We start from the raw sequence: 72,089 nt of genomic DNA, 5'->3' as shown, positions 1-72,089 counted from the left end.
AAATGAGACAAAACAACAACAAAGAAGCATTACCCTAAAAGCTTCCATTTCAGATCTATTGCCATTTCCATGATAGTTAAAATTTGAACTGGAGTTGTGACTTCATGTAATGATTTTCTAAAATAGAAATGTCTTAGTCATTTAGTTTCTATAAATGTATCATTTTCTGAAGAATGTTTTAAACAGCTTTAGTAGTTTAGAAGTTACTCAGCATAGATAATTGTATTATTGTTAAAAACTACTGTAAATTTAGTATTCACCCCCCATTTTCCCTAAACCTACTAATTATGATTAGAAATGTTTTGAAACTTCAAGATTGAGACTTAAATGTCTCTAAAAAGATGAGTTTTCAATCCCCCTGCTCTTATCTTTTGTTTCTGGGTAAGGGGGTATTACCTGTGAGAATTATTTTTCCCATTCTATGAAGAATGTCTGTTTGCTGTTAAAAAGGTTACTCTTAACTGGTCTCTTGTGGACTGTTCCAGACAAAAAATGACTACAGTGAGAAGAGGGAAAAATTCTTTTGGTATAGTGAAGATACAAACAATTTCTGTATAAGATTTTTTTAAAGGAGGCAAAAGTTACAATGAGGATAACAGGGGTCTGCTGCCCTGTGGGGCATCAGCAGTCAGAAAGCTCAATAGCATAGAGCCAACTGTCTCCTGATAGGATCCTAACATCTCCACACCTAAGATTCTTGGGTTCTCGATGTTACTTTGTGGAATTTTGAAGAATGATGTCTCAACCATCAAAATAAATTCTAAAAAAGCAATCTGACATTTTTTCAAAGTAATGTCAGAAAGGTCTCACCTTTCCCAAGTCCTGGATATAAACAATCCACTCTGTCTAGAATTTCTCAGAGCAAGAAATGGCTCCATTTTATGTTGTATTACATGAAAATTTTTGAGGCCAAAAGGATGTGTGGTGATGTATAAATTTAGAATTCATTGGAGACAACAGAGTTTAAACATCAGCAAAGAAGAGGGCCAAGTACTTGTATCTGAAATTCTAAAATATATCATGAGTTTGTTTCACTTAGAAAGAATCATTGAGGTTTTTTAAAATTGAATTTAATTTTTTTTATGGAATTGGCACTAGCAACAATCTTTTATTTGAGGTCTCTTAGAGGGATAACAATAAAAGTGACATGCAAAATTTGTTGCCTAAAATCCACAGTGAAGCACCAGATATCAACAATGAAATTAGCATTTTAAAAAATTCTACGGATTAGGTAAACAAAGCAAATATATAAACACACTTCCATTTTAACCATCTCTTTGTGACTAATTTCAAAATTAATTGTACCACAATCAGAAAATTTGGGCTATTGAGACTTTCCTTACGGTATACGTCAATTCTGTTCATGTTCCATGATTGCTTGAAAAAAAATGCTTTGTATACCTATTAGATGTGGAATTCAACATATGCCTGTTAAGTCAGGCTTATTTACTGTAATTTCTTATCTTATTGGCTTTAATAACTTGGTCCTGCTAATTCTATCAGTTTCTAAGAAAGGTGTGTTGAAGTTACTATTTGTAGGTTTGTTCGTTTCTCCTAGTAGTTCTCTCAATGTTTGTTTTACACAGTTGGTTGTTTTGTTTTGGGTCCAATCAGTTTTAAGGTAGTTGTTTCTTCCTAGAAACAATTTGTTTTTTATATCACAGACTCCTCTCTTTCTTTCATGTATCACATCTTATCTATCAGCAAATCCTGTCTGATCAAACTTTGTAATATGAATCCCACAATTTCTGACCATTGCCAACATAGACCCTCTGGTTGCAGCCATTACAATACCGTATTTCTTCTCGATTATTGCCATAGCCCCTAACTCTACCGCTTCCACTCTTGCCCTCCTAGGGTCTATTCTCAACAAAGTTCCTCCACTTCTTCCAAGAGGCTACAGAGTCCTCTGCAGTCAAGGCACTGTCCCTTGTGAAAGAACCCCACAGAGCAGCTCTATATTTGCATTCAATGGGGTCCTATAAATGTCAGTAATCCTGGAATTGTTTTTATGTTAGTTTCTTAGCTTACAGTTTTTATACCATTATAAATTTGGACCCATATCTACAGATGGTGAGGGCCTGGGGTTTTCATTTATGGGAGGGGACTTTTTTTTTTCCCATCCAAGGAGGCCTAGTGAGATGGCTACCATTTTTGCTGCTTCCCAGGGATAAAGAATGCAGTTGTCCTGTTTAAGGTGAGTGAGTGGGAACTTGAGTGCAGCCCTTAATTAAGGGTGTTTGTTCTTCTGCTTCATGTAAGTCTCTGTCAAGTCTCCAGCCTACAAGGATGGCAGAGCCCTAGTCCTTCACCTTCAAGGTCCGAGTCTATAACTGAATCATTGTGAGATGATACACCTTCAGCTTATCCTTAACTTTTAATTTCATATCAGGAACCCAGAAATCTGCCTGTATTTTTTTCCATTTGTTGTATATTGGTGTGTGTGTGTGTACTTTTAGATATTTTTAATCTGGAGTTTCTATCCATAGTTTGTAGCAGGAGAGTAGTCCTTTGGTGACAACTGAATGTACTCTGCTTTAGGTTCCATAATAATTCTCATTCATGTTCTCAGATGTCTTTAATTAGATTAGGATGAAATTTACAATTAATTCTCAATATTTTTCTAACCATTATTTAGTCAATTAAAATCTTCAGCAAACTTTTTTTTTTTAAGATTTTTTATTTATTCATTTGAGGAGAGAGGATGAGCGAGAGCATGAGCAAGGGGGTGGGCCAGAGGTAGAGGGAGAAGCAGATTCCCCACTGAGCAGGGAACCTGATGTGGGGTTTGATCCCAGGACCCCAGGATCATGACCTGAGCTGAAGGCAGATGCTTAACTGACTGAGCCACCCGGCACCCCTTAGCAAACATTTATCGAATATTTTATGCCTGGAGGTATGTTAGACTATGAGGATTCTATAGCTAACAAAACATACCCCTTCCATGCCCTCATGAACTTAAAGCACAGTGGAAGAAATTGATATTAAACAACAAGTAAAGAAAGAAGTAAAATTACAAATCGTGATGAATGAATCCATGTTATGAATAAAGTCATCTTGGGGAAGAAATAAAGCAAAACTGGGATAAGGAATCTAATTTAGATGGGGTGATTGGAAAAGACTTCTATGACCTCCAAGAAAAACCAGAAAACAGTTTCATAGAAATGCCTATTACAGTTCTGAATCATTTATTAGTGATCTTTAGGACTAGAGGGTGTGATATTTGGAATTAATTAAGAAAAGACTCAGATCTCAGATTTTACTCAATGGACCTCAGTCATTACATGGGTTCAAATATACCTTAGGTTGAATGCCACTTGGTTGATATTAGAGGTTACACACAGGAAAAAAACAAACCACAAGAAATCTACAAATATTATATGGCTAGTATGTGATTCCTACAGATAGTAGTTGACATATGATTTAAAATGGTTTTTCACCTTTTTTTGGAAACTGGTATTTTTTCAATTTCATTGAGGTGTAACTGACAAAATTATAAGATATTTAAAGTGGACAACATGATGATTTGATATATGCATATATTGTGAAAGTATTCCCGCTTTAGAGTTAAATCCATTACCTCACATATGTACTTTTTTTTTTTCTTTTTCTTTTGGTGAGACCATTACATTCTCTTTTCTTAGCAAATCTCAATTGTATAATACAGTGTTATCAATTATATAATACAGTGTTATCAAGCAAATTTCAATTATATAATCACCATGTTATACATTAGATCCTCAGACCTTATAACTGAAAGTTTATACCCTGTCACCAACTTCTCTTTATTCTCCCACCCACCAGCCCCTGGCAACCACTTTTCTACTCTTTGTCTTGGAAACTGTTATGATTTTAGTCTCAGCTCATGTTTATGGACACGTATATTTGAGAAATGCTATATACTATATCTCCTTTTATAAATATTCCAGTGCAAATTAGTATAGCAAAGGTCTGAAAAGCCTTGAAGACTTTAACTTCATTTAAGGTAGCATTTATCAAACTTATTTGGCTATAGAATGTTGTGGTAGAAGGATTGAAGTCCCTGTTTCTTACTGGCTGGCAACCAGGGCTTATTCTCAGCTCTAGAAAATGTCCTCAGGCTCTAGGCACATGGCTCTTTCAAAACAGAGCAACTCATTTAGTCAAAACTAGTGAGAGTGTCTCTCTTTAGTCCAATAAGGTGGAATCTTACATAATGTATCTTACTTATGGGAGTGACTTTCCCATTATCCTTGTCATCTATTATAACCTAATCATGGGAGTGTTACTCCATCATATTCGCAGGTCATGCTTACATGTGTGCAAGGTGCGTACACTAGTGGGAAGCTAACTTGGGGGCCATCCCAGAATTCTGTTTAGCACAGGGCCAAATCCCCTGCCTGATTTGGAGGGTGAGGGCCTGCGAAGAGGTGAGCCTCAAGCATTATAAAGACTACTACTCTCCTTATAAAGCCTACAGGAGAAAGGAATTTGATAATTTATCACTAGAAAAGGAAAATCTTTAAAGAACTTTATCACTGAACTGGTGTGCCTCTTTTTCCCCTAATAAGTATGAAATGATCATTTCCCCCACTTTATTGCAACAGAGATGAATTTGAAGCCAAACTACATATTAATCTTGTCTTCAACATTTCCCCCCCTATTTCTGGATGACCCTTTTGAGGGTGAAATTTATAATAATTTTGAAGAAAGGTTTATGGGATTATGAGGGAAAGAAATGTAAGTTACATGCTTCAGAACCTGACTCTTCCTACCTACATTACAAAGCATTCTTCTTTTCTTCCTCAGAAGTAAGGTTATGAGAGAGGTGGAAAAAGATGAGAATAAAGTAAAGAAGAAAGAAAAATCAAAGCAAATACATAGAAAATAAATGAAGTGAGAAAATTGAAAAGGAATTTAATAATGGATTGCGATAAGGACATTTGTCCCCTTCACCACTGGGCAGGGTACAGAATGAGGTGTCCCTAAGGGAGAATGTGGATGCCATCTCTTCACCTTGTAGTTCCTCAGCAGTATTGCCCAATGAGGTGAACTAATTCTTACTGCTTTAGGGAGAATGCCTCCTAGACTATGACTACTAGTTAAATTCATTATAGATACCTACCTTAAAAAACAAAGAGAATTGAGATATGGGGTTAGCATTTTGAGGTTTTGCTCCTGGTGTTACATATTAAAATGTAATGTATATATTAAAAACTAACCTACAAATAAAATATGATGTAATACACACTAAAATATGGGAGGCCATTGGCAGAAGTAATGTTTTTTTTTTTTAAAGATTTTCTTTATTTATTTGACAGAGAGAGACACAACGAGAGAGGGAACACAAGCAGGGCGAGTGGGAGAGGGAGAAGCAGGCTTCCTGCGGAGCAGGGAGCCCGATGCCGGGCTCGATCCCAGGACCCTGGGATTATGACCTGAGCAGAAGGCAGACACTTAACGACTGAGCCACCCAGGCGCCCAGAAGTAATGTTTTGAAGAAGTGGAGACAACTATACAAAGAAGGTGATATTTTCCTACATCTTAAAGAAGGAAGTGTTTTAGGTAGAGAGTGGGCTGGCACGCAAGTGGGTGGGAAAGATCAAAGTTGGTGAGTTTAGTACGCCATTACAGTGTGATAAATCTCAAAGCTCAGGTGTAAGAATCACCTTAATGAAGAGAAGTTTCATCAAGTAAATTAACAAAGACAAGGTTAATTTGTGCTATTAAATCAGTTCTTGGTAGCAGCCCATTTTTCACGTTAATCATAAAAAGAGATAAGTTAGTATTAGTGAAAAATCAATTGGAAGGAAAGCAAAGTACATCTGAGAGATTATGTTCCATTCAGTGAGTCCCCTGACCAGCCCACAAAAGAAATGAGAATAGCTTCACAGTGGCAATTTCTTTCTCTCTCTCTTACTTAGGCATGTGCATAGTAAGTATTTATAAATTTCATTGAGGAGACAGCTTGTTTGTGGCTTGCCTAGAGCAGCGCCACAAGGGATGGGGATGCTTAAACCTGATGCCCCTTTTATGCTCATCAAAATGAGTCCCGGGAGGCTTCTTTATCTTAACAATGCTCTGCTAGCCTAAAAGGACCCTTTTTTTTTTTTTAAGATTTTATTTATTTATTTGACAGAGAGAGACACAGTGAGAGAGGGAGGACAAGCAGGGGGAGTGGGAGAGGGAGAAGCAGGCTTCCCGTGGAGCAGGGAGCCCAATGTGGGGCTTGATCCCAGGACCTTGGGATCAGGACCTGAGCCGAAGGCAGACGCTTAACGACTGAGCCACCCAGGCGCCCCATAAAAGGACCCTTTTAAAATCCAGATGATATAATTTATCTCCTCAGAAGATGTATGTTTACTATACATTACTTGTTTTACAGCTAAGGGAGAACGATAGTAGTCTGAATGCATTATTCCATTTGATGCAATATCTTTTTATCAAGATTTTTATGGGTCTGATTTATGGAGTTATTTTATGAATCCAACATATGGTAGGCTCTTGACCTCAAGGCTCTGTACTCAATATCTTGCAAGGGCATATTATTATTATTAGTCTTCACGTTACTTTTTTATTCATTTCTTTTTGACGCAGAACTGATATATAAGTTTACTCTAAGTAGTTATTGGTAAAAAGAATTTATTAAAAAGTTCCCACTATTTCCAGCAGTATCTAAAAATAAGCACTAAATATTTTATATATACACAAAAATAGTTGATATTCTATATACTTGTTTATTATTGCTGATGTTGCTTAATAAATAATTTTCCGTATATATCCAAAACGGTGGTTCTTCACATTTCAGAGGGTCATAGGCTACTTTTAAAATGGATGTAAGTCCAAGCATAGAAAATTTTGCATGTAATTTTAGAAAGCTTATGAATTCTCTAAAGCATAAGGGGCTATATGGATTTGACTTGACTCAATACATTATTTTTAGTTTATTTGTATATATTAGATATTTTCTGTGGCTTTGGAGCCCCCTTAGTCTCTATTTCTGGGAAGTTTTTCCACTCATTGCTTTTTCAGAAGGAAGTCTAGTAAGTATACTTAATCCTCTCTCTTCTTTTCCAGCTGACTAGCCTGGGGTGGGTACATGATACAGGAAAGTCTATTCACTCGCTGGCTAGGAACCTGTTCCATTTTTTCCCTCTAGGAAATTTGAACTCAGAAATGTGTAGATTCTAACTGAAGAAAGACATGAGATCTATTATTGGAAGTGCCTTGTGAGTGACACATAGAATAAATAAGGGTAAATCTACAACTAAACACCCCAAAGTGAAAAGTGTTAATATAAGAGATAAAAAGAAAATATTAAATCTACACCGCTCCCCCTGCAAAAAAACCCCCAGATCACCTACGGAAGAATATTAAGAAATGTGTGGGGAGACATTTAGTGGTGGCAGTGGATGCCAGAAGATATTGAAGGAATAGCCTTAAGCTGGAAGCTTAGAATTTATTGCAGCAAAAATGAGGATGTCCAGACATAGTGTTACTGCAGTTTTTTCATTCAAAAGTAGCTCACCATGTGTCACTCTAGAGTTGTCGTCCACCAGTCAACACATCCTGTCCATGCATTCAGAGCTCCCAATGGCTTTGTGGGTTGAGATACTTAAGGAAAAACTATAAGAAGGACCAAAGGAAACAAATATATAGAAAAAAAAGAGGTCATAGAAAACAAAGGCAAACTGGAAGCCAAAGAAATCATCAAAGAAAAAAAAATTTAGTTGATCAGGGATAAGGGATGATCCCAGGATCCTAAACAAGAACAGGATGCTACAAAAGAAACATTCCCACAGCAAATAAACACTCTTAACTTAAAAATTATGGTACTAGAAATGAAAAATGTAATAGAGAGTTTGTAATATAAAATTGAGAAACTCCCCCAGTAAAGAGAGTTAAAGAAAAGATTAAAAATATAACAAACGAGATAAAAGAATTAGAAGATCAATTCCAAATTTTTCACAAAAAAACAAAAAGAATTCCAGAAAGGGAAATAGGGAAAGGAATTCTCCAGGATGTTTGAGTTTAGGGATTTAGATGGTAAACAAGTAACAACAAGATTTGCCCCATAGTTGTTGGCTAATTACAAAGCTGTAATTGTTGGGACAGCGTAATTATTATGACAAAAAAAGGATCTCAGAAAAGGACCCAGACATACACCGAAAGTTGATAAGTGAAAAAGGTAATTCTAGAAATCAGTAGGGAACGTTTAAACTCTTGGGTAAATATATCAGAGATAATTTGTTATTTATAAAGAAAAAATAAAATCAGATTTCCACTTCACGTCATACATAAGGATAAATTTCAGGTGGTTTAAAATCTAAATATAAAGAAGCAAAACTTTAATACATGAGAAGAAAGAAATTTTAACCTTGGGTTAGGAATTATTTTCTTGAACAAGCAAACTAAAAAGTACATTTTATACAGGAAAAGATAAAGAGGTTTGAGTATAAACAATTTAAATATTTTGTTTAAAAAAAGATATGGGGCGCCTGCGTGGTGCAGTCTGTTAAGTGTCCAGCTCTTCATTTCTGCTCAGGTCGTGATCTCAGGATTGTGAGATTGAGCCTGGAATTGGGCTCCATGCTCAGGGCAGAGTCTGCTTTAGACTCTGTCTCCCTCTCCCTCTGCCCCTACCCGCTGTGCTCTCTCTCTCTAAAATACCTAAATAAATAAATAAATATTAAAAAAATTTTTTAAAGACATCATAAGTAATATCTAAAGACAAACCAGAAGGAAGATAATTACTATGTATATATCCAGGATTTGTGCTCTACTGACCAGTAGGAAAAAAAAAAAAAAAGGAAATATGAGCAAATGATTTATAGGAGCAAAATACAGACTAGGAAACCGGAAGCTAGTAACCATTAAGAAGTTCTCAAATTTAGTGAAAATCAGAGACATGCAATATGAAGTCAGAGTAAAATATTATTTCACACTAAATAAACTGGAAATATTGTGAAAGTCTATACCAAATATTGGCAAAGATACGGTTAAATGTTGGTATCTGCTACTCTGAGTGTGAATATCAATAGAATATCTTTTTAAACATTTCTGTACTTGCCTGTTTTAAAAAACATAATTCATAATTAAAATTTTTGAAGTGATTATTTTTCTCTATGTCTTCAAACAAGCTGAGTATCACAAGGATTATCTACATACAGTTGTAAAGAACTCTTGTTTTCTGAAAGCATTTTGGCTTTTTGTTTAGGGTTAGGCTATTACTACTAGCAGCTTTCTAATTTTTTCTAACACTTCAGTGTTGGTATATTTTTTCTAGAAAATGATCTGTTCCATTGATGTTTTAGTATTCTTTAAACAAGAGTTGACATTGTAAATTCTAATAATTTGAAAAATCTTGTTAGTGTCTGGGTTACATTTTCTTCCTCATTTTTATTATGGATTCATGGTTTTTTTCTTTAGTTTTTACTAACCTTGCTAGAAGTTTGTTTATTTGTTGGTTTTTAAAAAAATCTAGTCTTTTGATTAGTGAATTAATTCTATTTGTTTCTTTTTCTTTCAATAGTCTCAAAAGCTGTGCGGAGCAGTAGTTCTAAAATGATGCTTGTTTTAATATAACTGTAGAGGTCCACCCCCACACAGGAGTCTCTCCAGGCTTTCTTTACTACCACTAACTTCCTCTAGATCAAGGGTTTTGTTCCCTATTTGGGGAGGTCTCAAGTCTTTGAAAAGTGGGAGGGATTCCCTTGCAAGGAAGTTCTAATGGGATTTAGTTCATCTCAGGATGTGGATGAGCATTCATTTTCCTAGAAGATTCATTGATTGTCTGTAGGAAACTGGAGATGGATGCCCCTCTCCAATGGGAATGAGGATTGCTCACATGGCTATTCAGCCAAGGGAACTTTTACTTAAAGGAAAGCAATGACAAGCTGATCTTGGCAAGATTGAAGAAGCTCCTTGGCTAGCAAGAGTCATTGCAATGCTTGGCTAGCTCTACACCATGACTCCATTTACTTTTTTAATCCCCCCACCCCTTCTGCTGTGTTCACCCAAAGGGTAAGCTCACTTGTTCCTTCAACCTCTCTTAAGGTCATACTCCACTTGTTTTCCTTATTTATGCTTAGGCCAGGTGACAGCACAGACTTCTAGTCTCCAGCCATATCTTGTCATGGTAATAAACACCATACCTTGCCTCCTTTAGGACTTTTCACTTTTAATAATAAAAAACTTTTCCTTTTCTTTCTTTTTTTTTTTTTTTTTTAAGATTTTATTTATTTATTCATGAGAGACAGAGAGAGAGAGAGAAGCAGAGGGAGAAGCAGGCTCCCAAGGAGCAGGGAGCCCGATGCGGGACTCGATCCCAGGACCCTGGGATCACGACCTGAGCCGAAGGCAGACGCTCAACCATCTGAGCCACCCAGGCACCCCCAAAACTTTTCCTTTTCTTAAAAAAACCCCACAAAAACCCCTTATGAAATAAAAAAGTTCAGAATTTCAAAACCATTTTTCTTCTCTGTGGTCCTTGTGAGCCTATTTTGGATGTCAAAAAAAATCATCTAAATGAAAATAGCCATATCAAATATTGAAGATTCCTTTTTTCTCTTTGCTTTCTTGCTATTTACAAAATCAATTCTTGAGGCCACATGGGTTTCTCTCATTGACCAGGGGGAAGGATTATGTCCAAGGAAGCAAAGGAGAACTAAGGAAAAAATTAATATTTTAAAACATTAGTTTGTTACATTGATATTTGTAGAGCTCTGTTTTCTCTTGAAAACACTTCCTTTTACTTTCCCATTTATTAACTCCTGTAACCTCAGGCATGAATGTTAACACAGAGACAGGCTGAGCTCAGATCCTGGGGTCAGTTACACATGGCTTCTTCTCCCTGACTTTGAGCATAAACTGGGCTTTGCCTTTAATGCTCAGTTTATTCATTTGCAAATGTGGGCTAATAAGAGTACCTAGTTCATAGGTTCGATGAAGGTTAAATGATAAGCATGTGTAAAATACACACTGGATTGTATGTAAGCACTTACCCTTTCATCTTTATCAATGTCACTTCTCAAGAAATATCTCCCGGGGCACCTGGGTGGCTCAGTCATTAAGCGTCTGCCTTCAGCTCAGGTCATGAGGATGGAGGCCCACATCAGGCTCCCTGCTCCGCGGGAAGACTGCTTCTCCCTCTCCCACTCCCCCTGCTTGTGTTCCCTCTCTCGCTGTGTCTCTCTCTGTCAAATAAATAAATAAAATCTTTAAAAAGAAAAAAAAAATCTCCTAATATCTCAAAACTTTACCATTTCCCTGTTCCTTTGCCACTCTGTATCACTCACATTTAATTTTTAAATATCAAAATCATTTACACCTATATCTACCCTCCCAGTTTTGAGGATACGAAATAGGTGTTTTTCATCTCCCACCCCACTTGTGAGAGCAAGTATCTCACACTGGAGTTTATTTTAAAGCTTTTTACTTTTTACTAGCTTGTCAAGAAAATAGGTCATCACACATGATTTTGAGGAAGTAGGTAAGTATAAACTAGAGACAATCAACCAGAGTTAGCATTTTAGTGTAATCACTTCAATAAAGTCTTAAAAAAATTCCTTTTATTGAAAAGAGAATCAATCAAAAAAGCACACCTTATGCATATATTTTAAATTATTGAACAATTAAGAAATCCCTCTATTCCTTGTCTCAGCTCTACCACCCTCTTCTCAAAGGTCCTCAAATGATGGTTTTTTTCTGGTTTTTATTTTTTTGGTTTTGGGGTGGTTTTTTTTTTTTTATACTTCCAGAGTTCAGAAGTCTAAAATCAATAATTTGGCAGGACTGTATTCCTCCTGGAGACTTCAGGGGAAAAATGATTTCCTTACTTTTTCTAGTTTTTGGAGTTCATCGGCATTTTTTGGATTTTGATCTCTTTTTTTCTTTTCTTTTTTTTTTTTTAAAGATTTTATTTATTTATTTGAGAGAGAGAGAATGAGAGACAGAGAGCATGAGAAGGAGGAAGGTCAGAGGGAGAAGCAGACTCTCTGCTGAGCAGGGAGCCCGATGCGGGACTCAATCCCGGGACTCTAGGATCATGACCTGAGCCGAAGGCAGTCGCTTAACCAACTGAGCCACCCAGGCGCCCTCTTTTTTTATTTTCAAAATACATCACCTCAACGTTTGGTTCCATTGCATGTCTCCTTCTAACTTTGACTCTTCCTGTTTCCCTCTTATAAGGACCCTTGTGATTATAATGGGCCCACCCAGATAACCCAGGATAATCTCCCTAGCTCAAAGCCCTTAATTTAATCATATCTACAAAGTTTCTTTTTGTATGTAAGGTCACATTCATCTTTCTAAGGATTAGAACATCAACATCTTTAGGGGAATAGTATTCTGTCTACCACAGTAGCCATTAACCTGACATTTATTTATTTTATTTTTTCTTCTCATAGATATTTTTAAATCATTTTATTTTATTTTCTTCATTATAAGTGTGCTCTTTAATCCACATCCCCTATTTTCCCCATCCCCCACCTATCTCCCCTCTGGTAATCATCAGTTTGTTCTCTATAGTTAAGAGTCTATTTCTTGATTTGTTTCTCTCTTTTTTTTCTTTTGCTCATTTATTTTGTTTTCTTAAATTCCACATATGAGTGAGATATAATGGTATTTGTCTTTCTCTCATTGACTTATTTCACTTAGCATTACACTCTTGAGCTCCATCCAGGAACCTTTCAATGATATAGATTAGTTTGCCTATTTTTGAATGTTATGATCTTTATATAAATGTACCCTTTGATGTCCAACATCTTTCACTCAACATTCTATTTGTGAGGTTCATCCACATTGCTGCACGTTGCAGTAATTTGATGATTTTCATTGCTGCATGGTATTCCATTGTAGTAACATACACAGTTTATGCATTCTATTGCTGACGAGCTTTTAAAATTTTATTGTTTTTAGTCATTATAATAAATTGTTATAAATCATCTTGTACATCTTTTCTAATACCTGTATGCATGTGTGCTTTATGGAATTTCTGGGCCAGAAATTTAAAAAAGTTAAGCATATGCTTAACTTTAGTAGATGCTTCCAACCAGATTTTTTTTTTTTACATTTTTTTTAATTTTATTCTTATGTTAATCCCCATACATTACATCATTAGTTTTAGATGAAGTGTTCCATGATTCATTGTTTGTGCACAACACCCAGTGCTCCATGCAGAATGTGCCCTCCTCAATACCCACCACCAGGCTAACCCATCCTCCCACCCCCCTCCCCTCTAGAACCCTCAGTTTGTTTTTCAGAGTCTATTGTCTCTCATGGTTCGTCTACCCCTCCGATTTCCCCCGCTTCATTCTTCTCCTCCCGCTACCTTCTTCTTCTTTTTTTTTTTCTTAACATATATTGCATTATTTGTTTCAGAGGTACAGATCTGAGATTCAACAGTCTTGCACAATTCACAGCGCTTACCAGAGCACACACCCTCCCCAGTGTCCATCACCCAGTCACCCCATCCCTCCCACCCCACCCCCCACTCCAACAACACTCAGTTTGTTTCCTGCGATTAAGAATTCCTCATATCAGTGAGATCATATGATACATGTCTTTCTCTGTTTGACTTATTTCACTCAACATAATACCCTCCAGTTCCATCCACGTCGTTGCAAATGGCAAGATCTCATTCCTTTTGATGGCTGCATAATATTCCATTGTATATATATACCACATCTTCTTTATCCATTCATCTTCCAACCAGATTTTTAAAGTGGTGTACTAATTTATACTTCTTTTCCCTCCCTCCCTTCCTTCCTTCCTCCCTCCCTTTCTTCCTCTCTTCCCTCCCTTCCTTCCTTCCTCTCTTCCCTTCCTCCCTTCCTTCCTTCCTCTCTTCCCTCCCTTCCTTCCTTCCTCTCTTCCCTCCCTCCTTTCCTTCCTTCCTTCCTTCCTTCCTTCCTTCCTTCCTTCCTTCCTTCCTTCCTTCCTTCCTTCCCTCCCTCCCTCCCTCCCTCCCTCCTTTCTTCCTTCCTTCCCAGCTCTGTACAATTGCTAAGAGTTCTGGCTTGTTTCTCTGACTCCTAGCTCTTCCCTTTTTGCTCAGCTTTTTGGACACTTGGTCCTGTTATTCTTAAGAATAATAAGTATTTTGAGCAAAAAGGAAGCACACAAAGTTAGGTTCACATAAATGTGTTATTCTTCTTTCCAGAATTTTGATTTCTCAAATTTTGGCTACCTTGGTGGCTTCCCAGTGCCTCACATAGCTGATTTTTTTCAACCAGATTTTTAATTGTTTCTGGTGGGAAGGTTGACTACAAGCTAGTCTGACATAACCAGAATCGGACGTTCTCAATATATTTGTATATATTCTTTCAAAAACCAATAGAGGTGTATATTTAATATAAATTTTGATGTCCTGTCTATTTTCAATATTCACAAGCCTTTCTCACCTTGTTACAAATTTCATAAACATAATTTTTAATACCTGAATCATATTCTATTATATAGGTAACCCATGAGTTAACTATTTCCTCAATATTGAGATCTTCGTTTGGATTCCAAAGTTTAACTATTAAAAGTAATTAGAGGAAAAGCTTTCTCTAATTGTAAGAAGTATTCATGAAATGTTAAGTTTGAATTGTAGTCATGATGATCAATAAAACCCACATATCAACTATGAGCATGGGTCACTGTGTTAGTTGTTGCAGAGGATACAAAATATATAAAGAGATCCCTGTCGTCCAGACAACATATTTGGAGACATAAAGCATAGATTAGAAAAACAGTATAGACTAGGTTTTCATCAGAACTTTATGAACGGTAGATATAAAAAAATGGGAATAGTCAAAGTGGAGCGAGATCATTTAGTCATTGGAAAGGAAGGAAACACTTTATGAATACAGTGTGATCTGAGATGGATTGGATTTTATTGAATGGAGTGAGAAAGGAAGACATATTTAATTATTTTCTAGTTCCTTTTCCTATTTTTACCTAAGGTTGTTTTGGAGGTATTACTCCTAAGACATGTATGGTTGCATTTTCCTCTGTGTGAAAAAAAATTACCATTGATGGATATTTCATGGTCTATAAATCTGTTTCAGTTGAATAAATACATTTAACCTAAATGGCTCCTGGATCACAGGAAGTTTGCTGACAAATTGCATAGGTGACAACCCACAGTATGCAAATATTAGGACAGTGTTTTGCTTTGCCAATTGAAATAAGAAAAAGTTTATGATCCTTATTTTTCTCCCCAGCCCAGAGACAAAGGCAGGAGGATGTGCACATGAACAAATGACTAGCAGTGGGTTGGGGAAGAGATAGTGCACCAAGGCAGAAAATCCCCGAAATCACCAGTGAACAAGAATGTATCAAACACTTGTGTATATATTATTTTATTTTATTTAACTATCACATTACACTGTAGGTAGGCATAAGCATTATTATTCCATCCTTAAGGTTAGAAAATTGTTCAAAGTCAAAATACTGGAAAATGATGAGTCTTCAGTTGGAGTCCATCTGAAATCAAGACCATGTTCTTTTTACTAAAGTATTAGTGAATTAGTTCTATTAACAAAACTATATCCAAAATAAAACCTCTTATATTATTTCATGCGTCTTTATCCACTCTGTTAAAACTCAGGGCCTTTGAGTTAAATTGATTCTCTAATCCTTCCTATGAAGGGCTTTGCAAGTCCTACAAAGGGTCCTGGCAGAACAAGCCTAGGGCCTGCACCAGAGTCCCTCCCTTTACTCCGTTACCACAAGAGTGACCATAGTAAGGCACAGTAAACATACAATAAATATTTTATCTTTGCTAATATCCATTGTGGGTAAGAGTGCAGAGGCGTACACTTTGCTGGAAGCAATGTGAATTGGTTTAGTACTTATGGAAAACATACATAAATATTCTGTCAAGAGACATAAAAGTGTTTATTCTCATTGACCCAGTAGTTATTACTTCTGAGAACGTATGCTAACTAAATAATTTAACAGATGGCAACACTATAGACAGTGTTAGGCTTTTTCAGATTGCAAGGAGGAGACATATCAGGTTATATAAGGAGATGAGGTCTGTGATAAGGATGTGGAAGCCCAGAGGACCTTCTCAGCAGCTGGGAAGCAGGGAGAGTTTCGTCATCATTCTCAACAGAACCTCTAGTGGGCCAAAAACAGTCTTCCTGGCCTGACTTTCAGAAGGCCACACCATTGCTCCCCCTTTGACTGCCTCAGCTTCTGTGTCTAGCACTACCTCTCTCAGAGTCTAACATTTCTGCTGTGGAAGGGTGTCCAGCTCTCCGTTTTAACTCATTACTCATTTATAACAGCAAACCCCTTTTGACAGCTTACGATGTGCCAGTCATGGTTCTAATAGCTTAGCATGTTATAACTCATTTAATTTTCACAGTGCTCTTATGAAGAAGGTATTTTTATTATTACCATTTTATAACTGGGGGAAGTAAGGTACTGAGAAGTTAATCAATGCGAACAAATCCCCCAGACAGAAAATGAGGGCACCACGTTTCAAAACTAGGCACTTACTCAATGTGCTGTACTGCTTCTTGAAGGAGGACGTGGTTGAAAGCCGTACACATGTATTTGAGAAACATTAGCACTAGCTTGGAATGTAAATCCATTGGGATAAACGGGATCACTCAAGAAGAGAGCATAAAGAGAAAAGAGGGTCAAGAAACGAGTCTTGAAAAATGCCAACATTTGGAGATACAATAGAGGAGACACGAACAAAAGAGACTTAGAAGGAGCAGCAAGTGAGGTAGAAGAAACACTTGGCTGAACATTCTTCCAGAAGCCAAGAGAAAAGAGCATTTCAAGAAGGAGAAAAGGGCCCATTGTTTTGAATGCTTATTATATATCACATAAGATAAAGAGAGAAATGTACCCATTGGATTTTTCAACCCAGCAATCAAGAGCACCTAGAATTATGGCTGTGTAATGAAGACAGAAGTCGTACTTGAGTGGAGATAAGGAAATGGAAGTGGTATGTGCTGCAACTCCCTGGGGATTTGACTATGAAAGAGACTGGGGACTTGGAATGATAGCTGGAGGAGGAAGGGATAACAAGGGAGGATATGTTTGTTTTGAAAGGAAGGGAGAGGGCGCCTGGGTGGCTCAGTTGGTTAAGCGACTGCCTTCGGCTCAGGTCATGATCCTGGAGTCCCGGGATCGAGTCCCGCATCGGGCTCCCTGCTCGGCGGGGAGTCTGCTTCTCCCTCTGGCCCTCTTCCCTCTCGTGCTCTCTCTCTCTCATTCTCTCTCTCAAATAAATAAATAAAATCTTAAAAAAAAAAAAAAAAAAAAAAAAAAAGAAAGGAAGGGAGAGGCGGGGGGCTGGGGGGGGGGGAGATGGACGAATCTCAAGCAGACTCCCTGCTGAGCACAGAGCCCAACTCAGGGCTCAATTTCAAAACTCTGAGATCATGACCTGAGCTGAAACCAAGAGTTGGATGCTTAACCAACTGAGCCACCCAGGTGTCCCCAGGGAAGATATGGTTTTAAATATGGAAGGAAGACATTGGAGTATGTTTGTGTGCTCTGGGGAATGATGCAGTAGAAGATGAGTAAAATAGACTGATAATTTAAAATTTTGGAAGACAAGAGGAAAACGGAGGCAGAGCCCAGGTAAAAGTTCTTTCTGTGTTAGGAGGAGTAACGCTTGCTCCACTGTACTAGAGATGAAGGGGGAGATGGATATAGAGGCAGGTATGAGAAGGTGAGGACTGTGGTCTTTTTTTGTAATCAATAACACAAGAAGTGAAGCCATCCATTAAGGATGGAAACAGACAGTTTAAGAGGTTGAGGTCAAAGAATTATAGCAATTAGAGTAATTAGCAAGGAAGTGCTAGTAATAGGAATAAGTGTTCAGTTGGTATGATGTTTGAAACCGGTATTTCAGCTGTGATGCGTTTTCTCTTTCTGACAAGATCAGGGCTATGTTCTGATAATTGGTCTTTGAAATTTTTGTTAATTAATGATATAGCATAAAGATGGGGGTAGTTGAGCCTCCAGGAACTGGGATGTTCTTGGTCTGGAAGTTGGTCTGCAATGTGTATGCATCTCCTGCTCTATCGTAGAAATGATCAACAAGCTGAGTCCAGTGGCGGGTGGGGTGTGGGAATCCAAGGAGGGAGAACAGGATTTTGACTGTAATTTGAGAGCCTCTTAACCCTCGCTTGAAACCTGAAAGTCTATGAGAACTATGATACACCCTTTGTCCGCCAAATTTCTCTTTGTTTTTTTCTTTGAAATACATTTATGTGTGTAACCATGTTTTGAATTCTGGAGCTACAATTCTAGTCTGGACATCAATTTACTGGAGAACTCTGTGTGCCATATCAGCCTCTTTGCTCCTCCTCTCCTTCCACTGCATCCTGTACAACATTTTCAGGATAACATCTCCAAGACTCATATTTATCACATTCTCCAACATTTATAACAATTTTCGATTTATGTCAGAATAAAACTGAATTTCTCTGGCCTGAATTCAAGGCTATCCATAATCTGGATCCAGGCTGCCAGTCCAGTCTCATTTTGTAATTTTGTATATGACATTCTCATAGTGAAGAAAGGCTTGGGAAGTGGCCAACTCCAAGTATGGATCCTGCTTCTTAACTTCCTATGACCATGAGAAAGTTGCCTAAATTTTATAGATTGCAGTTCCTCATCTTTAAAGTGGTTTTGCTCATTGTCTGAGGTAGTTTTAAGTATTAAATGAGTTGATATATTTGGTGCATCCCACAGAGTTCCAGGTACATGTTTAGCCCTAAAAAAATAGGTCTATTCATTGTTCAAATTACTGTTTTTAGCAACTGGGGTATGGCATTTAATTCATTTACTGTTCATCAGTGAGCTTATTATCTATATTTTCTTTGTATAATTACAGGTAAACACTGAATATTTAGGGTTCACATTTAAAATTTTCAGAGTTAACTTTTATTTCAACACATTTTCCAGAAGGATCTGAGCAGTTGATTAGGATGATGTTCTTTTGGAAGTTTCGATTATATTAATTAGCGCTCCAATTGAAATTCATTTTCTTAAAACCTTTTAAAATGAATTTATATGTTGAAATTTATATGTATTCTCTCACTTCATTCACTCATTCTCCCATTTATTAATTTGTTCAACAAGAATTTACTGGAAGTCTGTTTTGTTAAGCACACACTTTGGGAAGGGTGTAGGGAACATGAAGAGTAAGATGAGAATCTGGCTGAGATAGCTAGTTGCCCCCAAATATCTGTTCTCCATTATTCTATGGAAGTAAAATTTTGAGCTGAGCCTATGTAAATAAAGATTACGTTTCCTAGTCTTCTTCGCAGCTAAGTGGTTATTTGACAGTGTTCTGCTTAATGTGAAGTATATTAAAGTAATGGGTGACACATTTCCAGAAACTTCTTCATAAGAAAATTTGAGGATTCTCTTTGCCCTTTTCTCCCTCTCTTATTTCTCCAAACAGCAATTTAGATTGTAGAGTGATGTCTAGATCTCCATCTTGGATCATGACGATGAAGGCCATGCTCCTGGGAAGTGGAGACCAAAGGCTGGAAGCAGACTGTGTTCAGAGACATGCAGAAGGCACCATATCTGTCCTGTACTGGCTATTCCTGGACTGTGTCATGACAGAGAAATGACCCTATTTTACTTAAGCCAAACTTTTTGGATCTGTGTTACTCGAAGCTCGCCCTAACTCTAAGTGATATCCACTCGCAGCCTTTATTCCAAAAGCTTACAACTTCATGGGACAGATGTATTTATATGGAAACTAATTACTTACACCAAGAGGGCTTAGGAAGCTGAACTAATATTACTTTGCTTACAAATGGATTTTAATGTTTTGTTTGTATTTTCAATAATTTTCAGTAATTTAAATACCATTTTCAGTTTACCGGTTTCTATAGAATGCCAGTAGAAATAATTGACAAAAATTTTTTTAACCCGAGTTGTTTACTTAAAAGGATCATATTGGCAATTTTAAAAAATGAATCATAGTTGTTTTGGTATTATTCAAACATACTTTAGGGGTAATAATTTGAATATTTTGGCTGACCATATTATTGGGTAGCTTTGACAGCCAATATTGTGAAATTGGTTTGTGTCTATGGTCACATTTAAATGCAGGTACTAACACATGAACTGTATTCATAGCCACAGCTTTAATAAAAAAACTTTTTACAAATTCAAGCCCTTAAATGGTTAGCCTATACAAAGGTTGGAAGTGTCGCTTTCATGGTACTTTTACCTCCTTGCCTGAAAAATATTATTTTATGCCATTTAATTTAAATGCCAAATATTTAATTAGCATTTGTATGAATATTTTCACTCCTATAATATTTAGCTCTTTCATGTTCTTTTAATTCTGTTCAAAGGTTAATTCCTTTTTTGCTATTTGCTCAATGGTGACAGATAATAAATGGTGAATTATATCCATGATTATTGTTATCAGGAGAAATGATTACATTTATCGAAAACACACGTAGCAGTAATTTTTACCTTATTCTAAGGATTCACTTTAAAAATTCATAATAAATCTCATAGTCACTTTTCAGGTAATATTTGCTGTATGTCGCTAACATGCAGTAAATGTGAGTAATTTACAAAACCATCTTAAAGTGGCTTTAAAACGAGGTCAGAAAGGAGAAAGTCACATCATTCTAAGTAATCCTTTTCATAAGCTTATTTTTAAAAATTTCTGGAACTTCAAAAAGCTATTAACTACAGATTTATCATAAACTCCCACTATTAAGTCTCTTAATAAAACCAGAAATCCAATTTCAAAAGACTGTAAAAATAAGGTTTCCATTATACAACACAAATTTTCACTGGGAAACAAAACCAAAATCTAGCAGTACACCCTGCACCCATTTCACTATCTTGTTTTGGGGACATGTGCTTAGCCACTTAAAAGTATCTACCACCTGATATTCATGCCTAATAAAATTTGGCATGGAAAGCCTTTTGTTTCTGGGCCCTTTGCTCAAAATGTTCAATGTGGTAGATTGTGATACCCTATTCTCACACTTGCTGTGGGTTTGGTCATGTGCCTGCTTAAGTCAATGGAATTTCAGCACACATGGATACAAGCATGCTTGTACTTTATACCTTGCTCTCTTGAAATGCTTCCACCATCGTGTGAAGCAGTCTAGGATGAGAGAGGGGTCTAGCCATCCCAACTCTTCCATCCATCCCAGCTGGACTTTGGCAAGGTGTCAAATTGGACCATTTAATCATAACTGAGTATCCTGCTGACAAAAACCAAATGAGTTAGCCCAAGCAAAACTAGTCAAAGAATTGCCCACTCAATCTTCAGAATTGTGGGAAATAATAAACTATTGTTTTAATGACAATTTTGGGGTGATTTGTTATGCAGCAATAGATTACTGATGTAGCCTTTAGTTAAGTCAATCCACTCACCTATTAGGCCAATTACTTCTAGGTAATGCAGTGGTGAGTAAGACCAGAGAATTCTGTTGGGAATTAAGCCCATTGCAGCACATCTTTTACATAAAATGAGTTCCTTGGTTGGAGGCAGTATTGATAGAAATCTCTAGGGTGAAGTTGACTTTCTTTTAGACCACAGGTGGTGGTTTTGGGAGAAATATTGTCAGCAAGAAAAGCAAATTCATTTTCCATGAGGATAGATCACTCTATTCCCTCCACGATGAAGGGCATCTAATATAAATGACATAGGACCCAATCTTCCAGGATAAATGATTTTTTTTTGTGTCCATAAAATTGAGTCATTCTTATTAAATAAGCTAAATAAAAAATAAGTTAATTAAATGAGATTTTAAATTAACATTGAAAAGGGGCAGACACTTTTTTTTTTTTCAATTAAGATGGACTGAGGAAAGGGTTGACTTTTTGTCATCTCTTGCATGTAACAGAAAAGTGAATCCAGAGCTGCAACAGTCTCTCCACCATTCCAAAAACAGCACCAAGATTTGGAAGTGGAATGTTAACACACAGGATAAGTAATTGTAGTTCTAAATCTCAGATTATGTTTGGTGAGGAGACTGTGCTTATCATGAGGGAATATTTCATAGTGGGTTCATAATAAAGATACTGTTGGTCAGGTGGAGGTAAAGCCCCAGTTATCATTGGGTTGCCACAAAATTTTTAAAAAAAATTCTGCCACAGCAAGGAAATTCCTTGATATATCCCTGTGTCTGGATTAAGTTGCCAGCCAGGCATGAATAACTGGACTCTAATCTGGCAAAATAAACCATAGAAAATATAAAAACTTCCCTTTCCCATTGTGCTGGCCAGAATCCTTCTCTGTCATATCATCTATCAGAATGTTCTCGGTCATGTCAGCCAATAAAGGAAATGCACCAGATATCCGAAATGTTTCAGTAGTTGAAACAGGTGGCTGATTCATGAATTGACATAAGCTAGTTGTAAGAAACAGTACAGTGTTCTAGAGGATTTCATTTTCAAATTCTCACAGGTCCGAGAAGCTAATGTATGTAATGTAAAAATATGACAGAAACAAAGAATTAAAGTCTCTCTTCGTCTCCCTTCTCATTCCTTATATATCTATCAAAAACTAAGAGATCAAAGAAAATGTAGGGAAGCACTGATTTTCCATCAACTCAAAGTCATATGCCCTTTGGGGTTGTGTAGCCCAAGATTTTCCAGTCTTTTACTGATTGCTATTCTGTCTATCTTTTGTCAGTAACTTTGAAACAACTTTCAAAAGTCATTTGTGAATATATTGCCTGCTAGTTAAAATCCAATGTGGGAAATCTTATGGTCTTGAGGCAATTCAGAAGAAGGAAACTCAGAAATGGCTTCTGTAGTCTTTTTACACATCACCAGAAACAGTGGAGTAATGTGGCAGAATCCAACTTCTTATAATGCTATCCTTAGCCAAGTTATGATCTTTGTGTGAAATATATTCTAGGATAGGCAAAAACTTAAGAAATAATAGCAAAACAATTTTTCCTGTGTTTATTTGATTTTAAAAAATCTCTTCAAAAAACCTAATCGTTTTTAAGATAAATGAGAAGACATCCATCTAACAAGGTCCTATGTTTCTGCACTATTAGGGTAGATGAATTATTTTTGTATTTTTTCACTGTCAGGAAGATTTTGTTTTAATTAAATATTACTTGTCAAATTTAATTCATGGATCCACGAAGAGGAGAGTATTGCATATTTTCTTCCTTCCTTCCTTCCTTCCTTCCTTCCTTCCTTCCTTCCTTCCTTCCTTCCTTCCTTCCTTCTTTTATATTCTTTTAGAGACTATGATGCTGGGCACTAGTTTTATGTATCTAGCATTTCGTTTTGCAGGGTTTAAAGATTTTGTTGGATTTAAGGATTTATTTTTTATTTTTTTATTTTTTAAAGATTTTATTTATTTTTTGACACAGAGAGAGATAGTGAGAGCAGGAACACAAGCAGGGGGAGTGGGAGAGGGAGAAGCAGGCTTCCCGCCGAGCAGGGAGCCCGATGTGGGACTCGATCCCAGGACTCTGGGATCATGACCTGAGCCGAAGGCAGATGCTTAACGACTGAGCCACCCAGGCGCCCATGGATTTAAGGATTTAAAGGAGAACTATTTTCAACCTCTTTACTAGAACTCCTGTCTACTAAATATCAAAGGCAAATAATATTTACTATATGCCAGACACATAAAGCTAAAGGTTTTATACACATTAGCTTATCACTACCTATTATATCCCTACAGAATAGGTACTATTATTATCAGGTTTACTTTATAAATTTTGAGAAGGTAACTGACTTATTGATAGTCATCAAGCCCATAGAGCAAAGATTAAACCCAGACCTTCTTTATCTGTTGTGTTTGATGTGGAGGGTGACGTTTGCCATGTTATCTCATTCCAATCCCTCACTTTGCATAGAGGAAAAATAAGACTCAGAGAATGAAGTGAATTTTTAGAGGGAATCCCTGAGGGGCTAGTGAAGACTGGCTCCCAGATCTCATGACTACTAACTTTTTAACTGTCTTTCAAAGATTGGAGCTCTACTGTCACGTTTTGTCCTAAGAAAGCCATACATTTTTATAGCTATGGTTTCTATGTATCTGTGTGCCCCTGCTCATAACATGTCGCTGGGAAGCATTCATAATGACGTACCTACCCAGTTGGAATTGTAAATTATATAGGAGACATATATAGCACCAGTATATGAATGAATTTCCTCTTTAATAGTCCACTTTAACCTAATAGGCTCAATGTTTAAAAGAAGAAAGAATCAGTAGCATAACATAAATGGTATGTCTTGTATCTAGTTATTACATAGGAAGTATTTCATTTGGTAGGGTACCAGTGACTATCTCCTGTTCGGGAAGTAAATAAATGTATTTTTCATGGTTCAGATGCTTATGTAAAGCCATATTCTCTTCATGACTCCTTGTGAAAGAAATACTAATTTAACTAAGAGTGTGCATGTTTCCATGCTGTTACTGCTTAATTAGGTTGATTAGAGTCTTGGTTGGACTATTTACTATGTCACGGTTTTCCATACTCAAGACAAAATATGTGTGGGCAGGTAATTCATTTGAATGGCCATAATATGACTTTGGAATGCCTGGGATAATAGGTCCTTTTTAATATACTGCTAATAAGTCATTGTAATTACAACTCAGCTGAAGATCTTTTTTTTTTTTTTTTTTTAGATTTTATTTATTTTTTAGAGAGCGAGTGAGAGAGAAACAGCTTGAGAGGGGAGAGGGTCAGAGGGAGAAGCAGGCTCCCCGCTGAGCCGGGAGCCCGATATGGGACTCGATCCCAGGACCCTGGGATCATGACCTGAGCTGAAGGCAGACGCTTAACCATCTGAGCCACCCAGGTGCCCACAGCAGAAGATCTTGATAACACTTTACATGGAGGGATTTTTTATTGTTACCGCTGTTCATAATCTTTCACTTATTGTTGGATTTTGTAAGTTTGTATAGTTATTTTTCATATCCTTACTTGATAAATTACTGAAGTATACATTGCATGTAGGAGAGATATTTAACAGGGTTTCTGTCTAGTATATTCTAGGGGCCAATGAATGACAGGTCATACAAGCCATAGGCCAACAGGTCCACAGGTCTAATCTGTTTGTTTATTGGAAGACTGCCACACTTACTCATTTGTGTGTTGTCTGTGGCTGCTTTTCTAAGAGTTGAATAGCTGTGGCAAAGACCAAGAGCTCACGGTCTCTAAAATATTCACTCTCTGGCACTTCATAGAAAAAGTGAAGTGATCTATTTAATAGATTATTATAAGAAGGTGTTAAATGAACATATTTCCAATTGGTCAGGAAAAATTAAAGTTTATTTGGGAGACCACATCATCATCCATGAAGTGCTCTCTGACTGAATTTTGTTGGAAGGAAAATTAAACCTTTCTCTTCATGGAGAGCAATCATTGGACTATGACCCAGAATGTCCTTGTACCAAATTGCATTTTGTGTTATGCTACTGATTCTTTCTTCTTTTGAACATTGAGCCTAATAGGTTAAAGTGGACTATTAAAGAGGAAATTCATTCATATACTGGTGCTATTTATGTCTCCTATATAATTTATAATTCCAACTGGGACTCTTCTGAAGGGGACCACTGGCATGACTGGTGTTAAGTTGAGATCATTTGCTGACCCCTGGAACAGACAGTTGGCAGAAATCCAGTTAAATATCTTTCCCCTACATAATTGTTGTTTCAGTAATTTATATATTGGGATATTTTGTCACCAGACTTAGATAGCATATCCTGTCTCTCTTAGAATTATCCCAGTTCTTTAGCCAACCTTTGATTACTACATTAGAATAGCAGTCTTCAGAATTATTATAGCAAAGCCTTTTCTTGAAGTCTTGTGTAGAAATCCATTCCTTAAAGCTCAGGAGATGGAAATGATCTGTTTGTTGAAGGGACAAGGGGTGGGAGCCACAAATGCTCAGCTCCTTCTTCTCCTCTTCTCAGGAGTGTCTGATCCTCTTCTGTGAAGTCTACAGAATTCCAAGGAGACAACTCAAAAGCTATTGAACTGTAAGAAAATAATTCAAAATAAGTTTGTGTCTCTCAAATGCCATTCATGGCATTTAGAATATCCAAGCCTCTCACTAAAAGGAGATGCCAAGACATGGGTGTCATGAGCTGCTTTATAGAAAAACTGTAGAGAAATAAGTAAAAATTGTCATAATAAGAACATCCTGCAATTTTGGTTACACTGAAAATATAGTTGTGAAAATCCAGTACCTATTGGATATAGCTATCGATGCTGTAAGGATTTGGTAGGCAGGGCAACTAATCCTGGCTACTCCCATATCTGTCTTAACCTTGGAGAGACCATTTCACTCCCCGAGACTTGTTTTTTTCCTATGTATTGAATCTTAAAATTCTTTCTGAGAGTCCCCTCCTAAGGGCAGAGTGGGGGGAAATAAACTTATTGCTCCCAAATTCACATTTCATGAGTTTTAGAAGTTAGGTATCAGGTTTCCAGAACACTTTGGGAATCCTAAACTGTGGTGCATTTCTTTAGATGGTGGTATGCCTTGAGTGCATGGTGTGGACACTCACCATCAAGTCAGATATACAAATAGATGAAGATCTCAATAAAAAAAAATTAAACACTGTACACTCCTAAATATGTCTTAGGAATCACATATGTGTTTGGTACATAAATTATCCTGCATCTATATAAGCAGCCTATGAACATATGGGTTACTTGGAAATTGCCCTGGATTTCTTTAAAGCTACGTGTGCTATACTCTGTATATTACTCCAATTTTATGATGGACAGTGCTAACCCTCTGCCACTAATGTGTTGCTGAAGCCTCAGAGAAGGATGGAACAAATCTGTAGCAATTTCCAAGGCCTTGAATAGCCTTCCAGTGTCTGGTTTCTCCACATATGAAGTTTTCTGAAGTGTATCTCCAAGACTCTGCATTTTGATATCAGTTATTTATGGGAATTAACATGGAGAGATGGAACAGCAGGTCTGTGTGGGATGGTGGCAAATTGGAGTCTAAAAATGAGTGACGTTTGTTGTAATGAGGTACATACATTTGAGACAGAGGGTGGTAGAGGCAGAGGGAGAGAGGAGAAGAACATAATATGATCTGGTTTATTTAAAGACTTTGGATGAAAAATAAATCACTCAAATATGCTCAGGTAGAAGGTCTCCTCTTTATTTTTATACAAATGTCTTGTCATTCCAGAAAGACACAAATAAGGCAACAAGAGAACATAATATATTTAAAGGAAAAACTACTATTTCTCTTTTATTGTAAGTTCTGTACTCCTGTTTCTGTTACACGCAATTCATCTGTGTCTATCTTGCTCAGATGGATCCAGATATGAAGGCAGTGTAAGCCTGGGTGCTGTGTTTTACTTCAGAAGCAAGGAAGCCCAAACAGATAAATTTTATTTTGCCATAAACCTGGACACCCCACTATGGTATATTTGTTACTTATAGGCAATTTACAAGAGAAATTAAGCTCTAATCAGTTGAAAAATTACAACCAAATGGCAGGTCTTTATAAATAGTGTACCATGGTAACTGTGTTGGGATTATCTAATTCATTAAGAGCAATATGTAAAAGAGGACAGATCCTCTCTTTAATTAGCTAATAACACTAAACTCTCAAGTGGGTGGGCAATAAACTTCCCAGGTTGATTACCTAGTGTTGTATGCATAATCAGTGCACTAATGCAAACATTCTTGCTAGGTTGAATTGGGGTTCTCTTTTCCTTTGAGAAAACTAAAAGATTGATGGATGTCTTTGCCAGGAACTTTTCCTTGAATGTAGTTCTATAGAAGAAGTAATAAAACTAATGTGAAATTGATACTACTGTAAGTACTTGGCTGGACAGAGAAGTCAATGGCCTAGACAAAGAACTTCGGAACTGAGAGGTCTGCAGAAAATGGCTTACTCTCTTGAATGGCATGGTGGTGACAGAAGACTGATAAAAAGAGATCTCTCCCAGAATGCTTTGCTATGGACCAAGCATTTTGCATACAAGCCTGTGAGATAAATACTATTCTCATGTCTGTTTTACAGGTGAGGAAATCGAGGCCTGGATAGATTAGGTGCCTTGTCCCTGGTCACACAACTGGTAAATGACATAGCAGGGATGCAAACACAGCCAGTCTGGGTCCTGAGTCAACTCTGCATCTTGAACCACCACGCCAGTAGTTAGTTCTCAGACTTTAATGCGTGTGCAGCTTACCGAGGGAACTCACTAAGATGCTGATTCTTATTTAGTTGGTTTGAGATAGGGCCTGAGATTCGGCATTTCTAACACATTCCTAGCTAATGACGATACTTCTGGTATGTAGGCACACTTTGAGAAGTGCGGAACAAGACTATAGAGCTTGTGGTCATGTCTGAAAGAAGGAGTTAGGAGACATTTAGCCTTCTGGCCATAATCACTGAGGTGAGCAGTTTTTAAAAAATGTGCTCACTTGACTCAGTGTCTGTAATTCTCCAGGGTTGAATTTCCTCTTCTTGAAGTGAAGACCCTTCCCCTCACCTCACAGGTGGGATATGAGTGCAGAGTCAGCATAAGAAAGCCCCAGGAGTGGATTGGCAGGTTTATGGCTGAACGCTTCCTACCCAGTGGCTCCATCTCAGATGGGAGGAAAGCTGGTTGGTCCGTGCCTCATGAAGGGGCAGGGAGGGCGGGGAGGGCAGGGGAAGGTGAGGATGGGAGTAGCAAACAAGAGTTAAACCCTTTCTCTGCATGGCATTTCAGAACACATTTTTTCAGTTTTCTCCTGATCTTCAGCAGATCCGTCTCTAGCAGTTTCTAAGCTTCCTAGTCATATTCTTTTTGCACTTTCTGGGAACCTGGAGTGGTTTGCAGAATGAAGGGAAGTTTTGGAGTCTGGACTGGCCAAAGTCATGGGGCTGGTGAGGAGCAGTTGCCTTGGGGCTCCCACTCTCCATTTTAAGAAAGCAGCAACTTGACTGGCACTAAGAAAGACCTTGAAGACCGTCAGGATGGTGATACTGAAAGCAGATTCTACACGGTCAGGGCTTCAGTGATCTATCCAGTTCCTGAGACAGGAGAACTTACATTAATATTTACATAACAACAGCTGCTGTTTTGAAGATTTTTCTGTGTACAATGCTATAGTGAAGGTCTCACATGTTTTTAACTAGTTCGATGACTTGCAACTTACCTTTTCAATCGCAGCCATATAAGGATCACAGAGGGGAAGCAATTTGCTCAGATGGCAGGCCCACGAGTGGCAGAGCTCTGGCGTTGCGGGGACAGCTGTGTCCTGAGCCCACACTCAACGGCCTTGTTCTGCTGCCTCACTGCAATTGTAAAGTTAATGGTACCTCAACTAGTGCTTTTCACTTCTGTTTTTAAGAAGAAAGATATACTAAACCACTCCCAGAAATTATGATTCTAAATATTTGGGGTGGGACTTGGGTATTTATACATAGTTGGGTATTTTTTAAGAGCTCATAGGTGATTCTGATGCACACGACAGAGTGAAGGTCACTGCCTTCCACCATGCACAGTGTGTTACAGATGGCACCGTGCTCACCTTGGTCACCATCTTATTCATCTCCATGGCAACACAGGCCCAGATAGAGGCACCCGTATCCTCATTTCATAAATGGGAAGGCCAGACTGCGGAGAGCTGAATGGACCACACGGGATGGAAACTGGAATGCAGGTCTTCCCCTGCAATGTCGGGGTGCATTTGGTCACAAAACTGCTGCCTCCCTTCTCTTAACAAAATTAGAACTTGGGCCAAAGTAGACAAAGAGTTGTAGGAAGGGGCAAATTTTAGGAGGTTACATACATCAGCCCAGCCAGGCTATTTGACTTCCACTTTATAAAACCAGGGTCAGAAAACCAGATGATGGACATCAAGAAATAATGAATTGTAAGCATCCAGTTCTCTGTTTTTCTTTTTCTTTTTTTTTTTTTAATTTAATTTTATTATGTTAGTCACCATACAATACATCATTAGTTTTTGATGTGGTGATCCACGATTCATTGTTTGCGTATAACACCCAGTGCTCCATGCAGTACGTGCCCTCCTTAATACCCATCACCAGGCTAACCCATCCCCCCACCCCCCTCCCCTCTAGAACCCTCAGTTTGTTTCTCAGAGTCCATAGTCACTCATGGTTCATCTCTCCCTCCGATTTCTGTTTTTCTTGTCCATGAAATGGGGGTAATGGTGGACCTTATGGGGTTGTAAGATACAAATCATACATGTGTGAGAGTGTTTTGAAAACTGTAAAGCACTCTGTAAATATAAGACACTGTTAAATAGACAAATCTTTTAATAGCAAAATCTGTGAGAAAGCAATCTTGGTTGACATAAAAAATTTGGTTTCCTCTGTTTGATGCCAGAAGAAGGCTAAATTCAAACAGGAATTCATTCCTCTGCTTTCCTAGATTAAGGTAGGAAATGTAGGTGATTCTTAAGCTTTAGTGGCGGCATTCATTATAACAGCGGGATCTCGGTGGCAGCAAAATGGGTCTTGCTTTTTTTCCCTGATGTGGGTCTTCTCTATTTCTTTACTCACTTTTTAAATTGCTTGGTGGCTGCTCTGACATAGATGTCAGCATGTGAAAGAAAGAAAAACAAGGTAAAGATAAAAGAGGGAATACCTTATTCTCCGAAAACCCCATTACCAGTGGTGCTGACTGGTCTCTTAACACTCACCCACCTCTCTGTAACCTTGCCTTACATTGGCTTCGATAATCACCTGTGTCTTGATAACCCCTGTATTCCAGTTTTCAGCCTGATCTCTCTTCTGAGCGCTAGGCCTATGCATTCAGTTTCCTACTGGAATCTCTTCCAGGCTGCCCCCCGGCAGCTAAAATTCAACATACACAAAACGCAACGTAACATCTTCCTCCTCGATGTGCTTCTCCTTTTGTCCCTATGTCACTGGAGAGTGCTCTCCCGTATCCAGTTTCCCAAGTCGGAAGGCTGAGTGGTCATGCTTGCCTCCGCTCTTTCTGTCAACCTTAAACCAAATTCTGCCCATTGTCCTTTCTTAATATGTCCCTATCCCTTACATTCACCCATCATGCTGACTCTTCCCCAGTTCAGGCCACCTTCATCTTTTGCCTGGTGACCTGTAAAAGCCTGGGAGCACATCTCCCTGACTCCAGTTCTCTTAGTTCCTGCCCATATTCCACATTGTACCCAATGTACACCCTTCTTTCCTCTCAGTACTCAAATTCCACTAAACTAGGTTTAGTTTTGTGAACACTTGCTACCTCTTCATCCCTGTGCGGTTTCCTCTCTCAGGAATTGCTTTCTGGGCTCCCTCCTGAACCGCCTTTGCCTGGCTTCTCTCACCTACCCGCCCTGGTACATTCATACTTCTTTTCTAAGCTTCATTGACTCCTTTCTGTCCTGCACGGGATACTGTACTTTTATCCCATACTCTACTTTCCTGATGCTCTCACTCTGGGTTGTAATTGCCTGGTTACTTAACTTCATCTCTTCTCTATCAGTATGCTTTTTGCAGGTGGAGTCTTTCTTTTGTCTGATACGTGTTGCTGCTTAACCCCGTGCCTGGCAGATAGTGGGCATTCCAACTATTTGAGTGAAGTCATACGTACATACCAGCTGCAGCAAAGTGGACTGCCTGGGAAGAAGTGTAGCGTTTCTGCTGAATTATTTCACTTCAACATTAGGTACAAATATCAGGCATTTAAGGTGGAAATAAAGTTCAGGGCCAGTGAAGTGATTTTATTATTGGGAAGTTATAAACTCCGAAAATCCTTAGGAGCCAGATTTAACAAACATATTTGGAGATGTTTACCTATCCTCTGTCAGTTTTGGGAATAGGTTAAACAATTCTTCCATTTTTCCAATGGTTCTGTTGGTCTCAGTTTATACAGTATAAGAATGTTGTTTTGAGCGATATTACAAAGATGATGCATACAAATGATCCAGATCCTGAATCTGGGGCTTGGGATTTTATGCATGTAAATCCACTGCTCATGAAATGATACAGTCTTAGGCTAATTCCATTTTTTTTGAAAGCATAGCCTCTTGTGTGTTTTGATCCAGGAGAAAGAAATGGGATTTGGACTTGGACAGAACTGATTTTAATCTTCTGCTCTAGCGTATACCAGACATGAGATCTTCAGCAAAGTATTTAATTTTTCAGTAACTCAGTTTTCTCATCAGCAAAATGTAATATGAGCCACCTACCTACCTCACCGAGCTGGGTGAGGATTACATGGAGTATGTAATAGTAGACAGTGAACAAAATATGCTTCTTTTCTCTGTAGATTATATTCATTTTCAACACAATGGAAAAAATAGTTGAGCTTTCAAGAGTGTAACATGCCCTTGGGCCTGCAATTACTCATCCAGGAATAGTACAAAAATACTCATAAAAATATTCAATATATATGTAAAAATATTACTCTTTAACCATTATTTTTAAGTCCTTTTGTAGGCTTAGTAAACATTTTAATGAAGCATGCTATGCATACATAACAGTGCAACAATTAACAAATTGTTTAGCTAGTTGGATTATTACAAAATGAACACATGCATTTAACTACCACATAGATGAAAAAAAATAGAGTATCATCAGCACTCTAGAAAACCTCCTCTTGCCACTAATCTTACAGTCACCAACCTCACACTCCTTTCCAAATATAACCCCTAACCTGCTAAGAATATCATTAATTACTTTTGCCTACTTTTGAAATTCACATGGGAATCGGATGATCTGTACTCTTTTGTATCTGGCTTCTTTCGTTCAGCATTGTGTTTGAGATTGGTGTGATAACTTTTTTTGTTGTATGTTGTGGGATGCTGTTCTATATAGCAACAGTTCATTCAATTTCTAGTTGTTGAGAATTCCATAGCATGAATGGAGAAAAATTTATTTATCCATTACATTCCTGACAGACAAGTGGGCTTTTTCTGGCTTTTGGCTATTATAGATAATGCTGTCATGGCCATTATTGTGCCTATCTTTTGATTTGTGTAATATGCCTTTCTTTAAAACATAGAGTAGAGGGCGCCTGGGTGGCTCAGTTGGTTAAGCGACTGCCTTCAGCTCAGGTCATGATCCCAGGGTCCTGGGATCGAGTCCCACATCCGGCTCCCGGCTCAGCAGGAAGCCTGCTTTTCCCTCTCCCACTCCCCCTGCTTGTGTTCCTGCTCTTGCTATCTCTCTCTCTGTCAAATAAATAAATAAAATCTTTAAAAAAAATAGTTCTGTTTAAAAAAAAAAGTCTGTTTAAAAGATAGAGTAGAATTGCATGGTTGTGGGTCATGTGCATGTTCAACGTAAGTAGGTTTCCATGGTGCTTGCACCATGTAACATTCCCGTTAGCAGTTACAGGAACTCCAGCCGCTCCAAACTCTGCGAGAGCTTGACACTATGTCTTTCTTTCTTTCTTTTTTTTTTTTTTTTAAAGATTTTATTTATTTATCTGAGAGAGAGAAAGGGAGACAGAGAGCATGAGAGGGGAAGGGTCAGAGGGAGAAGCAGACTCCCTGCCGAGCAGGGAGCCTGATGTGGGACTCGATCCCGGGACTCCAGGACCATGACCTGAGCCGAAGGCTGTTGCTTAACCAACTGAGCCACCCAGGCGCCCCGACACTATGTCTTTCTAAATCGTAGTTTTTTAAGTGATCTCTCATGATCATTTTTATATTGCATTTCTATGACTAACATGGGTGAGTACTTTTTTTTTTCTAAATGGTCTTTTGGATTTCTTCTTTTGTGACATAACTGATAAGTCTACTCGCTCATTTTTTTCCCTGTTGGGTTGCTTTTTCTCTTCTTGTTGATTTGCAGGAGTTCTTTATAAATTCTGTTGTAAGGCCTTTGTCAACTATATTTATTGCCAATATGTTCTTCCACTTGATGTTTTGCCTTTTGACTTTCTTAATGGGTTCTTAATTTTAATGTGTTCCAGTTGATCAATCTTTTCCATAGTGCTTAGTGCGGTAGAATACATCTTTGCTTATCCAAAATTTATGGACATATTTTTCTGTTATCTTCCAGAAACTTATTACTGTTGAAATTTACTGTAATTAGCCTAAAACTGAGTTGTGTGTATATGGCCTGTGATAGGGGCAAGCTTTTTTTCTTTACCTTTCCTGTCCAATATCTGGATATCCAATAGATGCAGCACAATTTAACAAAGGATTATTCACTATTTTCACTGCTCTACTGTGCCACCTTTGTTGCAAATCTAGTGACCATACATGAACAATCTACTTTACAACTCACTGTTCTGCAATTTTGGTCTAGTTATCTGTCCTTGCCTCTTTGTAGTGCCCAACAGTCAATATATATGCATTTATTGAATATGAATATTGTACATATAAATATTATATATTATATATAGTGTTTGTATGTAAGTATTTATTTAATAAATGTCAGTATAGCAAGGCATAGTTGGCTAGAAAGATACAGAATACTTCTTCTAGATTCATTCAAGTAAGCACCAGGAGGACAGATATCAGGCATTTGGAGTGAACAATATCCAGATCCAATGAGGTGAGTTTTTGTCAGAATAAATAACTTTATGATACATCTTGATATCTGGTGATTTGATTTAAGTCTTCTAACTCTTTTCTTCAAGGATAGTCTTGGCAGTACCTGGTTCTTTGCATTTCCATATAAATTTTTTAAAATCAACTTGTAAATTTCCACAAAAAGTGCTGTGAATTTTTAGTTAAGATCACATGGTATCTACATATTAGTTTATGGAAATAGTTATCTTTACAATATTGAGTCTTCTCATCCATAACATTTGTATTTTTCCATATATTTAGGTATCTTTTAATTTCTTCAATAATGAGTTAGAGTTTTATGTGTAGAAGTCATATATTCAATACCATCATCATCATCATCAATTTCTAGCTTTATTTCACTGTGGTTATAAATCACTTTTTTTTGTGATTTTAATCCTTTGAAATTTGTTGAGACTTGCTTTAAGACCCAGCATATGGTCAATTTTGGTTAATGTTATGTATGTACTTGAAAAGAAGGCATGTTATGTATTTATTGGATTTAATATTCAGTACATCGAATGGTCAATTTTGTTAATGATGTTACTCAAATTTTCTATACATTTACTGGATTTTCCCCCACTTATGCTATTAATTATTAAGAAAGGCTAACTAAACATAATGATAATAATAATAATAAAAAGAAAAGTGTGTTAAAATGTCCTACCATAACTGTGGATTTATTGATTTCTCCTCTTATTTCTGTTTATTTTTATTTTATAGCTAAATTTCTAGTGTGCACACTTTTAACACTTTTATATCTTCTTGGTGGATTGATTTTTTTGCTCTTATGAAATGTCTCTTTTTATTTATATTGATACTTTTTTTACATGTATGAAAGTAAATTTAATTACATTTATTTGTTTCTTAAAATATAGTTGACATACAATATTATATTAGTTTCAGAGGTACAATGTAGTGATTCAACAATTAAATACATTACAAAATGGTCACCATCATATGTATACTTACCATCTGTCACCATACAATGTTATTAAAATTTTAGTGACTATATTCCCTATGCTGCATTTTTCATCCCCATGACTTACTCATTTTGAAACTGAAAATTCCTACCTCTTAATCCCCCTAATGAATACTTTTTAATTAAGCATTTTTGTTTGGCATTTGTATAGTTACACAAGTGTTATCTTGTTGGTGTTTGCATGATATATTTTCCCCCTCATTTTATTTTCAACTTTTATGCATTCATGTATTTAAAGTTTCTGTCTCATAAGCAGTGTGGTAGGCAAAATTCTAAGATGACCCTAGAGGATCTGATCCTCACTTTCATACAATCTCCTCTCATTGAGTGAGAGTGGAAGCTTGAATATAATGAGATCTCACTCTCCTAAGTATGTTATGTTATATGGCAAAAGAGATTTTGCATATGTAATTATCAGTTGACTTTGGGTTTACCAAAAGAGTATCTAGGTGAGCTTAATCTGTCATATAACCTCTTTAAAAGCAAAATGTTTACAGGTGAGCAGCAGAGAAGTCAGAGAGAATCCAAACATGAGAAGGATCAGAGCTAAAGAGATAGTCCATCAGTGGTTCTGAAGACAGAAGGGACCACCTGGAAAGGATTTGAGAGCATCCTCTGGGATCTGAGAGCAATCCCCAAGGGACCTTAGTAAGAAATGGAGTGACAAGACACTGGTTTCTACCAACAATATCAAGGAGCTTGGAAGTAGTCTTTCCCAGACCCCACAGATGAGAATGAAGGCTGGTTGACACCTTGAAGTATTACTTCTACCACATTCTTTGTCATCTTTTTTTCTTGAATTGTGCACGTGTGTGTGTATCTGTGAGAGACAATCTTGTTTACCATTACTCTTAAAGTGCAGCACTTCAGAAATCCCTAATATAAAATCCTTTGATGTCTGTCAAATTCTCTTCTTTTGGCAGCATGGAACTCAATATTTTGGTTCCACCTGTTCTATGAACTCTCAAAAGCTCTGTTTGGATTCTTAGCTTCTCAGCTAATGTTTTCTGCTCAGCTTTGTAGCCTCTTAATTACTCTTTCTTTTGAATCATCATTATTCTGAAGGGAAGAGAAAGTACAAAATGTCAGGCTAATCCTTCTGGTCTTTCCTTACCTTGGGTGCTTGGTCCCTGGAAGTCCTCAGTGCCTTGGAATGTTTCTGATGCATTCAAACATCTTTCTATCTGGATTTAGCTCTAGATTTAGATATATATCATTTATCAATCTATATCATTTATCTATAGAGATAGATAGATAGATAGATAGATAGATAGATAGATAGATGATAGATTAATCTGTCTTCAGGTTTTCTAGTTTTTCTCTATAAAAGGTTAGTCTAAAACAAATTTGTCTTTACTGGAAAGAAAAACTTATTTCCAACATTATTTGTAATATCAAAATATTAGATATAATCTAAATGTTCTTTTGTGGAAAGGGGGATGGCTAAATAGATTATGATACCATCAATCAATCAATCAATCAATCTTCTGTAGTTGCTCAAAGAAAAAGACTAAGTTAACCCTGTACATATTGACATGTATATATTGACATGAAAAGATGTCTGTAATATAATGTTAAGTGGAACAATTCAAATTCCAGAACAATAGGCATATATAAACCTGTTTTTCTTGACAGAAACAAAATACTCTTTAAAAAGTGTGTATGTCTGGAAGAGTGTGTTTATATAGGTGTAGATATTTGGGAGGGATTGTTGTACAGTGACTAAATATTAGTATTTGGTCACTCTTAAAGAGTAGGATGAGATGAGTTGAGAGGGAAAGTTTTTATCTTTTGTCTGTACTCCAGGGAAGTATTTGAATTTGGGGGCACTGCCATTACTTTTGGTTTGTATTTTTTAAACAATAAAATAAAATATTTTAAAGAGCTTACATGAAAACATATGCCCTTGACCCAAGTAAATTGGTCACTTCTATGCTTTAAAGAAATAATTATATACTAAACCTGCTTCACCTCTGAGACTTCACCAGGTGCACCTAGAAGCTTTTTTTCTTTTGATTACATCAAGTATCCAAAATCAAATTGGTTCTTAACTGTGTCTAAACAGTATTGATTTTTGTAATCCATTACATCGATCTAGTTTGGATAAATGATTGTGGTATTTTCAACCAATGCCCAACACTGATTCTACCAAATCCAGTGAACTTTTCATCAGTACCAATTAATAGCTGAGAGCAGTGCTGGGAATGGTCAGGTGCATGGGAATGGCCATCTGGGTAGCTTTAGCTTTAGTTATGCACTGTTGGGCTAGTCTCCTAATTCAACTCAAAATTTTTCTCGATAACCTTATAACAAAGTTACACAGATTCATCCACCGCAGGCTGCCATTCCATAGGGTAACAGGGGAACACAGAGGAGGAACCCAAAGGAGTAAGTATGGACTCAACTTTTTCTCAGAACTCAGAACTCCATCTTACCATAGTTCCAGTTACTTCCTGTACCGAGAGCATAAATTCTTCATTGAAATTCAAAAGTCGGACCAGTATTGTTCCAAAAGATAGAGAGCATCATTGAATTTTATATTAGATTGGAAAGAAACATGGTCTATTTATGCTTCCTACAAAATCAGTTCCAAGTGTAGCTCAATATGTATAATCTGAAACAAACCATAAAAAGTATCATTCCTGTACAACAAAACATATTGTGTAATTTCTTTAATAGTAAGCTCTCTTAGTGAGCTTTATATAAAAATTAATGTATATGACAACTGAGCAAAGTATAGCAATATGTATATTATTTAAAAAATATAGGATGTCTGTTGTATAAGCACAAAATTCTTGTATCACTTGGGGATAGAATCTGGCTGGTATTATTTTTCTCTAACAAACATGAAGTCCAGAGGTAGTCAGGCTGGAGCTGGTGCAGCCACTCTGCAGTTCTCATGGACCCAGGCACTTCCCACCTTTCTGCTTTGCCATCCTCATCTGCTATCTTGATCCTTTTGTCACAAGATAGACTATGTCCATGTTGCAGGGATATGGAGGGAGCAGTGAAGGGCAAAAACAAAATGGAAAGGCCAACCATGTTGGTCTCTGTCAAACAAGTCAATATCTTCTAATTTTGTCTCAATGTCAAGGAGGGTGCCGCAAGACACATGGGCAGGAGAAGCTGGGACATAAGGTTTTTAGCTGGGTACCTTTTCATCACTACCACGATGAGGACTGGGGTTTTTCTTAGGAGGGAAGAAGAAATAAAAATGGATATTATCTAAGGAACCAGCAGTCTCTGTCATGTTCTTCATCTTTATGGGACAAATGTTTTAAGTTATTTCATTCAGTTCAATGCTTAGTGCCAGGAATGAAATCAATCCAGGTAAGAGAAAGTGTTTGAGCACTTGATCAGGATTCATAATAATAACTACATCTGAGAATTTATTTCTCATCTCTTGAAAATGTTTTAATACTATGCCATTTGGATTCTATAAAAACACAATGAGACTTATAGGAAAGATATCATAATCTAATTAGACTTAAGAGGGAACTGAAGACCAGAAAGTTTAAAACACTTGACCAAGACCTTACAGAAAATCTGTTAATTTAAACCTAGATTTTGGACTCCAAAATAGGATGATGAAATTTAATTATTGTTATTCTGGTACACCCTTATTAGGAATATCTTAATTTTTGTGTCATTCTTAAGCCCTTTCTCAAAATATATTTCATTCTGCATATTTCCACTGATGGACCAACTCCTATAGGGAGAAAAATGGCACATCCTTATGCTCCAGAAGTGTGAAGTTTGGATCAATTTCTTGCTTCTTTTAAACCCTTCTGGATGGCACCTGTTCCCTAAAGAATGCCCTATGCAGCTAAACACCATGTGGGCCTGTAAGTAATGTGAAAGCACATGCTTCCTAAGTAATCAGTTTTCCAGCTGAGAGCAGATGGTTTGTATTTCACACCATCATGGGCCAATCCTTGACAGCTGTTAGAATATGGCAAGATAACCATAGCTGCCATTTGGATAATCTTAGAAATGTATAGTAAATAGGCTGCTTAATGTTGAGAAACAGCAATTTTGTCTCATCTTTGTATATATAACCAGGATTGTTTGGTTGTAGTATTCCCAAATAGAAGGTGGTAACGTTCCTAATGTTAGACCTGCCTATTTTCAAGATCTTCCTTTTCTAAACTCTCATTGTGTGTGTGTGTGTGTGTATCCAGTCTGTCCCAGTTTTATAGTATAAAGGTGTAAACAGACCCCAATACTTCTCCTTCTAAACCCTTACCCCAAAATTTCGGACAGAGTTGAAACACAATTATGCATCAAGTCCTATGAGGAGAGCATTATGTAAGAATACCCTCATTTACATTCCAGGTGTGTGTGTGTGTGTTTGTGTGTGTGCATGTGCATTTGCACTTATGTGTGTGTGCGCTGTGGCACCTAATCAAGTTTGGTGAATATTCTCCGTCAGGATTATCAGCTTTTACACGGGAGGTGACTGAATTTTTAGAGTTGTTTGCCCCTAACCAAGCAACATAGTCAAACTATGCAGTGGTAATTAGCACCTTTAAAATCAGTAGCTTTTAACATCTATGTTTTTTCTCATTAACACCATGTGTTCCCGGGAATCAGCTGACTCTGTTCTGTATCACTGTTGTCCACATCCTGGACTTGGCTGTTAGAGCAGCTCCAATCTGGAACTATGGTGGAATGAAGAGGCAATGCGGGGAAGTACACACTAAAGCTTCTGATCAAAAGTGCAACACATAACTTGTGCTCAAATTCCATTAATCAAAGCAAGTGACATGCCCATGCCTGGATTCCTTGGGACAGAGAAGCATAAAACTGCCAGAAAGAACCAGGTATTGGGGACACTCAAATAACGACCCCAGCCCAGCTCCCTTGTCACCAAAAATGTTGTCTACTCTCCTTTGTACACAGAAAACACATCCTTTCTACAAGGAATAGAATCCCTTCTCCATGGCTTTAGCCACAGATGCAAGTGTTCCACGTACAGTTTCTCTGAGTGACGCCTAACATTCTCATCTGGTCTGGAGGAAGCTCCTTTTGTTTCCAAGACTAGTGCCTTCAAAAAACAAGTTATTTTCCCTGTCCCATACTCAATTTTCAGTGGAGGAATGGGGACAGGACAATAGCTATAAATACTCTTGTTATGTGTGGGAGACACAGAATAGTCACTGGTTTGTAACCAATTCTGAAATCTCCCTGTGCAGACATTATGATGAGACTCTACACAGAACTGGCTACATATTTGCAGGAAGAAGTGAAAAAATGAAAATACAGAGCCCCTTGTTCAAAAAAATTGTAACAAGAGCATTACACCAAGCATGGGTCCTTTTGAGCTTGGGGCCCTATATTACTGCACAGGTCATACAACCATGAAGCCAGCACTGTCCTTCCGGAATGTTCTTTGATGAGGTGCTGATTCCTCCTCTGGCAGTGGCTGCAGCTGCCTGGAACTTTGTTTCAGTGGCTTTTGGCTTTACCCTCTAGGACCTCTTGTCCATGCCCCAGTATCTTTTTTTTTGGCCATATTTGAAGAAGGCATTGAGGGAAATGACTCTTGGGAGCTGATGAGATTTCTTAATCTGTTTCCTGTTCATAAAGGTTAGAGGCCCAAGGGCCATTTTGATGTTTGAAGAAGCAATATCTTTAGTCCAGCATAGGACTCACTTCCACTAGGATGGTTAGAATCAAAAAGCATATAATTATGTGTTAGCAAAAATGACCATACACTGATGGTCAGAATGAAAAATGATGCAGCCATTTTGGAAACAGTCTGGCAGATTCTCAAAAATGTAAACATAAAGGTACCATAAAACCCAGCAATTCCATCCCGAGGTATAGATGGAAAAGAATTCAAAATATATGTGCATGTAAAAACATGTACATGGATATTAACATGCAATAATAGCCACAAAGTATAAACAAACAAAATGTTCACCAACTGGTGAATGGATAAACAAAATGGGGTTTATTAATATGATGAAATAATACTTGGTGATAGAAAGGAATGAAATACTGATACAATGCTACGACATTGATATATTTTGAAAACATTATGTTTTATGATTTCCTTCATATGAAATGTCCACAATGGGCAAATCTATAGAGACAAAGTAGATTAGTGGTTGCTAGGGGTTGGGGAAGAAATGGGGAGTGACTGCTAACGGTATAGGATTTCTTTGGGGGATGATAAAAATGTTCTAAAATTAGTGGTGATGGTTGCACAACTCTGTGAATCTACTAAAAACCACTGAAATGTATACTTTGAAAGGATGAGTTTTATGTTTTGAGAACTGTGTCTCAATAAAGCTACTATTTTTGAAAATGTTATGGCATAATTCCATAGCTGTACCATTTTTTTTTAGCAGTCATGATAGGTGTTACACTGTGATAACAAACAACTCCAGAATCTCTGTGGCCTGTAACAATTTATCTCTAACTCATGCTATATGTTGATCATACATTGTCTGGAAATTCTGATCTGTTTCTTCTCTTTTTCTTCTCCTGGGGTGATACGAAGTGTATACTGGCTCTTGAAGCTTCTATCTGGAAGTGACACACATTGATTTTGCTCATGTTGACCAAAGGCAGATTACCTGGCTATGCATGAGTTCTATTAGGCAGGAAAGTATGAGCCCACCATGTTCTCTGAAGCAGAGAGAACAAAATATTTGTGCACATCCCTAAGGAGTATCTCTAACTGCGAGAAAAGATTATAGGCTGCTCTACTTGTTTTGCAGTTACATCTAATTTTCATAGTTGTTTGTTTGTTTCTTTGGTGTACTGGGTACTTACTACTGTGTAACAGGCTACTTCACAACACAGGGTCATACAGTAAGCACTTTTTTTCTTGCTCATGGGTCTGTGGGTTGACCGAAGTGACTCAGCTATACATTCTGAGGCCAGGGTGAAGGCCAGCCATCCTCTAAGACATGCCTTTCTCACGTGGGAGAACCAGAAGTGCAAGAGGGTCAAGTAGAAATAGGCAATGTTTTTGCGGTCTCAGCCCAGAAAGGCCCACTGCTACTTCCACTTACGTCATGTTGGCCAAAATAAGTCGTATGGCCCAAATAACATCAGTGGAGCAGATAGACAATCTTTGCATGGTATGTGTGGGGGCATGGGAAGAGGAAATCTTTGCTACATAATAATCTCATCTTCCTTATTAGGTGTTAGGCCTTGTTCTACGCATTTTACACATAAGCACTCACTTTACTCTTACTACAAACCCAAGAGATAGGTGCCATACATTACTTTTCCCCATTTTTATGAAGGAACAGACTGGGGAGCAGAGCGTGTAAGTCATTTTCTTAATGGAAGATAGTTTGTAAATGATGAAATCATGATACGAACTAGAAACATATGAACATATTTCTTATATTTTTCTATCCATCAGTTTTCAGTTACTTTACTGTATCTGCCACTGAAAGAAAGTCTAAAACTTAAGTTGATAGTATTCTAAGTTTTTAAAGGAAGAAGATAACACCTTTCAACTAAAAAAAAATTGCAAAAATACTGCTTATCAATAGTTGAACTTTCATAGTCAGTGAGGGAAGAAAGGCAGTATGGGCAAAACAATGACAGATTCCCTTTTAGAATAATTTTTATTTTATTAATCATAATGACATCTATATAATTTGACAAAATACAGTCTAAATGTATGCATGTGTGTGTGTGCACAAGACATTATTCATTCCACAGACAATACTTGAGATCTATTTGGATTTTTTTTTACTTTTCCAGGTGTCTGAGTTCCACCAGTTGGGAATGACATATCTATAATATGGGAATATTCTTCTGTATATCTCTTATCAGTTTATATTAGCATAACTCTATATAGAAATAGAAATTTGATACTTTTGTTAAAAAAAATGATAGCAAGGAAGCTGAATGTATTTTATTTAGAAAACTATTTCTGGAGGGTAGGGGATGGTAAAAAGAAGGTTACTTTGCAAAGTTTGATGAAGAGGAAGGTGGTTAGATGGAGTGACATTATGAGGCATAGAGCAGGAAAGGTCCCAAACTTAGCCTTCTGGCATCATTCAATAAAAACAGAAGTCTACACCGATCATTGATGTTAAAAATCAATTTTTCAAGAACTTTTTCAGTACAGAGGTTTCTCCCTTTGTTTCCAGCATCTGAGTATTTTTAATTTCAACTGGTATTCAAACTATAGTTAATGTTAACATGTCTATGAAGCAGAGAGGGTGCATGAACAAACACATACACACTCATTTATTGGGGTAAATGGGACGTGGATATGATGGACCTAATTGAGACACTTGGTTTCCAAATGTGTTTGGAAGAAGCATGAAAGTTGGGCCATGGCTTTAAAAAGTATGATGTATTCAAATTGTTACACAAGTAATACCTGTTCAGTATATTAACTTTTTTGAAACCTGAATCAAAAAGCAAAAAGAAACAAAAATACAGATATTTATCACCTTGATCCTACAACCCAGAGATAGCACTATTAGCGTCTGGGTGTTTAACCTTCTAGGTTCTTTCCTTGCAAATATAATTTATAAATGTTTCCCATGCAATGTATTTGCAAAGTACTTTTGTTTTATTTTAGTATTCATTGTTTGGGTCAATCCTCCATGCTCATCTGTCCAGTTATTTCCTTAAGATAATTTTCTGTAAATAGCTGGATGGAAAGAGATGCTGGGACTGGAACTAGACCACTGGTTCTCAGTGTGTGGTCCCTGGACCCTCATTATCAATATCACCTAGGAATGTTTTAAGAAATCCAAGTTCTTTCACCCACTCCAGAACTACTGAATCAAAAACTAGAGTGGCATCAAGAAATATGTTTTTAAAAGCCCTCCAGGGAGTTTTGGTGCAGACTTAAATTGTTGAACCACTGAGGTTGACTTAAGGTACAAAGCTTCCTCTCCTGAATTTAGCAGCTGAGCTGCCTTGCCCTCTAGGAAAGACTCACATAAACTTTGTTCAGACTATCTGTATGTAGGGGTTGGGTATGTTCCAGATCACAGTTTCTTCCATGTCCACTATTTTTTTCTCGAGATCACTTTTTCTGGTTCATTTGAGTATTTAATTTCATTGCAGTTACTTTCTTCAGTATCTGATGATCCTTTGCTGTCCTTTCCTATTTACGACTGAGACGCTAAAAAGCTGATTGGAATTCTCTGTGCATCACTGACTGGTGGGCTTTACTGTGTGTCCTTGAGGCAGGCTGCTACAAAATCTCACCCCCAAGGTCAGCATGTATAGGTGTTTTCTCTTGTGCTGGCCAGATTCTCAGAGGAATTCTCCAGAGAACTATGTGGAGGGCCATGACCCTAGTTGGCAGCATTTTCTGAGTTGAACAGAGAGAAGGGACCATGGGTTCTCAGTCTTTGATTTGTATACATTGGCTTAATTTCTTTTCTTCAGGACAATGCCTTTAGCTGACTCAGGCTCTCTTTCCGGTCCTCATCTTCAGAGAGCAAACGTGATTTCTGCCAGATTGCAGAGAGTAGTCTCATGGCTGCAATGGCTGTGGGAAGATATCTTGGGTCTCAAATATTCTTTTTGTATTCATAAAAATTTCTGTCAGAGAAATCTGGTATGTGAAATACTTCATTCTTTTGAAAAAAAAAATCAGAAAATTATGAGTGGCATCTCCAGTCCCTAGATAGAGAACTTGAAACCCTATTCATATTTTCATATTGATCATTCATCTGTATCTATCTATCTCCTATCATCTATCTATGTATCTATCTATCTATCTATAATCTATCTACCTACACCTTGATACCTCTTTTTATCTGTGATTTGCTTAGTTCCATTAATGATAAATCAATTGAGGTGCTAAGAAAAAATCTCTCTCTCATTTTTTTTAAGGATTTTATTTATTTATTTGTCAGACAGAGAGAGAGAGAGCACAAGCAGGGGGAGTGGCAGGCAGAGAGAGAAGCAGACTCCCCGCTGAGCAGGGAGCCTGATACGGGGCTCGATCCCAGGGCCCTGGGATCATGACCTGAGCCATAAGGCAGATGCTTAACTAACTGAGCCACCCAGGTGCCCCATCTCTCTCTCATTTTAAAGGAAATATACCCTAAAGTTACAACAGGAAATGTTACTGTCTAGTATTTCTCTGTCTCCTTCCTCTACTCTGTTTCTTCATAATTCTTAAAATCTGAAGAAATCTCTAGGCTTTTTCACTGTAACACCACCACAATTTGTCTTATTTTAGGAGTGCTGCAAGATTCTAGGTGTCCCTGCCATTTCCATTGCTTCCAAACAATCCTTTTCCTCAGTTCCTTAAATTCTAGTGTTTGATATACCAGAGTCCTTTCTGTCGCCTGTCTGTCCTACAATACAGGAAACTGGCTTTAGTTCCCCTAGGGTAATGTGCCAGCCTGTCTTGTGCAGGTTAATTTATTTTTCTACCAAAGAAAGTACCCACCTGGAAAGCTCTAGGGTTGGAATGGTGACCTGAAGTGGTTTGAAAGAAGCACAGTCCTGTACTGTATGGTGACTAATATAATAAAAAAAATAAAAAAATAATAAAAAAAAGAAAGAAGCATAATCCTGGAATTGTATTATTATTATTGTTATTACTTAGTGATTTACCAGTCCAGAGAATCTTTTAATTGGGCAGTGAGGATAGGAGAGGCTAAAGAGGTACATCAGGGATAAGTATGTTAAATCTTGATAACACTCAGAAATGGGAAAGCAATCAGTGTGTCTAGTATTAAACCTGAAAAGATTGACCTGAACACAAGGAAATAATCCTCAAGGTTAAAGACAGTCCAAATTTTTCTCTGTTGGTAGATACTTAGCTGGCCTTACTTGTGATGAGTAGTGATTAAAACAAAAAGAAAACAAAACATGGGAAGGGAGTAATAGTTGTAAGACTCAGAGGAAGAACGCACTTCTGAGGAACACCAATGACAGATTCGGAACAGAATTTCCAGACATTGTTTGAAAAGGTCAATAAAGTGCAAGAAAGGAGCATATTCTAAAATAGGTACTAGGATCCAGATGAAGAGATAAAAAGGCAAAGGTTTGAGAGAGGACAACAGGAGATGAAATGGGAGATGGTGAGTTAAAGAAGTATTCCAGGAGAAATTAAAAACCTATAGTATGATTTAAATCCAAATATGGAGAATTAAGAAGAAAAGTTAAAGGTGTGGCTCATGGAATCATGATATCTAGGGAAAATTTGATGATGTCTCTCAGAATTCAGTGGAGAAAGACAATGTAATAAACGTTATTAGAAACTACAAGATTGTATAAGAAAGAGAACACAAACTTACACATAAGTATTTGGCAATTTTAAAGAAGGCGTCAAAACAAATACAATAGGCTCAGTTATTAATTATAGAATAGAATAAAAGTCTTCAGAGCTGCGGATATAATCAAATATCATAAAACACAGACATACATACACATATACATATAAAAAATGAGTCAGGAATTATACCAGAAATATGAGTGCACTTTAATATTCAGAATGCCTTAATTAATTAATGTCAACTAAAGTAAATATTTTATTTATTGTTAAAAAACCTATTTCATATTATTAAAGAGTATGCTGTTAAATTAGGAATAGATGTATCTTCTGTAACATAAAGAATAATGTTTTTCAAGGGAAGACCATTTTTCTGAAAAATACCAAATATGGGATCCAACATTACACTCCATACAATCTTGGAAGCATTCCCATTAAAATGGTAAAAAAGACAATGATCTTCATTTTTATTCTTATTAGTCAAATTATGTTTTGGAATTTCTAGATGATGCAATAAAACAAAACAAAATAAATGACGTAAATATAATGGAAAGAGAATTAAACATTTAACATCATCTATTGACAACAGGTGAAAAGGATTAGAATACCGTGAACAAAATTAACCTTCAAATATGCATGAACATGTGTGTGTAATCCTGTTGTTCTTGATTCTATTCTATTATTTCCTTAATTCCTTTGAGCATTTTAAATGGTTTTACATTACAATGCATTTCATATTTCATCAGATTTAATTCATTTGATGTGAATCCTCCCATTTTTGAGTTCTGTAAACTGACTTTCTTGGCACTGAATTTTCCTCAGAAGTTCTGTCATCTTGTCCGTGTGCTAATTTTACATGGGATTTAGCTTTCCTGGGATTTTTGGACACATTTCCTGGGCTGTGTAAGTCTCACTATAGAGACAGATCTAGGTTTGTGTCAATTCATTTTCTACATAGTCCCCACCTCTGAGCCTGTTTGTATGTGAGTACCTCGGTTTGAGGTTTCCTCACAGGCTGGTCAGGATGAATTCGTCGACAGTATTGCCTACAAATTCTGAATTTTAATGGTGAATCAGCTTCCATCAGCAGCCTGGAGCAAGGCTTCTTTCAAAAAAACAAGGACTGGTGGGGGAGATTCTCAGGTTGCATTTTGCAGGCAAGCAGGATTTCCCAAACCTGAGCTCCAGGCTGGATCCTAGTGAGGGTGCCCGGCCAAAACCATATGCTCTGGATCAGCTTCAGCCTGGGGGGAGGATTCCAGGTCTTACTCTCACTCCATGGGCTGTTGGTTCAGATCCTTCTCAGCATTGTGAGTTTTTTCTTTTGCTGCTGTTATTGCTTTAAAAATACATAATTTCACCAGAATTTTTATGTATTTGGTGAAGGAATGTGGTATCAGTGAGTGACCCATATTTCCCCAGAGGTCAAAATTTTCTTTTCTTTCTGACGTCTCATACTTACTGAGGTTGACTGAAATACACTGAAAACACATCTTCCACTTGTCTGGTAGGTTCTGCTCTGTGTCCTACTTTTCATATCTAAGATCTCCAAAAGGTCTAGAGTGCTCCATAGCTTATTTTTTGTGCGAATCCAGTTATCAAAGTTTTAGAGAATGTTTGGAAGGGAAAGACAAAATTAGAGTGTCTGTACACAAAATAGGAAGTCACTAGTGAAAAGCACATAATGTGCTTTAATCAGCACCAAGAACAAGAAAACAGTCAATGAAAATGCAGGGTGATGAATTTACAGCAGCTAAATGAAATATGTGCTTTCACAGCACACAGCAAGTCTGTTGAATTCTTCTTTGGGAAATCACGATGCAAATAATACAATATCCGTTACTCTGATTCTCTCTGCCACCTGCATCTTCCCTTCAGTTTGGGTCAGTCCATTAGTTAGGAGATGAGCGTCCATGAGTCTCTGGGATGCCACCACTGTCCTGGAAGGAAGATGAGCGACATTGGTCAAATCCATTCTTCAGCATTTGGTCCACTTCCTGCGGGTTTTATGGGGAGGTTAATCACACAGTGGTTTGTTTTCTTGTATATATGCCAACATTTCCCCCCAAATCTTAATTTATCCTTGATCTCTGTGGTTAGTGTGGAGTTCTTTTATTCTTTTTTCTTTCTTACTTTTTTTGGCCTCACAAATCATGAAGATCCTCAAAAACACAACTATGCTTCCGTGCATTGGGGAAGTCAAAATCGTAGACTTTTTACATAAAAACCTGACCTGACCTGGGAACTGTATGGGATGGGACATTGGGAACTTTGCTTTGGAATTTGCCCTTTATTTCTGGTCTTTTGCCTTGTCAGACTCTTACCAGGTATATTACACAATTTAAAATCCCTACATAAGGTAAAGTGGCTGTGTGGGTCAGTGCCACTTCGCCACCTCTGCTTAAGGCTCAGACATTTGATTTTTTTGCCCTAAAGATCCATTTCTTGCTCTTTAAGAATGGAACTATAATTGGCTAAGAAAAATCCAGCCTCTAACATTTCACATTCAAACTTTTGCGTTTGAGAACAAGGTACATAGGTGCTTTTAATTTGTTCTGAATTTTAAAACCATTTTAAAGATTCAGAATACTTAATAAAATATGTCAGAATGAGAAATATTACTTCATGCTGTTTTTCTTTTGCTATACATTAATCAGAAAGTTATAAAAGCAGCTCATTTGCTTGGAAATAATTAAACATCCATCAATAGGGGATCGGTTCAAGGGTCAGCAAATTGCAGCCTGTTTTTGTAAACATATTTCACCTCGAACCCAGGCAAGCCCATTAGTTTCCATATTTTGTCTGGTTGCTTATGTACAAGAGGGGCAGAGCTGAGTAGCTAAAATAGAGATGATACAGCAAGCAGAGCTTAAAATATTACTGTCTGGTCTTTTAAGAAACATTTTGTCAGCTCTCAGATTGGTTACATATATTATGATCCTTCCACCAATAAAACACTATGTAGTAAGAAAAATTATGATCTCTTTATATGAGTATATTAGTTGCCTATTGCTGCTATAAAAATCACCATAAATGTGGTGCCTTGAAACAAAACAAATTTATTGTCTTATAGTTTTTGAGGTCAGAAGTACAATAAGGAACTCACTAAGCTAAAATCAAGAAGCTGGCAGGGCTATGTTCCTTCTGAAGGCTCTTGGGAAGAAGCTGTTTCCTTGTCTTTTCCAGCTTTTAGAGGCCACTTACATTCCTTGGCTTTGCCCCCCCCCCCCCAATTTTTTTTCTTCTATCTTCAAAGCTAGCAAGAGTGGGTCTGGTCCTTCTCATGCCGCCATCACCTGATTTCATTCTTCTGTTTTCTTTCACTTACAAGGACCCTTGTGATTACATTGGGTCTACCTGGGTACTCTAGGATAATCTCCCTATCTCAAGGTCAACTGATTAGCAACCTTAATTCCATCTGTAACCTTGATTCCTCTTTGCCCTGTAACCTAACCTAGCAACAAATTTCAAGGGATTAGTATATGAACATCTTGGGGAGGAGAAGCACTATTCTGTCTACAAAGAGTATTTAAAGATAGTCACAATATTTTATCATTTGGGAAAATACAAAATAATAAAACTTCATATACAATATGGCTCAGTTTAAAATTTTTATTTATGTTGTGACTACAGAAGTATATCTCAAAGGATTTATGAGAAATATTACAATTATTTCTTTTCTGAAGCATGGAATTATGCATGATTTTCACTTTATATTTTTTAAAACTCAGATTTTTAAACAATGAGAACTTGACACTTTTATAATGGGAAAAACCTAAATGTAAATAATCACAAATCAGAGACCACTTATGACAGAAATTTCAGGATAGGCAATTTTGCAAAACAAAACCATTGTTCCTATTTTTGTTTGCAATTTTTCCTTTATGATGTTAGTCCTTTAACAGAATCAGATACTTCTTTCCTTTTTTTTTTTTTTTTTTTTGGAGATTTTATTTATTTATTTGACACAGAGAGAGAGAGAGAGAGCACAAGCAGGGGGAGCAGCAGGCAGAGGGAGGGGGAGAAGCAGATTCCCCAAGGAGCAAGGAGCCAACGCAGGGCTTGATTCTAAGACCCTGGGATCATGACCTGAGCCAAAGGCAGTTGCTTAACTGAAGGCAGACGCTTAACGGACAGCAGGCGCTTAACCGACTGAGCCATCCAGGCGTCCCTACTGCTTTGCTTTTAAATTTGGGACAGGTTCTACCGCTTCCCTAATGCAACTGCTTCCCAGAGGGGCTTTACTTCCTCCAATGATGGAAAACCTAATGCTAATCCCCTCAGGCTGGGATGTCCCAACCTCAGAGAATGGAACCACTTGAGTTTGCATAGAGATATTATTTCTCTAGCTTTGTCATCTTTTTAAAATACTCATTACTTTCCAAATCCCAACTAATTGATTTATAGATTTTGAAATTCATTTGTATACTCCACACAATCTGCAAGTCATTCCAATGCATGTTATACTTGAACAAAAATTGATTTTCAAATTCTCACTTCCTTTTTATTTGTCACTCCGAGAAACAAATTGAGTAGGCCATTTTATTGCATGATGGTTTCACTTCCTCTTCCTCCTCCTCCTCTTCCACCCCACTCCTTCTTTAGATAACTCATTTGCTCTTCTCTTTCTCAACTATTTATCCTATTATGTCCACTTTTAGTTTTGATAGAATTATTTCTGTTGTTTGATATAAATCTGTTATTCCAGATGATTTTAGAATTTTACAATTTCTTCCACTTACATTACATCTTGTTATGAATTCAGCTTTATTTAGTAATCAGCAAACATCTATGCTCTCCCTACTATGTGTATAGATTGAATAGTGCTTCTTTTATGATGTGCTGTTTTGCATTCTTTTGTAACAGCTGATTAATATCTCAGTATTATCAACCAGAGCAATTGCACTATTTGAAATAAAAACAATGAATTTTTTTAAAGTGTCAGATTTGAGACCAGTCACAATAAAAAATAGGAAAAGTTAAAAAAAGGAAAAGAATAAAGAAGCAGAATGCCCTTAATTGCTTTGAGTTTAGCTTTCTCTTGCTCATTAGCTTTGATATGGCTTAGGAGACAATTGTTATTCACACCTTTATCAGAGAAATTAACTGAAGAGTGTGTGAACCTTACCTTCAAATTCTGTACCCTAGCCAGCACATTATGGGTCCTTAGAAGAGACTAATAAGGAGATTATTAATGAATATGAGAACAAAATTTTCTTCTCCTAGTCAGGGACACAAGAAGCAGCTCTGACCTAAAATAAAAATAAATACAATAAGGAAATAACCAGGTGCTTTGGTCAAACAACTGGTAAAGAGAGTTTAAAAACACTAGATGCAATGTGACTGAATTGGTTTTGTGTGGTTGGCCTAGCAATAATATGTTATTAACAACGTTCAAGCGGGGGAAAGCTATGTTTTTTAAATGGCTAAAACTTGTCCATTACAAAAATTTCTCAAACCTTTACATATATGTGAGAACTTGGATATTGATCTCATAAACCTGATCATCTCTTTAAAGAGAAAGAGCTTAACACTGACTTAAGGGGGAAAAAACATCAAAGAACCGAGTAGCATCTATGCTAAGAGCGTTGGTGGTCAGAAAATCAGTAGGAACTAGAACAGTCAGTAAAGGCTCAGTGGCTGAGAGGAGGTAAGTGCTGAGCTTCAAAGGATCTGGGAAGAATAAATGCAGGATGAGATTTGAGGGTACTCATGATGAAGGGATTTCCATGAGCAAACTTGGAAGGCATGCAAGTGTGCAGCAGGTTATCCCAATGGCTTACTGGAACTTGGGTGAAGTTGGAAAGACAGGCGACATCACATGAAACAAAAAATATTTAAGTTGGCCCTTAAACAATCTTAGCTATTTATCCCCAAAAGGATTCCGAATTGCCCAGATACGGTGAGAGACAAACACCTATTAGCACCCCATTAAAAGACAAAGTTAAAAGAGAAAAGGTGGAATTTTTACCCAAGAAAAGAATTTGTTTCTGAGCTTTCTAGAATTTAAGAAAAACAAGGAAAGCACAAATCAAGGTTTGTTTTCTTGTTAAAAGGAGAAGCACACTTCTCCCTTCCCCCAGCCCTAGAGGAATTTGTGATAACAGCGTTGACTAACATCAAGAGTGAGAGCCTTGAGAACAATTAAAAAATGCAGGCATTTTGTAGGTGGTGACTCCCCTTTTTTCACACTTGGTGAGAGCAAAGTGTAATGGGGACTAGACTATGAGGGACACTTCGAATGCCAGGCTTGCTTGACCAAAGCCCCGGGTTCTTTTCCTATTATATTTATTTTGACTTTAGGTCAGGACTGCTGCATCAGTGTCTGGCTAATAGAGGACAATAAACTTCCCTTAGTTATTAATAATTTTCTCATTAGTCTCTTCCAAGGAACCATAATGTGCTAGCTGGTGGACAGCACCTGCAGACAAGGGTCATACACCTTCAGTTAATTTTCCTAATGCAGGTGGGAAAGTAAATACTGGATCATAATCCATGCGGAAGCTAATGAGAAAGAGAAGGCTAGGCTCACAGCAATTAAGGGCATTCGGCTTCCTTATTCTTCTTTCTTTTAAACAGGCTTTATTGTGAATTCTTCTGTGATTCTACTGGTCTCTGCTCTGATATTTAAAAATATATTGTTTTTATTGTAAGCAGTATCATTGATTTAATTGACAATCTTGTGATATTAATCATCAGTTACAAAAGAAGGCCAGGAGCATATTGTCGTTTCTAAATGTAGACATTTCCTATGCGATGATAACGCATTAACTTTGGTGAGAGCTAAGTGTTCCTGGGTAAGAGTAGGATCTGGAGAATACCCTGAAGGCCAGGGAGAGAACATTTGCCTTTTTGCTTTAAAAAGTAGATAGCCATGGAACATTTAAGTGACTTTAGAATAAAATAATCTGTAATTATGTCAAGCAGTTTTCTAAAAAGAGGCACATTCTTCTTTTTATTTTTCCTTCCAATATGGAAGAAGGCTGAGAGTGAATAATATATAGTTGGAGCCGTGATTTCATGATATGCCAAATAAGTACCAAGAAAGAGCTACATTTATGATGTTTATGTTAAGGCCTATTACTGGTATGCAAATTCCCGGCTGATAATTGTTTTCACAATCAGGCCCAGAGGCATTACCATGGAGGAAGTAGTTATAAAATGGTTAATTAAAAGTAATTATAAAATGGTAAATTACTTTTTATACATCCTCATACATTGTTCAGTTATAACTTAATCTTTGAAATACTGGAATGGCTGCCTCCCAAGAACACAGCACCCTTCGGGGAAACATGGCTCGTCAGCCAGTAACAACTGACCTTTTTAAAAACTTTGCAAACTCAGATTCTGGGATGTTCCAGCTCGACAGCTGGTTCCTTGTCCTGTGCCATGGTCAATGTTTAATGCACTGCAGCAGATTTCTCCAAAGTGGGGCTTGAGCTCCCCTGAGGGCCCTCTAAGACCATATGGGAGAATGGGATAGCCTGTTGATGTGAGCCCCAGACAGGCTTACGGACGAGTGGGCCCACAGCAACCAATACTATGTAAGCAAACAGGTGGATATTTGTTTGAAGAGGGGGAGGATACTGATAAACTTTGCCCGTTTGAAATAGAAGGCTAGGAAAATCCAGCCAGATGCCAAAAGGCCTCCCTGGGCCAGAAATATGGGAATTCACACAGAATTAAAACTTATTTTAATTATTGAAAGTGATATTCTGCAATTTGGCTGCAATTTTAAAAGAACTCGAAAGGTTGAAAATACAGACTATGGTGAAAGTCATCATTGAATAGCAGAGCCAGTGAATAAACCTACTCAGGAAAAGTGTACTTGGCTCCATGACTTGCACCTTCCTTCTTCAAGAGACTTTCTGGTCTAGAGTAGCTGAGTAAAATTCAGAATGCCCAATTAAATTTGAATTTTGGATAAACAATATTTTTTAGTGTAAGTATGAATTTTTTTTAGTATAAGTATGTTCCAAATATTACATGGGGGCTTACTTATACTAAAAAAAAAAAAAGATCATTGTTTATCTGAAATTTGAATTTAACTGGGCATCCTAGATTTTTATTTGCTAAATGGAGTAGGTCTATCCTGGTTGCTATGGTAAGTAGTATCTTTTTATCATCACACTTCCAAACTGGTTATTGCTAGTGGAAGAAAACATTGATATTTTGTATATTAATCAAGCTACCTTACTAAATTCTCTTATTAGTTCTCTGGGTTTTCCAGGTGTGAAACCCTACTTTGGCAAATGCTGATATTTTTGCCTTCTCCCTTCTTATGATGTGTTCCTTTTCCTTGCATGACTGCATTGAATAAAAACCATGAAAGCAGAGTTAAATAATATTGGTGATACTGGGTATCTTTGTGAGCCCCTATGTCTCCAGGTTACTGTTTTATTTAATCTGCAAATTAAACAAGTAAGGCTCCCATCCCAAGTTAGTGAGAATTCCAGTTTATAATGCCCTACTTCTGAAAATGCGAGGGCTTGTATTCTCATGATGATTTCATCTCATTCTAAATGTTGGTACCGGATGTATTCTCAGTACATCTGCTTCTGTGGTCTCTGCCTCTGTGACTACCTTCCTTCCTCTATATGCTGACGTTGTACCAATACAATGCTGGGGTGCATTAGACCCAGAGAGCAGAAGGGAGTTTATAGTGCACATGCATCTGGAAACAACGTAAAATTCACTATTAGGTGTCACTTTCTTTAACTCCCCACGTGGAATATCTCCCAGGTCATCTCACTCTCCCTAGATTGTTGTTCATAACCAACAAGCTGCATGCATTATTCCACTCTGTAGAGAGCTCCCACCACAGACCCTTAGTCTATGCACTTGAGTGTATGTGGGAACTCTTACATGTATTGGCTTTCCCCAGGCATGTGAAGCCTTCAAATGCATGTTACTTTTTTTGTCAAAAAGTTTGGATTACTTGAATAATTTTGTTTGTACAGAAACTTGGTGTATTCATTAAGAAGTTAATTTCGTTGAAGGGCCATCTTCCAGTTTCTCTACTATTAGCAATGCAAAATACTGCCAAAAGAGTGAAATGACAGATTTTCTTTAATTTGGGCTAGTTCAGATTCTAAAGCAGGTCTCTTCTGGGAATGGGAGCAGTAATTGGAAGATGAGTTCTTCCATTTACAGTTGTTTTGCTTCTGACTTTCATGTGTCTTCTAATTATTTTTTAACTATTAATTATAAAGTAGGCTATTGCTTTGAGCTGAATGCTTTTGTTACGCTAAGGAAGTTCTTGATAGTAGTATGTTGTAAATCAAATTGTTTTCTGACATCTATCAAGACGACCGGCATTCTTCCACTACCATCTTTGATCAGTTGGTAGATTAAAAGATATTAATATATTTCCTGATACTAAGCCATTTTTTGCTTTCCTGGAAAATACTTGTTTTAGCTGTGTTCTTTTAATGGAATACTTGAATATTCTTAAATCTGCTAGGGCCCATCTGACACAGCAATGTTTCTCATGGTGTTCTATGATATAATCAGTGCTACATTATCCAAAATTTGTTGTCATCAAATAAACTTGAGAAATCCTTCCTAGGGCAGATACACAAAACTTGGCCCCATATTAATACTTAAGAGAAATACAGAGTTTAAATACCTGTTTTCATTTTTTAAATGATTGAACTAACTTATTTATATAAGGGAAATACATTCCATAAAACAATTGAAAGGTTTTGTTTTTTGTTTTTTTCATTTGTGTAAGCTCTGTAAGAGTTGTATATCAGATGAATTTTATGGTTTCATAAATGTTTGAAAGAATTCTTTAATCAAACCATTTGTGTTTTTTTAAGATTTATTTATTTTTGGAGAGAGAGGCAGAGAGAGAGAGAGCGTGTGCGCTTCCGAGCAGAGGGAGAGAGAGAGAATCCTGAAGCAGACTTCCTGCAGAGTGCAGAGCCCCATGCCTGGCAGATCCCAGGACCCTGAGATTATGACCTGAGCTGAAACCAAGAGTCAGCTGCCCAACCGACTGAGCCACCCAGGCGCCCCTAGTCAAACCATTTGTATGTAATGTGTGTGTGTGTGTATGTGTGCGTGCGTGCATACACGCACACGTGCATGCATGTATAATTCATTCCTAGAAAACTTTAAAATTAGGGTTTCTCATTTCTCTGGAAACAACTATGGTCATCTTTGTTTTGATAGAAATATATCCTTTTATTCAAGATATTCATACAGAGCTATGTAGAATTATCTATATAATATAGAATCCTTTTATAGCTTTTAACATATTTTTACCTATGTCTCTAGATTTAGCACTCTCTGTTACTTCCCTTATTACTTCAGTTCTTTCCTTTTAACTTATATCTCTACATGTACCGTCTATCGAACACCTTTAGCAAATGATCTTACTACTTAGCACATAGAGAAAATAGACACCAATACACAGAAATGTCCACCACTTTATCTCTGCTGGGTACTTCTTATCAGTATTTAAATATTTCCAATTGCTTTATCTTGAAAATAAAGCCCATGTGGTTCTAATGTGTCCACAATTTTTTTATACTCCTCCCTTCAGAGCAGAAGTTAATTCCCTTCCCTTTGAGTGTGTGCAAGACTTCACAACTTGCTTCTAACAAATAGAATTCAGCAGAAGTGATAGTATATCACTTCCAAGAAAAGGTTATAAAATGACTGCATTTTCCATCTCGAGGGCACATCCCTCCATGCTCTCTCGCATGAGTTTTTCTCTTGCCTTTGGATCACTTGCTCAGGAGAAGTCATTTTGTGAGCAGTCCAGTGGAAATGTCCGTATGGTGAGGAACTGAAACCTCCTGCCCAAGTTACATGAGTGTGGAAGCCAAACAGCCAGCCCCAGGCAAGTCTTAGAGACTACAGCCCAGACAGACAGTATGACTGTAACTTTATGAGACACCCACTCAGCTCAATAGCTCCCAAAGTCCTGAGGCTCAGAAGCTGTGTGTAATAATAAATGTTTGTTTTTTTCAATTGTGTTTTGGATAATTTGTTACACAGCAATAGATAACTAATAGACCTTCTTGCAACCCCCCTCCCATCTCTCTATCAGTACTACCCCATATCTCTATCTCCTTCCACAGAAAAAAGTTTGAAGAGAATTTTAATTAACTTAAGGACATTTATGATCTTACATAAGAGACAGTATTCTAGGTTCACATATCAAGGGCAGGTCCAGGTCTGGCTAACTCAATGGCTCAGTGATGTCATTATGATTCACTGAGTATTTCTCTTTTCTTTTCTGTCATCTTCAGCATGTTTGCTCTTAGGCCCACTCCCTTCAGAAGGGAGTCCAACATTGTTGCTGCAGTTCCAGACATCACCACCAGGTGATAATCTCACAGGCAAAATGATCCTGTTTTGACCGCTCTTTTTTAAAATGAGAGAAACCATCTCAGAATCCCTCTGGCAGACAACCTCACATATCACTGGTCAAAGTTTTATCATGTGCCCATGCCTGAACCAATCCCTAGCCACAGGGAACAGGTCTACAGGACTAGCATTCTTAGCTGAGTCTCCAAGGTGTGTAACTGAGTGTTCAGTGATTTAAAATTTTAACTGGTTTCCATACCTACATTATACTGGTGTCTATGTAAGTACAAGCTGCAGGTATACATTTACTTTCCTCCTTGAAGCTCTGTTTTCCCCTTTTTTTTTATCCCATTTACCTGACCCCAAAATTGTTTGTTTCTTAGAATTCTCCAGAATCCATCCTTATTTCTTCCACATTGCCTTGATATTTAATTCCCATTAGAGCTGAGCACTATTCTCATATCACTGGGAAGATAGCTGTACAAAATGATCTGGAAATAATATTAATTAGAGCAAGGTTGGAAATTCTATTATAGGAATTACTGCCCTGACTTTGGTCAGTTTGAAATTTTGTAAAATTAATGCATTTAAAATGAGAGGTACTCCCAAAATGATGTCTTTCTATTATGAGAGCATCTAGCTAGAGTCAGCCAGAAGTTAATTTTTAAAATGAAATTATAAACCCTTGACTTGAGAAGTAGTATTTGATCAACCAACCAGAGTCCTTTTTAGCTTCTGTGTCATGGCTACAATGGCTACAATATATTATCAGAGAAATGGATCTGCCTGAAGATGTACACATTGATAGGTAAGGTTAAAGAGAAAATATCTGCCAAAATTGACTACTATACCGTCTAATGAGAAATAGCATTTTACAGCTTGAGAACTGACATTCTTGACAATATAATTAATCTAAGAGATGGTAGAGGAAAAATATGCATATAATCCACCATAAAAGCCATGTAGTATTATAAAACCTTAAGATTAAAATTTAACCTTATTAGAATATAATCAGAATTGGCCTATGTAGTCAGATTGTTAGGCATTTTTGAAATCTGAATATCCCAAGTCTAAGTCTCTCTTTATTTTCTGCACTAAATTTCCAGATGCCCTAAGTGATTTACTTTGACTATACTTATTAAAGTCTTTAGTGCTAGCTATTGAGTATAACAATGGATACTGTGAAGGAGAAGGTAAAATTTAAATGTCTGGGTAGTGAAGTCATAGCTGGTGAGCCCTAATAGAATCATATGCTTTGACTTGTAATAGGGTTTGTGTCGACATTCTCGGCACACCAGCTGACATTATTTGTTCTTTCCAAAGTGTTCTCTGATACTATTTTTGTGTGAGTTTTTATTTTCATTCGGTGATACAGTACATTGTCACCATTTTCCTATTAGCAACAGAATACTTGCAATCTTATGCTGTTTGAGTTTTTAATGACAATGAATCTGATGAATTCATCTTACTAAAAATGAAATTGTTTAGTATTTACCATCTTTTACATTATTTTAATTAGATGGTAGCCCACTCCATGTCTATGTTTATGTTTTCAAAATGACTTTCCACATTCATCTCTAAATTCCTGAAAAATGTAACAAAGCTGGAAATTTATAATGAAATACTAAACAGAAAAGTGACTGGACTATTGATAAGTCTTGTAAATATTCAAATTATTGAAGAAATAAGAACTGTGATTATAAATTAGAAAAAATGATGATGAAAACATTTAAACAAAGTGAATTAAGCTGTACTTCATAGCAAATTCAAAGTTTCAAATGCTAAGTCGTTAATAAGAAACATATGGAAACTATCTAAAGATTGACTTCAAGAAGCTAGAAAAGAAAGAAGTAAAATTAAAGTAAGGTAGGAGGTAGTTGTGAAGGCATAAGCAGAAAAAAAAAAAAGCCACCCATGAATTGAAGAGGAAGAAATACTCAGATGTATTAGTGTTTGTAACTTTGTGTTCTTTTATCAGAAAATCTAGAGGAAACATATAAATTCACTGAAGAAAAGTTAAAAATCCCAACTGACTGATACGTAGAGCAGAAATTGGGAAGTTGTTAATGAATAGTATCCAAAAAACATTTGGGCCATAATTACAAGTGAGTTCAATGAAAGCTTCAAGGTGTCAATAATTCCTTTGCTATGTAGAGTTTTTCAGAACACAGTAAATGAAAGAAGCTTTCCCAATTACCTTTATAAAGTTAGCATAATCCCAATAGTCAAATCTGAGAAACAGAGCATGCATAATCAATGATCTAAAAAAGAGGTTTGAAAATCTCTGTACCTTATTTTCAGTTTTTCTGTGAACCTAAAACTGCCCTGAAAAAATAAAGTCTTAATAATAATAATAACAACAGATTTTAAGGAATCTAATCTAGGACTATAATGAAAGTTAAATGCAATATCACCAACTAGGATTTATTCTAGGAATTCAAGAATGACTCTGTCATTGGAAATGCATAGCATAAATTATCATTTTTTTTAAAGATTTTATTTATTTGTTTGAGAGAGAGAATGAGAGAGAGCAAGCACATGAGAGGGGGGAAGGTCAGAGGGAGAAGCAGACTCTCTGCCGAGCAGGGAGCCCGATGCGGGACTCGATCCAGGGACTCCAGGATCATGACCTGAGCCGAAGGCAGTCGCTTAACCAACTGAGCCACCCAGGTGCCCCATAAATTATCATTTTAAAGGATAAAAAATTACCTTAATTGATGGCAAAATACATACACACATATTTCTTGATAAAATTTATAACATTAGAGATATTTTACTAAGTAATGAAAGAGAAATAGGTCAGTGGTCATTGCTACTCAGCTTCTTCACTCTTTTTTGGCCAAGTGCTGACCATTAATCAATTTTTTCCTGCCTGAGGAAGACGATAGTGGATGATAGGAATGTTTTAATGGACTGACTCATTAGTTTGGTCTGTACCGTTTTCATGAATTCCTTGATATTGGAAATGCAAAAACAAAAACAAAAACAAACAAAACCCTTCAAAACACCAACACACAGACTTGTAAACTTTGGAAGGTATGCAGTTTTTAAAAATTTTATACTGACCAAAAAAAAAACAACAAAAATAAGATTACAAAAGAAATCAACTTCATGGAAAAGATGCATAATCTCCTGGTTCACAGAACACTTTCACTGAGGGCTGCAGATGTGTAAAATGTCACTCAGCTTGATTCTGAGAGGTGGGCATCAAGAAGTAAATATGGAGTGTTGGCGGAAGAGAGAACTACCTCCTTTTCACAGTTACCCAAATATGTACACAGAAATACAAAATTGTTTAAGCCATGTAACCAAACACACAAAGCTCTGAGACGGTAGAGGCGCCATGCAAGTCATAACAGACCAGCAAACCAGGGTCCCCATGGGAACATGTTCTCTACTGTATTTCACAGGAATTAAACCAACATCCTGAAAGCTTTTAAAAGTCCTTGTTCATCACTTCTGGATTGTTATTTTGTGTGTGTGTGTTTTCCTTTGGATACAAATCGGAAGTAAATTGGCATTCCTATTAATAATAACTGAAGTAAAAGATCAGATGTATATTTTGATATACTTTACAAATGGCCTGAATAATTTAAATACATATTGACTATTTATATTTGTTGACACTAGAAATAATGAAAACCAAACAATGTAACCATCTATGAAAGTAGTTTTCTAGCTATCTTCTGAAGAGCCCTGAGATGCTGTGAAAATATCTCAGAAGCCAACAGGAGAAGCTCCCCACTCCCCCATCTAGGATAGCAAGTGGAGAGAGACATTCTTATCTCTGACTTCCGAGGTTTTATATGTGCATATGCGTGTGTGTTGTGTGTGTGTTTAATGTTCTGCATAAATTTTCATCCACTGGAGAAAAGGGAAGTTATACTGACAAAGAAAAGCAAATAAGTAACCAATCATTCAAAGACTATAAATATAACTTGTAGCATAATGGAGAAAATTTAAATAGTATTTGTTTGGGATTACTTATTGGTATTTTAATACTAATACTTAATATAGTACCATAAAGATGATTCAAGGTCTAAAGTGAAAATAGATCTTAGGTGCCAAACCAATACCTTCTGAATTTTAAGAATATATATATTTTTAAAGTATATTTGGTTCTTTTTGTAATGAGATAAAATTTCAGGAAAAATGAAAAACTAATCTTTTATAAATTGGGAAATACCATGGAAGAAAAGCACTAAAGAAATTAAGCATTGAAGATATTATGGTATGTTTGCAAATTTTTTTAAAAAGCTATATTTATCCACATCTCTTTTAGGTATTAAAAACTGAAGAAAACATATAATCTTTTCTATGGAAAAATATTTCTACTTACAGAGATTGAAAAAGATACCAATAATTTTTAAGCACATTATGTCTATATCTATTTATCTATATATATTTTTAAAGATTTATTTATTTATTTATTTTGGGGGGAGAGAGAGTGGGGGGAGGGGCAGAGGGAGAGAGAGACGGGAGAATCCTCAAGCGGTCTCCCTGCCGAGCGCAGAGCCTGATGTGAGGCTGGATCCCAGGACCCTGAGATCATGACCTGAGCCAAGAGTCAGCTGCTTCAGACTGAGCCACCCAGGCGCCGCAAGTGCATTATATATTTTTTTATTTTATTTTATTATTTTATTTTATTTTATTTTAGGATTTGTTTATTTATTTTAGAAAAAGAGTGAGCAGGAGGTGGGGGGAGAGAGAGGGAGAGAGGGTCTTAAGCAGACTCCCCATTGAGCACAGAGCCAACGCAGGACTTGATCTCATGACCCTGAGATCATGACCTGAGCAGAAACCAAGAGTCAAATGCTTAACCGATTGCACCACCCAGGTGCCCTGCACATTGTATTTTTAAAAGTAATAGCCATCCTGTTAAACATGCCAACATCTTGAAAGCTATACCATTTTTTTTTCTGATAAACATCACTAAAAAATGTAAAAAAAATAAAGAATTCTTGTACTTCTTTATACTTATTATGCATTCTTGTGAATGTAGTTGATGAGATGCTTTTCATTTTATTTTTCTACAATAAAGTCTTTGAGGTTTGTCACCTTCTGAATGATGATGATGTAATTGGGCATGTTTTATTATAATAGAAGACTGATGTGAAAAATATACTAAATCAATTGGACAATAACATCTTACATTTTCCACATTTACCTAGTTCTGTTCCATTCCTTCATAAGAGGATGTTAGATAATACAGAATTAGCTGCATGAGTCCAAAAAAACTTTCAGAAAAATGGCAACCATTTATTCATACCTTTTTTTTTTTTAAGATTTTATTTATTTGAGACAGTGAGAGAGCTAGAGAGCATGAGCAGGGGGAGGAGCAGAGGGAGCGGGAGAAGCAGACTTCCTGCAGAGTAGAGAGCCCGATGTGGGGCTCCGACCCCAGGACCCTGGGATCATGACCTGAGCCGAAGGCAGACGCTTAACTGGCTGAGCCACCCAGGTGCCCCACCATCTATTCATACTTTGATAAACTTCAGAACTGGCCCACATGCTTCAGTTGTGGCCACAGCCTCGCTGGTATGCTGGTGGGAGCAACAAACTTATCAGGGAACAGGGAAGGCAGGTAATCTGAGTTTGCAAGACAAGGTTACTACTTTCAGTTTTCTATGGAGCACTGTATATATTCCAGCTGGTAATTCTGGGACCTAGGGGAGGATTTTGGAGTTCTCTTATAATCTCCTGTCATTTATATGTAGCTCAGATCTCACCTGGAGATGTAGTCATGTTTTTCTAATTGCCCATTTAACTCAGTTGTCTCAATTAAACTCGTCATCTCATCCTTTAAGCTCCTCCTGGTCTACTTTTTCTCATCTCATTTAATTACATCACCATCTTTCCAATCACTCCAAGACATAGAACTGCCATCCTGAACGTTTTCGTTCCTCCTCTGGATTAAATTAGTCATCATGTCTTATTGACGGTAAAGCCCCCGTGTGAACAGATTTGGGCCTCTCTCCCCACTTCACCTGACTCCTGTTTCCAACTTACATCAGCTATACTTCTTGTAGTTCTCCAAACACGTGGTGCTGTTTCCCACTTGGGCCTTTTGCTCACACTCTTCTGTCTTCCTGGGATGTTTTCCCCACCAACCTCACTTGGCTCACCCCTAAGCCTCCCCAATTATTTTCATCCCATAGAGCACGCAATTCTTTTCCTTCATAACAGATACCATAATTTTTAATTACAAAATGCTTTTTCTCTACATTTGGCTAATTTTGGCTCTCCTCTGTCCCTGTAAACTCTCTGGGGGCTGGAATCATGTCTGTTTTATTCCACTGTATTTCTAGTGTCTGTCACAGTGCCTGGAGTACAGTAGATATATATTAAATATTTGTTAAATACAAGATTAGCTCTTACCATAGATATACTGTAACTGAGAGAAATGTGTATGTGTACTTTCCCCTGGATCCTTTGGAGACTGATTGGTACACATGAAATTATTACTTAATTATGAGAAAGGAAAGAGTTGTCATCACAGGTTGTCGTGCTTCATATTTGTAACATTCACATTGTCTTTCAAACACATACTCAGCAAACGTTTATTGAATGCATGTATGCCTACATAATAACAGTTAAGGCAAAAAGTTTTTAAACAGCTTAGTCAAATAAATCCTATAGAGCATCCTAAGACATAGTCGGAAACAAAATGCTTAGTTTCCAAGACATCATCTGATTTTCTTCATCTGTCTATTCAAGATAAACATTATCTGTGATTAATTTATACCTTTCAAATTTATTTTCTTTCCCAGAAAGAACATATGAAGCCATATTATTAGTGTAAGAAATGATTGTGCAAAGACTTCTTTAATTTTACCTTTTATGTTCCCTCAATAAATGTTCATGGTGGGAACATTTAAAAATAGTAATAAAAATAAAGAGGAAGTTAAGAATCACTATTAAACATTCCACCCAAAAAGCAATGCTTTCTTTCTATTCAAATACTATTTCTTATAAATAAATTTCTAAAATATTAACAAATAATGCTTACTTAGAATTTTGTCTTTGCAGGGCACTGTTCTAATTTCTTTACAAATATTAACTAATTCAATCCTTGCAATGATTCTCTATCAGTGTCGCCATTTCACACTGAGAACACTGAAGCCAAGATTTGTTCAAGGTCACACTACTAATAGGACACAAATTGGTATTGTTTTCCTAGTGTATGCTTCCACAATATTTAATTTCATGGATCACGATTTCTTAAGAAAAGTGTCACACTACGTGATGTTTAGATTTTTTCAAATTTTTAATTGTTATAAACAATGATAAATATTTTCATACATATTTACCAGCACATTGTCTTTCCTCCTAGCCATGAAGGTCTTTTGAGTCCAAGATAACCAATGAGAAGTGGAAACAGAAACAATGTTGACTCTCAGTAACAAAGGAGAGAGCAAACAAAGCTTGCCTAAGGGAGGGTATAGAGATTACAGTTTATGGAAATCACAGACATCTTTTTCCCCCTGTGTTCAGTCAAAGAACTTTTGCTATTTTATCTTTTCAGAAACTTGCTTCTTTGTTGATAATAAACTCTAATTTGTATGACTATTCAAATTCCAAACATTTTCAGGTATTCCACTCTTTGGAATTTAGATGGGCATTTTTACCTTTTTTTTAATTAAAAATTTTTTTAATAGACTTTATTTTTCAGAGCACTTTTAGGTTCACAGCAAAATTGAGCCAAGGTACAGATACTGCCCATATATGCTCGCTCTCCTACAAACCATGCAGAGCTTCCCCCATTATCAACCATCAGAGTAGTGGTACATTTGTTATAATTGGTGAAACTCCACTGACACATCATTATCACCCAAAATCCAAAGTTTGCATTAGTGTTCACTCTTGGTGTTGTATATTCTGTTGGTTTGGACAAATGTATAATGACATGTATTCATCATTATAGTATCATGCAGAGTATTTTAACTGCTGTAAAAGTTCTCTGTGCTCTGCCTATTTATTTATCCCCTTACTCCTACCACTGGCAACCACCAATCTTTTATTGTCCTATAGTTTTGCCTTTTTTAGAATGCTATATAATTGAAATGATACAGTTTGTAGACTTTTCAGAACAGTTTCTTTCACCGAGTATATGAAAATGTACAATGAAATGTACACTTAACTTATGTGTACAATTCAAAACGTTTAAGGTTCCTCTATATCTTTTCATGGCTTAATAGCTCATTTCTTTTTAGTGAAATAATATTCCATTATCTAGATAAACCATGGTTTATTCATCCATTCACCTAATGAAGGATATCTTGGTTTCTTCCAAATTTTGGCAATTATGAATAAAGCTGCTATAAAAATCCATGTGTGGGTTTCTGTGTAGACATAAATTTTCAACTCCTTTGGGTAAATACCAAGGAGCACACTTGTTGGATCATATGGTAGAGTGTGTTTAGTTTCATAAGAAACTGCCAAAGTGTATTTCAAAGTGGCTGTACCATTTTGCATTCCCACCAGTAATGCACAAGGGTTCCCGTTACTCCACATCCTTGTCAGCATTTGGCCATTCTAATACGTGTCTAATGGTGTCTTATTTTTCATGTAATTTGCAGGTCCCTGGTGACAGGTGATGTAGAGCATCTTTTCATACGCTTATTTGCTTGCCGCCTGTATATCTCCTTTGGTGAGATGTCCTTTAGGATCTAGTATACACAGCATTTAACACTTTGGATACACTCCCATTTTTAAAATTGTTGGGTACTGCTGTATGAGTCTTTCTAAGACCCTTGCCCCTCCTCTTTTAAAACTGAGATAAATTTACATGCAATAAAATTTTAAGTGTACAATTCAAAGAGACTTGACAAATGTATATACCCATGCAACCAACCACTACCAGTCCCCTCATCTCTAAAATGAGGACATTAGTCGTACCTTATAGAATATAGTATTGTACCTATTGATAATATCTATAAAATATAGAAAATATAGAATATCCCATCACCCCAGAATGTTCTCTTGTTTTCCTTTTCAGCCAGTTCCCCCTTTCCCACCTCCCTTTTCCCAGTGCCCCCAAACTGCCAGAGGAAATCACTATTTTCATTTTTGTCACCATAGCTTTTATTTGTCTTCACCAAACTTCATATAAATTGAATCATACAAGATGTAGGACTCTGGCTTCTTCTTTTTTTTTTTTTTTAAGATTTTATTTATTTTATTTGACAGAGAGAATGAGAGAGAGAGAGAGCACATGAGAGCGGGGAGGGTCAGAGGGAGAAGCAGGCTCCCCGCTGAGCAGGGAGCCCGATTTGGGACTCGATCCCGGGACTCCAGGATCATGACCTGAGCCGAAGGCAGTCACTTAACCAACTGAGCTACCCAGGCGCCCAGGACTCTGGCTTCTTCATTCAACATGTTTCTAAGCTTCACCCTGGTTGTATAATATATATTCAGTAGTAAAGTCCTTTTTATTGTTGAATGTTATTCCTTTGTATGACTATACTAAAATTTATCCACCCATTCATATGTTGGTAGACATTTTTGGATCTTATGATCTAAGGCTATTGATATATATTACAAACGATCCCTACAGAAAGGTTCATCTCAATTTACACTCCCCCAAACCCGACCTCCCCCTCCCCTGCCAGCAATATAAGAGAAGATGTTTCTACCACAGCGTATTGGGAGTGTTAAGCTCCACACCCAACATGGAGCTTAAACTCACGACCCTGAGATCAAGAGTTGCATGTTCTACCTACTGGTACCCCAACAGAATCACTTTTAAAGCCTGTGCCAATTGGATAATCACCAAATGGCATGTCATTTTAAATTGCATTTTTGAATACTGAGCTTAAAAATTTTTAAAGGTTTACTGACCAAATGATTTTGCTCGTTTTGTCAATTTTCAGTCATACATTTATCTATTTTTCTATTGGTATGTTTATTACTTAAAATTTTTAGGGGCGCCTGGGTGGATCTGTCAAGTGTCTGCCTTCAGCTCAGGTCACGAACCCAGGGTTCTGGGATCGAGCCCTATGTCGGGCTCCCTGCTTAGTGGAGAGTCTGCTTCTTCCTCTCCCTCTGCCACTCCCTCTCCTATGCACGTGCTCTCTCTCTCTCTTAAATAAATAAATAAAATTTTTAAAAAAATTATGTGGAGGTATATATACATTAAGGCTTTGGAACCCTTCGGATCTTCTTTAAGGACTTTCCCATAACCACCACCAAACTTCCCCCAGCTATCCTCCAATACACAAACACTTGCTATCTCTAAAAGGAGGTATTATTGTTATACCCATTTTAAGGATTAAAAAATTTTATGCATAGAGAGTTTAAATGTTTTGCAAAAGATCACAATCAAGTAAGTGATAGAAACATTAATGCTAAAACCCTGGCTTTTATTTGTTATGCTATTTTTCTGTTCATGCAGTTTTATACAACAAGAATAATACTAACTCCCTGCATGGATTGTTCAAGAGTTAAACAAATTTATACATGTAATAGTAACAATAATAATTAACATTAGGTGCCAGTGTTCTGTTTATCTTGTGTATTTTAACCCATGTAATCTTCACGACAATCCCATGAGATAAGAACTAAGATAAGAACTACAACCTCTCATCCAAAATTCACAGGCGTGGAAGCTGATGCATAGAGAAGTTATCTACCTAGCTAACTTTATATGGCTTATCAGACAGAACTGAAATTTGATCCTAGGCTTTCAAATCTATTCTCTGTAATACTATGCCAGTAGCTGAGAATTGCTCCTGAAAAATAGTATGCCCTAAATAGATATTAACCAATATCACTATTAATGGAAATTTTTTGGATCATAGTTATGGAAATAAAGCCTTTTTTCCCCAGGAGTTCCAGTCTCTAGAGGTTACCTCCTTCTCTACACCGTACTGTTGCAACAGTGAAAATTAGGGTCTGACACTTGAGAGGGGGCTTTGAAAGAGACAGGTGTATGCCTCTTTAATTTTAAACTTTGAGGCCCTTAGCATGTGTTCATCTCGATGCAGTAAAACTGTGTAGCAAAGAACTTCAAAATCTCAGATGCTCAAAATAGCAAATATTTATTTTCCTCCTTTACAGATCATGGACCAGCTGTCACTCTGCTGGACTCAGCTGGGCTATTTTGGTCTGTAGAAAGCTGGCCAGATTCAGATCTGCTTCATGTGTCTTCATCCTTCTGGAACCACTAGGACTCAAGACCCAGAGCCTGGGTGTGATCTTCTTATGGCAATCACAGGAAAGCAGGTGAGTAAGCCAAACTGTGCAAGCACATTTAAACCCTGTTTCATCGTGTCTGCTAATATCCCACTTAATATTGTTGGAAGATGAATAAGGGAAAGAAATGACAGAATAAGATTTGAGTGGAATCTTGGGATCTTATCCAAATACTTTCACGGAATTAGCTCTTAATTTTACTGAAGAAATATTAATTCTTTGTCACATTTATGCAAATATTATCTCTAAGATTTTTCTTATTAGCTTTTAAACACCATTTATGGCATTTTGGCTTTCACTGAAAACAAAACAAAACAAAACAAAACAAAAACCTTTCTCTGGGATCATGTATCCTGATATCCAATTTGGAAAATTTGATGTTCCTTATAAACAGTTAAATCTAGAAAGCTAAACTGATAAGCATTTTTAATTAGCATTATGCACATAGCAGATATCCAACAGACCCTTGTTGAATTAGGTTAACAGTAGAATGCTAGTTAAAAGTAAGGAGACTGAGAAACAGCAAAATAAGGCAAAGGATGATTGCTAAGGAATAGTACTATGTTTACTCATTTCTGGACTTCAGCAAAGGAGGAAGAGAGAGAATTATTTGTGCACTTACTAAGTTATTATATACCTTACTATCTCATTTCATCCTAAGAATAATCCTGTAAGGTCGATAAAATTGCCTATATTTTATTTTAGATAATTCATCTGTGGCTTAGATGGGGCAGGCCAATTTTACAGGGCTGTGCCCTTGACCCTAACTGTAGTTAGGCTTTTTCTGAGCCTTCTTCTCCACTAGACCTTGACTTTGGCCCCTGTCTTTGCCAGACCTGCATAACTCAGTTGTAGCAAGAATCCTGCTAAGAATCAGTTTAGTGAGAATTTCCCCATCCTTGATATTGGATCATTCTCTCCTGCCTTTAGCAAGAATTCTGTTAAGTCAGTTTAGCTAGCCTCCCCCTACCCTCAAAAGCTCCTCTTAGTAATCTTCCATCCACTGACTCCCTCATTCTGTTCTTTGCCTATAAATCCCTGGCTGTCTTTGCTATATTTGGAGTTGAGCCCTATCTTTCTTCCTTATTACCATAGTCCTGAAGAAATCTACCTTACTGTTTTAACAAGTATCAGAATAACACTGACAGTGGTTTAACAGTGGTTGTCATCAATATGAGCACCAAAGTTGCCCACTGTGATATCAAATTCACAGGAGAGATGAGGGGAAGCCTGAATAAAAGGCCATCATATTCATGAATAATTCATTATCTTCAGAGTTTACCAGTTTATGTAAAAGTATGGATTAAAGAGCCTTTTAAAATAGAGTGCTGCGGTCTTCTTCATACCCCTTATATTTGGGAAGTTTTGTTTCGGAGATGTCCAGGTGTCAGCCTGTGTAATTGCCATGTGGTGTCCATCTGTTCATCCCCACCTGCTGGCCGGCATGGGTTGGGTGTTCTGCTGCGGGTCACCTTCCTGTCTTTGGAGCCTACTGACCTCTCTTAGCCACCGCCGAGACCAATATCCTGTCCTTAGAGGATGGCTGTTTTAGCTTTTTTCTCTAGTCCAGGGAGCCTCCATTCCCACAAGACAGCTGTGATCAGGCTGTGATCTTTCATGAGATTTTAGCAAAGAATTCAAAGTAACACATGGGTATGATAAACATAAAAAATAATATCTCTGCTATTGGATCTTCTTTAAGTCCCAAAATGCATGATGGTACTTTCATGGCACCTGTAATATTCTTCCCTTCCTCATCATAGAACTTTATCCCCAAATGCCAGCTCGTCTTCATGTCATCTAGGACAGTTTACCTCAATCAGAGATGGTGACTTTGAGCATGTTATGGTTCAAATACAGGCCGAGGGCACCTGGGTGGCTCAGTCAGTTAAGCATCTGCCTTCAGCTCAGGTCATGATCCCAGGGTCCCGGGATTGAGTCCCACATGGGGGGGGGGGGTCCCTGCTCAGCAGGGAGTCTGCTTCTCCCTCTGCCGCTCTCCCTACTCATGTTTTCTCTCTCTCAAATAAATAAATAAAGTCTTAAAAAAAAAATACAGTCCCAACAAGATGGACAGATCAGCAGAACAAATTAGTGCAGCCTCGACATAATTCTCAAAATCTATGTTAGTTAAATCTTTCTCCACAATAGGCCATTGCGGGTTTGATTCTCCTCGGCCAGCTCCAGTTCTTTTGTTCTAATCCTTTTGCCAGGAAAGAGCTGATGAACTTGTACATCTTTTTAGTCTTCTCAGGCCTCTCCTGTTGTTCTGCGAGGAACTAGGCCATGGAAGCACATACATGCATGTGTGTGGGCAACATTCTCTCATACACACACACACACACACACACACAGAAGTGTGCAGGTGCACACACAGCCCCCTAGATTACCAAACCTCAATCTCCACGCACAGTGCAGCTTTACCTGTAGCTTAAAAAGAAGCACTTCTGTAAAGGAAAGAGTCTGCAGAGTTGAAACTCTGCATAAAACATCCACAACCATTTACATTATTGCCCTGAGCAGTTGTGCTCCTTCTAGACAGCATTCAGACATCTTTTCTGATGCTAATCCCTGTCTTGCATTTGCGTAACTGAAAGGCCTAGCAGGAATATGTTTTTCTGTAAACCGTGTGCCCCACAGTTGTTTAAAAGCTAGGAAATACCTATAAAACATTTTTTTCCTACTGTCTCTTTCTAGGTTTCAAATATATTTTTTAAACTTTTAATTATGAATTAATTTTAGTACAGAAAGTTGCCTTTAGCCCTCACAACACATCCTGCAATGTCATCATCCTACATAACCATAGTATTTATCAGAACCAGAAAATGAGCCATGGTACAGTATTGTTAACTGAACTTAATAGAATAGACTTCATTTGAATCTCACCAATCTTTCTACTAAAGTCCTTTTGCTGTTTTAGGATGTCCTCCTA

The sequence above is a fragment of the Mirounga angustirostris genome, unplaced genomic scaffold (assembly GCF_029215605.1).
Source record: "Mirounga angustirostris isolate CCGP_5_RB_7025 unplaced genomic scaffold, mMirAng1.0.hap1 SCAF_10, whole genome shotgun sequence".
NCBI classification, from domain to species: Eukaryota; Metazoa; Chordata; class Mammalia; order Carnivora; family Phocidae; genus Mirounga; species Mirounga angustirostris.
This window is presented reverse-complemented; position numbering follows the sequence as displayed.